Source organism: Benincasa hispida, chromosome 12 (genome assembly GCF_009727055.1).
Source record: "Benincasa hispida cultivar B227 chromosome 12, ASM972705v1, whole genome shotgun sequence".
Classification (NCBI taxonomy): Eukaryota; Viridiplantae; Streptophyta; class Magnoliopsida; order Cucurbitales; family Cucurbitaceae; genus Benincasa; species Benincasa hispida.
Genome location: NC_052360.1, coordinates 49,952,170 through 50,023,790, shown reverse-complemented (window position 1 = coordinate 50,023,790; position 71,621 = coordinate 49,952,170). Strand labels below are relative to the sequence as shown.

The following is a 71,621-nucleotide window of genomic DNA, read 5'->3' as shown; positions in this document are numbered from 1 at the left end:
ACAATTGTGTGTTATTTACGGTCGTGATGTTGGGGGGAACTCGCCAGACGTTTATGATAGGGTGGGCAGGGTAACAGTAAGATTTGCTTTCCAGGGTTGTTTAGGGTCTCAGCCTGTGGGTATTGTAAATACTCTAAACATATTAAGTTTCTAAGTTAATAAATTGTGGGCCTACAGCCGTCCCGTTGCATATAATTTGTATTTGGTATCAGAGTTATTTCGCAAGAGTTTTTAGGCAGTAAGTGTCAGCCTAAGGGTTGATAATTGCTGCAGTCACGTCTTTCTCTAGACTAAGAGGGTGATCTGGGGCGGGGTGTGACAATTGTGCAGTTCAGCTGGTCCAAGGAGGGGGTGGAGGCACTTGGTCGGCCAGTGAGTCGGGAGGAGATTCAGAAGGCTTTATTCTCGTTGAAGTCTGGGAAGGCTCTTGGGCCTGATAGGTTTTTGGTGAATTTTTACATAGCTGCTTGGAGTGTGGTTGGGGATGATTTCTGTGAGTGTACTCAATTTTTTTTTAGGCATGTTACCTGTCTGGTGGAGTTAATTCTATTGCTATTACTTTTATCTCAAAGAGGCAGTGAGCTGGACGTATGGAGGAGTTTCATTCTATTTCTTGTTGCAATGTTGTGTATAAGTGTATCTCAAGGATCTTAGCTGAGAGAGTGCGGTTGTGGTTGCCTGCCTTCATCAGTGGTAACCAGTCTGCGTTTGTTCCAAGAGGTCAATTTTCGACAATATTTTATCGTGTCAGGAGCTTGTAAAAGGCTATAAGGAGGGCAGAGGGAAGCCGCATTGTGTGTTGAAGGTAGACTTTCAGAAGGCGTACGATTCGGTAAATTGGAATTTCCTGTTTGGTGTGTTGCTGGCTATAGGTACGCCCCTTCAGTTTGTTAATTGGGTGAGGGCTTGTGTTACTTTGCCTAAGTTCTCTGTGATGATTAATGGTTCCCTTGAAGGGATTTTTCCTGGTAGAAAAGGGTTGAGGCAGGGGGATCCGTTGTCTTCTTTTTTGTTTATGATGGTGATAGAGGTCTTGTCTAGGTTGTTGAATAAACCTCTTGTGTGGTTTAGGTTCCATGATAGGTGTGAGCGTGTATGCCTGACTCATTTGGTGTTTGTAGACGATTTGATGATTTTCTGTGCAGCGGAGAGAGATTCTTTGGAGTTTGTTGGGAAGAGTTCCATGTTTGTTGGGGGTGTGGAGTTGGGGGAGGCGGAGGAACTAGCTGCGTTTATGGGTTTCTCTCTTGGTTCGTTGCCTGTTAGGTGCCTAGGTTTACCTTTATTGGCGGGTTGAGGGCTATGGATTGTGCACCTTTGATTTAGAGGATTATAACTTGTATTATAAGCTAAGCAGCGCGGTCCCTCTCCTTTGCTGAGAGATTGCAGCTTATTAGGTCTATTTTACAGTCTTTTTAGGTTTTTGGTGTAGCATTTTCGTGTTGCCTGCGTGTGTAACTCATGAGATTGATCGTCTGTTACGTAGTTATTTATGGAAGGGTAGCGCGGTGAGTTGGGGTGGTGCATGAGTGGCGTGGGATGAGGTGTGCTTGTCGTTCGGAGAAGGGGGGCTGAGTGTGAAGCATGTGGCCTCTTGGAACCAGGTTGCTATTATGAAGTTAATCTGACTTCTCTTAATTAAATCGAGATCATTATGGATGGCATGGGTGAAGGCGTATATTTTACGTGGGCGGTCTTTGTGGGCTGTTCAGAGTAAGGTTGGGAGGTCTTGGTGCTCGAGGGCTATCTTGCGTAGTAGAGATAGATTCAAGTATCTGGTTCGTTTGATGGTCGGCGATGGTCGGTCCTGTTTTTTTTGGTGGGATCCTTGGCTGCCGGGGGGTGCAATTTTGGATTCATACGGATCTACAGTGGTTTATGATGCATGAAGTAGTTTGGAGGCACGGTTGTCGGAGTTCGTGGATGGTGAGAGAGGTTAGAGATGGCCCAAAGTGTCTTGGGAGCTACTTGAGATCTAGGGTCTTTTTCAGGCAGTGAGGCCTAGTGTGGGGGGGACGATTATTGGGTTTAGGTGTCGGATGCTAGTGGTCGGTTTTCTATCGCTAGTGCTTGGGAGAGTATACGTCCTCATGGTCCTAGGGCTGTCTCTTATACACATCTAGATGTGTATAAGAGACAGATTATTGGGTTTAGGTGTCGGATGCTAGTGGTCGGTTTTCTATCGCTAGTGCTTGGGAGAGTATACGTCCTCGTGGTCCTAGGGCTGTCTCTTATACACATCTAGATGTGTATAAGAGACAGGTGTCAGAGAGGGGTGTCTACTGTGTGGGAGATGTATGGAGTCGCGGGATCATTTATTTTTTGAGTGTGAGTTTGGGAGAGAGGTGGTCTGGGGTGTTGCGTCAGTTGGGTTCGTCGCAACGGGTGGCGGGTTGGGATGTAGAGAGTTGGTTGTGCCAGTGGGTGCGAGTAAGGGGGTGCGTAGTAAGTTGTTACGTATTTTCTGGTGTGCTTCCATATACTACATTTGGCAGGAGCGTAATCAGCGGCTGCGTGGAGGTCGACCGAGGTCGTTATCAGCTTTGGTTCACCTTATGACCTCTATGGTTCGTGCTCGTGCTGCTTCCTAGCAGGTTGACCTTCTTGGTCTTATCTAGTATGTTTACAGTTGATTTTTCCTTTTGATCTTTACGTTGTTCTTTGTTTCGTTGTTGTCCCTAGTTTGTGGGGTTTTGGTTCTTTTCTCTGGCTTTCTCCTTAGTGGTTTGCGCTTTTATTTATATGTGTTGGTTTTGTTCTGGTCTTATTTTGTGGGCTTTGTTTTGGTTTGTTTGCCTTGTCTTTGCTTGTGCTTTGTTGCTTTGATGCCTTGATCCCGGGCTATGGAATCCCCCTTGTTGTTGTATAATAATATCACATATTCTAAAAAAAAATTTACAATGGGTATGAGCTTTCATTTTCAATTACGTGGCAACTAGCGATTAGTCGAAATTTCTCATTCAACACTCATTAAATCTAATTTGTATATCTTAATTTTTCAAATAAATTAACTTAATGTCACCAATTTTTCTTTAAACAATATCATACTTTTTTATAAGAAAATTGCACATATTTTTCCTTTATTTAACAAATAATCTTATCCTTACAAACATAATATAAATGTAGGTTGAAAGCATACGTATGTATGCATTTTTAAACAAATATTAAAGAACATATATTATTAAAAAAAAAAAAATTACACAAATGTTGATAACGAGGATATTCAGTAAACAATAATTTAACATCTGTCAAATACTATAACTTATTTTTTAAGATTTAAAGCTGAAATATACTAAACAATAATTTATTTCATTCTACAGCTGACTTTTTTTTTATAAGTACGATTTTCAATAATTATCTCGAAAGTTACAATAACTTCAAACTAAACATTAGTCAAGGATACACGAAGTTAGGGGTTATGAAATTGGCCATCTACAATTATTATAAGGTTAAATTTTAGATTTAATATCTGATCTTTGAGCTTTGTTTCTATTTGGTTCTCAAGCTTTCAATTCTCATATATTTTTAAATTCACATATTTACTAGAAATTTTAAAGTGATAAAAAAATATAACTCAAAATAATATTTAATAGATCAGTTATTTTTAAAAATTTTGAATTTGTAAAAAAAAAAAGTAAATACATCTTTAAAAGTTTAGAGATATATTACTGATTGAAATTTTATAGATAAAGAAAGACAAAAATCGCAAAATTGTGACTCAAATTTGAATGTAACTATTAATCTATTAAATTAATTTATTGATAAATTTATTATTTAACTAGTGGTTTCTATACCAACAAGGTCTGGGTGTTGTAGTTGGTTATCATGCTAGTCTCACACACTAGAGGTCCCCGGTTCGAACCCGGGGTCAGACATTTTTCCTTGAATTCCATTTGACATTTTTTTTTCTCTGACATTTATTAAATTATTAACATATTTTGAACACTTTTGACCTCTTCAAATGTTATTTGCACACATTTTTGTTACAGTATTACAAGGATTAAATCAAATTCAAAAGATGTGTGCATGGAAATTGCAATAACATCAAATAAGTTAATAACCTATATTATATGCTCAATATTGAGAATTGACTTATATTAAACATATTTTAAAGTTATAAAACTCAAACACAAACTTAAAAGTTCATACACCTATTAAATATTTTTTTTAAAAAAATTCGAGAGTGAAATAGATAAAACTAAAAATTTAAGACTAACTTATTATTTAACCCAAATTTTTCTGTCCAAAAAAAGATGAAGTTCATGTAACAATATTTTCTTGTGAAATTTGGAGTTTATATTTATATTAAATTTGGCTCTAACATTTGCTTGCAAATTAAGAGCGCACCTGCTTAAGTGAGTAAAGCTAAACTATTATAAAATGTATACTTCAACAAAAATAGTGTAGATTCTCCCACATTTTTTTTTTAATTTGTAAGTTAAGGGTGCATCTTTTATCAATTCGAAAAGTAATAAGAGTACACAAAGTAAATTTTTATCGCTCGTACTTGCTTTCTTGGGGAGAAATATACTCCTTTTCAGTTTAACATGTAAGTATGAACACACGTGGTGGAAGAATTAAACATCCAATTTCGAAATCAATAATATAAGCTAATGCCAATTGAGTTATCCTATTTTTCTTTTATATTTTATATTAAAATAGATAATTCCAAGTGATTCATGTGACATTGCCATTAGAATTGCATGGACCATGTATTGTTAAAAGAATTCACCCACAACACCTATGTATGTTTGTATTGTAGCTCGAGTGCAAGTGTTATTCAAATTCTTTGTCATTGTACACTTCTACATTTGGATTGGATTATAATTGATATTAAAGATGAGATTCTAATGGTACAATGAGCCCATCAAGCAATGTTACCTCAACAATACCACCAGCTCAACCACCTCAACAAACAAAAATAAATAAATAAGGCATGAAACCCTATGCAAGTCGCATTTGTCATTAGTAATCTTAACTATTAATTAAATAACAATCTCGATCGTCACCCATCAAATCACTCCTCAACTAATGAAGAGAGTAAGAAGGATATCACCAAAGTTTATTTAATACCTACTACTCTCCTTCATAATTTAACACGTATCAAATTATATATTCATTTAATATTTTTTGTGACAAACATGAATTGTAGTATAGAAAATTTTCTATGCAAACATAGTATTAGAAAATTTTCCAATTAATTATCATTCTCATAAATAGGGAAGAACAAAACTTCCCATGTTTCTTTTATACACTTAATAAGATAATATTTGCTGCAACTTACTTTTAATTTTTCAAAGGAACTAAGGAATTTCTGAGAATTCATAGTCTGCTAATGACCAGAATGGATCCAAGACATCATATTTCAGTACAAAAATTTTCTAATCCACTTCTAAGTTTTCGAAGGTAAAGGCAGCTCCTCATTATCTGGCTTTGATAAGGAGCTACGCTTTTTTTACTCCTTCACCACTTTAACCTTTTCAAAACCTTCCACATTCACTTTCACTCTCAAAAACCACTGCTAAGTGATACCATATCAATTAAGTAAAAAAGATGAAGATGAATTCATGTCTAATTCCAAGCCCAACCCTTTAGTGAGATACATGGGTAAAAGAAGATGTTTACTGAGTAAAGACGACAATTTTAACAGTAGTATTTGCAAAACATTTGAAGAAATTTTGACATGCTTCTTTTATTTTCATAAGGAGGAACCAGCAAATCAAGAAACCCATATGAGGATAAGTCGCAAGCATATAAACTCAAACTACATGTCAACCACAAATGAATCTGTTTCAAATAAAATCACCAGACTTCAGGTCGTAGCTCACCAGTTGCTGGAGGCATCCATTTTCCGGAGTTGTAGACATTTTCACCAACTTTCCAACCAGGCACATCCTTCATAACTTCAGCCTCATATTCGAGGTAACTCTTCCACTCTTTGACAAATCTAGAAAGTGAGAACAGATACGGTTAGAAAAATTATGTAGAGCTCTGTTAAAACCATCTAAGGATCCAATAGTTTCAACCAGTGTTACTGGTAGATAGCCTACACAAAAAATCATCCACTTTACCTTTCATCTTCCTCAGCTTGAAGCACAGGCAATATTGCTCGCCGGGCTGCATATTTTTCTTCTTTCAGCGCCCTACAAGGATATAGCAAAGGTAAGTAAAATATATGCTATATATATTCAGGCCAATTCCCTGTATATGCTTTATTTCCTCATTCTTCATAGTGTGCAATAGAATAGTAAAATCTAACTTATTAAAACAACCATAAATAGGAAGAAACAAAGGGTCGAATGAAAAAGCATGACATCATCTTTACCATCTCCCCAACCAAATGGGCAAAGGGATATAGAAGAAACCATGAGACACTCTTCTTTTAAATGTAATACTTGGATTCGGCTTAATGTGTCATGTGGTCAGTGGGAACAGAGGGAAGCAGAAAACACTATTCTTTTAAACTATCTATCAATCCCGTAAACAAACCTTGAAAGTACGAAGAAGCTACAGCACTTTTCCTTTACATGTAATCTAGATTGATGACCTTGGTTATGTTTTTTTTTCCCTTAGGAAACAGTGTCCTTGGTTACGGTTATTAATCCTAAAAAGGTGAAGTCTAAACATGAATATGATATTGAGATCACATGGAGCTCATTCTAAAGGTCCTTTTGCAGTAGTTCAATGAGAGAACAATATACCATGCAAAAATAAATCAATAAAGAAGCAACGGTAGTATCTAAAATTCAAATTCAAATGATCTGCTTGACTATATTTAACTTCCCTAGAAAACTAAAATGGATGCATGTATAACTTAATACCAAGAAATTCTCAGATGGTGAATAGAAGCATCTAAAACCACTGCTCGACATCTATGTCTACCAATCAAGTCCTCAAATAACCACTTTTGCAACAGTCAAATAGGAAAGGGTCTACTTTTATCACCTATTCTTAGCTAAATGAATTGAATGGAGTTTTTAACTTTTATCAAATTAAACCCTAAACATATATAAATGCTAAGATTTATACCTTCACTTAGTTAAGATTCCATTTTTGTAAAGATATGTAACTAATTTTGATAACTTTTGTTGGGAGTGTGACCAGAGTCCTCATATTGGCAAGACAAGAAGAAGATTGTGGGGTATATAAGTAAGAAAAGCTATCTCCAATGGCATAAGACTATTGGGTAAAACCAAAAGTAAAACTACGAAGGCTTATGACTGAACTCCAAAGTGGACAATATTATAAAGTTGTAGAATTATAGAAAAGTTGGTCGTTGTAGGAGCATTAGTCACTTTTCATTCTCTTAATGAACAGTTTAGTAACCTTTCAAAGATATATATATACAAAGATTCTTCATCCTTGACACGTGGTATTAAAGAGATGCACCAAACTTAACCAAGTTGATAGAATCATCTGAAACTTAACAAGTGAATAGTTAACGACATAGTCATGCAAAGATCCATGATTGAGCTATACTAGTCTGATAGTGTGCTTTAGAGAATGAGTTAGCTTCCTTTTCAGAGCTCTGTGCCAGGTTTGTAAGAGTTTGAAGAGGCTGATGCGCAATTTTCTCTGGGAAGGGGTTGAAGAAGGGAAAGGGAAGGGGGTCTCCTTTGAACCCAATTCCCTTTGGCATAGAATGATTGTTAGTAAACATGACCCTCATCCTTTCGAGTGGCTGGCAAAGGGGGTTAAAGTACTCTCCCTGGAACTTGTGGAAGAATATTTCAAAAGAGATCCCTTCTTTTGTTTATTGGGTTAGTTGTGTGGTGGGGGAGGGGACAAACACGTATATTTGGAAAGATCATTGGGTGGGGGAGAGACCTCTCTATCCTTTGTCCCCTCGTCTATATCATTTGTCTTCCCTAAAAATCATTTTATTGTTGACTCTTTTGTGTGGTCTGAGAGCTCTTGTTCTTTTTCTTTCAGGTTCTATTACGCTCTTTCCAATATGGAAGCGACAAATGTGGTCCCTTTTCTTTCGTTACTTGAGGGCCACCTCTTTGGGTGTGGGAGAACGGACGTTAGCGTTTGGAGGCTCAATCCTTTGGAGGGGTTTCGTGTAAGCTTTCTTTCGTAGTTTGGTCGATCCTTCTCCCCTTTATCTATCGGTTTTTTCGGTGCTTTGGACGATTAAGATCCTTACGAAATTAAGGTTTTTTTACTTGGCAAGTTTTACATGGTCATACTAACACAATGGATCAGCTTAAGAGGAAGTTGCCCTCGCTAATTGATCCATTATGTTGTATTCTTTGTCGGAAGGTGGAGGAAGACCTAGACCATCTTCTTTGGCTTTGTGAGTTTGAGAGTCCAGTATAGGATTCTTTCTACCAGATGTTTGGCATCATGGTTGCTCGTCCATAGACTATAATTGAGGAGTTCCTTCTCGATTCAATTTGGGGGGAGAAGGGTTGCTTTTTTTGGCTTGCAGGGGTGTGCGCTATTTTTTTAGTCTTGTGGGGCAAGTAGAATATTAGGATTATTAGAGGTATGGATAGAGACCTTAGTGAAATTCGATCCCCTGTTTGTTTTCATGGTTTTCTGTGGGCCTCGATTTCAAAGACTTTTTGTAACTATTCTATAGGTGTTATTTAGAATAGTTGGTCCCCCCAAAAAAATGAAAAGAAAAAGAAAAAGAAAAGACGGTAGATGACTACTTGAAGGGAGGCTTGATAGTCCTTCGTTCAAAGATAATGAGTATAAATGGGATAATTATCTCCAACGGTATGAAGTATTTATGGTGAAGCCAAAAATAAAGTAACGAGGATTTATACTCTAAGTGGAGAATATCGCAACACTGTAAAATTATGGACAATCTATTGTCCATAGTACTTCTTATGGATGAAAATTGTTACTTTGCAAGCATTGATTCTTCTAGTTGTATTGGAAAAAAGAAATCTTTTTCCTTGGGTTTTAACAAGTTATTGCCGAACGTGAGCTTTTTTTGTCCATCGTTTTGAGTATTAATTCTTAGTTTAATCATGCGTAATTTATTACTTGCTTCAAGGGAAATTTTCAAAAGTAAATGAAGTTTTGAAGGTATTTTACAAAACGTATCAAACTTAAGCTTCGTCAGATTTAAAGCGAGATGCAAAAGAGGAAGGGAGACGATGCATCAACCCACTGTCAATCAAAGTATCTAAGACACTGCTAATTTTCTAAAACATCAATTGACTTGATACTGAATCATATCCAGGAATCAAAACCCAAGTCTCAGTTGAAATTCGGTCCAAGCCATCGGTAAAATCCAGACAACCTAGCCCAAAGCATGAATCTCCAATCTCAATAAAAATCAACAAATCCCTGGCGGAAATTCTGGGTCCAGAAGTCTAGTACATCCCAATCAAATTCGCCCCTTAATTCGCAGAAAAGACGAAACCCAAATGGAAAAAGCAATTAATTCCATTACTAGTGAAATGATATAAAACAGATAAAGACCATAGACTAAACAAAGATAATGGGGGGAGAAAATAAAGACCTTCGGATCTTGTTGCCCTTGCCGACTTGATACATCCCCCAAGAGAATGCACCAAAAGCAGTAAGGAAAATGGCCATGGCGCTAGGGCCTTTGGTGGGAATCCGGCGAGCGTAGCGAACCGGAGCGAATCCACCAGGCGGTGGCCCGTCTTGGAGGATTGGCATGTCTTTGACGCTGGCCATGCCAGGCTTCTTCCGAATCGCAGCCTCCGTCATCTCCGAGAGCTTTTTCAGCGATCGAGTGGACGAATCAAGCAAGAGCTGGCAGTAATGGAGAAATGGGATTTGGGAATTGTGAGGTCTCGAAGACGAAAGAACCACAAAGAGACGAAGGAGAGGCTGAAGTAGAGCACAGAGGGATACGGTGGAACCCGAGCTATGATAACCCACTTTGCTGCCGAATAAGATCACGCCACGTTGTTGACTGTCACGGTTTATGTCACCTGCAGGTTAACGAGTCATTGCTCGTCTTCGAATGGGAGGAATGGAAAAGGTTGTTTTTCCAAAACTGTAGCATGTATAAGATTAAGAAATTATTTGTGAAACAAATTTGGGAAAACTATAGTTTGATTGGTTTTTTGGTTTTATGTTTTTTATTTTAACGGATCAGAAGTATAACTTGTTTGCAATTTGTAATGATGTGTTTTATTCGGAGAAATAATACCCTCAAGTTTTTAGTTTTTAAAATTAATACATTTTGAAAAGAAAAAAATCTCAATCTATCTCAAGTAAGATTGACCACCGAAATTTAGTTAAAAAATTAAAATTTTCTTACTTATTATTTTAGGCCTTCTAGGTACATAATAGGTTACACACATCCTATTTTTTTTTAAATATTATGTAATCTTGCTAAGGGGGTTGTTGTATGCAGAATTGTTATGTCTGAGTTCATATGTCTATGTTTAGGTGTGCAGAGTTGTTATGTTTAATTCATATGTCTGTGTTTGGGTTTGCAAAGTTGTTATGTCTGAGTTCATAAGTATGCATAGTTCATATATCAGTGTTATATGGTTTAGCTTTTTGTACTCTAAAATAATTTGTTTGTATAAACATTGTTTTTTAATCTTATAATTCAATTATTGTATACATTCTATTTGGAATAGGACATTGATTGCATTTTTTTTAATTCTTTCCAATCTCAAAATATGGTATACAGTTCGATTTTGTATTATTCATTCTAAACTTCTCATTAAAGAAAGTCAAATGAGTTTACAAAATAGTGTTAATTTAGACCGGATATGAAATTCATTAAATTCATTCCCCTCAAAATATTTTACATAATTTGATGGCCTTATACATTGTTATTTTACAACTTGCTTGAAAAAAAATTGCACCCATATCTAAGGGCCACATGCAACGGACCATTCGTACATGTCACAAAAAATCAATAAATATATGATACCTATGCAATAAGGGGCTAGGGGAAATTACAAAAAAAAATAACAAACCAACTTGCAAACAATAACTAGTTAGTCTTGCCCAACAAACGCATGCAATACCTTCTCCTTAATGATGGTGGAATGGCTAGAAAATCGTCTTTTCGTTGAATATTATTCACCAACAGATCTATGAAGATCAACTAATCGCCCTCCTCTTAACCCTCAATTTGGTAAATCTGTTCGATGACCTCCTTGTAGGATTGTATCAGCAACAGCGGAAGCACAAAGATCATCTAATCACTCAAATTCACTAGTTTTGGCAAAACATAAAGCATGCTCTTGCAGAAAACAAGTGAGTTTCAAGACATCTACCTCTTGTAGAATTTCTTCAAAACTCCTTCTGTAACATCCCGTATATTTTTTTTAGTAATAATGTAATTTCAGTAAATCTTTACTAATTGAGAACATTTTTGGAATTTTTGGACATTTAAGTGCAATTGTTGGAATTTAAATCATTTAAGTGAAAATTAATATTAGAAATTAATTCCAAAGTTTAGTGTTGGAAATCAAGGACAAGAATTGTTGTTTTAAAAATGGAAAAGAAGAGAATGAAAAAAAAATATATAATAATAACAATAAAGGGGAATAGGAAGGAAACAAAATTAAATATATTTTATTTCTTTCCTTTTCTTTTTTTCTTTTTTTCTTTCCCCCTCCCTCTTCTTCCTCACGCAACCTAGCAGCCGCTCTCTCTCGCCGCCGACCTCGACCAGAGGTCCGATCTTCTCGCCCTGATCGTTCGCGCCGCCTAAATCTGATTCCAGCCGTCGTCGCGAGCCACCCGATCACTGAAGTCAATCGCACCTGGATCGAACACTGAGAGCCTCCGTCCAGCCAAGCGCTCATCCAGACGGTCGCCGCCTGAGCCCAAACCGGTCTCCACTGCCGCTCGCCGTGGAAGCTTCTGTCTAGCTGACTCCTTCGCCGCACGTCCGCGCGCTCTGCCGCCCTCTATCGAGGGCTGCTGCTGTGGTTTCACCGAATCTTGAAAATAGGTGAGGTTTTGGGTAGATCTTGGAGCTACCGTTGAACTTTCTTGAAAGAGCTTTTAATGCCCATGGAGTTTTGATTTTGTTTTTTTGGTTTACTCAGATTAATTGGGCTTTGGATTTAAGTTTTGGAGAAGTTTTGAATTTAGAAGCGAACAACTTGAGTTTGATTGTAACGAGAATTTTGGTGTTAGTGCTTTGCGGTGATCTTGGCCAAACCACTATTGGGTAAGTTGTGCTGGTAATCTTGGAATGATTTAGTGTTTAAAAAAAAAAAATTGGGCTTAAAGGTTAAGATCGATTTTTATCCATGTTCTATGATCTTATTCAAAAGTTGTGAAAAACTAGAAAGGAGTTTGTTCGCTTGAATTAATTTTTGGACTTTATTGAGGTAAGCAATCTTACCAATGGAACTGCTCACGGGCCAGACATTAGATGAATGACAACATGACAACATTAGACTGATAGTATAACATGATCAAAGTATGTTCTGGTATGAGATCTGAATTATTTATTTATGCACATAGACACTTGAATGCTAATATGAAATGGTATGTGCTTCCATGATGTTGAGGTATATGTGTATGTTGTAGAGCCATGATATTGAGGTTTATATGTATGTCATAGATTCGTATAGTGATGATTATGATGTTGAGACTGTGCATAGGACTTAATCTCCTTCTTGTTTCATGTGTATGTGTGTCCCATGAGGATTAGAGCAGTTTATATGTTTCACCAGAGGTAAGTATCTGGAGAACATAAATGCCTAAGTGTTTTATACTCATTCTTTCTCATATTGTTTCAGGTAATGGTAGAGATGCACCGGCGATGGACAAGCAAAATTCGTGATCGAGCCACTGAGACTAGTTTTTACATTTCCTCTCATGAGATTTAGAGTTCTTTTCATGTTTCTCTTAACTTTTAGTTTTGACGTTTAAAACTTACTTTTAAGAATCATTTTCAGACTTAATTATTATCTTTTATGATTTATGGGTACCCTACTATTGTTTTAATATTTGAATTTAATGAAAGTCTTTAAAACTTACCTTATTTAATTAGCATTTATTTCGCCATAACCGAGTGTCGATTTGAGTTCCATGCATGCATGTATTTAGTAACGGTTTAACTTAAGTCCTAGGGGGTCAGGTCGTTACACCTTCTCCAGCTGTTATCTTCTCTAAATCTTGTTGCAGACCACCTCAAGATCTTCTCCACTATTCTCTTGGTGCTCTAAATTGAGTTGTGGGACTCAAAACAAGCTTGAATCAAGGGATGAAGAAAAAATGCTCACTGCAGTAATCTTTGTTTAAGAACTCTATCTTCAAACTGAATTTTCTCTCAAATTCTCTATAGATTGCATGCCCGATTTTCACTTCAATCTCTTCATTATATTGCAGATCAACATGCAAAGGAGAGAGTTGCATGAGTTGCAAGTCATGTTTGAAGAAGACAAGACAAAGTGAATGCCATTTGAGTGAGCAACTAAAGAGATGGATAATGGAAAATCTTCTTTTTCCATTTTGTGTGATTTGTTTTTTTCTTTTTCAATTTTATCATAAAATTAAAAAATGATTTTATAAAATCTATTTTTATTTTAAATTTGAAAAAATTAATTAATTTCATAAATTAATTATTAAATAAAACTTAATTAAATATTAAATTAATTTCAACACATATCCATCTTTATATATTTAAATCATGTTTAAATATATAATTTCTCCTATTTCATTTAATTCTCAAATTAAACCTATAATTATATCTCATATAATTACTAATTCCCTTAATTTTAATTTGAACGTTTCAAATTAACTTATCACGCTATTCTAGAGTTAGTCTGTTACGAGTTAGTAGGGGGACCTCGCGGACCTACAGATCATGGGTTCCAATGATCCGAGATTAATTGGCGAAACTCATTAGACCTGATTAATCCTCATTCATTAACTAATGGGTCACTCTAATAAAGCTCATAGTTGCACTCCCTTCATTGTAGATATATTATGTTCACATGATTTAACCATAATAAGCAAGTAGTAGACCCTTCACAGGTTATTCGTAATAACTGCTGGGTCAAATATCTGTTTTACTCTTGAGATTACGTCTTATTCCTTAAGTTCTTACTGATCCTCTAATGAACAACTGGTGTGTGATTCAATTACTAAACCAAACTCTCCCAGCCTCAATGAGAGGGTGGGGCCCTTTGTTGAAGTCCTAGATTCAGTACTCGAGAGAACAACCTTTCTCTTATCCCTAAATCGGGTAGGCGTGAACTCCGTCTTGCACCCTATGTCTCCAACTATCTATCTGGTCTTACCCCTGAAATGGGAGTCTTATTGAGCCGACGCTGTTGAGTCAACCCTCACCTATGCAAATCTAAGGGCAATTATGAATAAACAGGAGTTCATAGTTAGCTCAAGATTAAGATCGAGTTACCTAAGTTATCTAAGTGAAATAGTTAATCTTATACAGTAAACAACGTTATAAAGTAAAAATGACTTATTTCTTGGTCTTGATCTTATGCAAACTCATTGCATAAGACGCCCCCACTTCTCATGTCATAACATGTATGAATTAGGATCACATCGTATGTAACACTTTACAACTCTTTGTAACAACTACAGAGTAGGCCACATCCAATGTTATTACCATAATAAGGTACCCAATCTTATTCATGTACCATAGATCATTTTGAATATTTACTCGAACCTGATCCACTCTTATGTCTCCATATAAAGTTCAAGTACTCATATAATAGTCATGGGTCTTAGTTTATTGGATTTAGATTTTCATACAATTTATGAAATCAATAATAAGTATATTGATTATAGAAAATGTTTATCATTTTATAAACTGCAAGTTTTTAGGACATAAAACCCGACAATACTCCCACTTGGACTAAAACTCTAGTGGATCAATATATACATATATATACAATGTTGAGTTTACATAGAGAGAATAAAATGTACAATATAATAAATTAGGGCATTACAATACCCATAAATGATCCCACTTGGCCTATTGATACGAAACTCGTAGACCTAGTCCTATTAGGTGACCCTCGAACACTTTAGTCGAGAGGGCATTCATAAATGGATCAACTAAGTTGTCTTGGGAAGCAATCTGAGTGACGATAACACCTCCTCTGTGTACAATCTTCCTGCTAAGGTGATATTTCTATTCGATATGCTTTCCCCTTTTATGGTTTCGTGGTTTCTTTGAATTTGCAACTGCTCCACTGTTGTCACAATAAAGAGTGACAGGCATGTGCATATTAGGAACCACTTCCAGATCTGTCAGGAACTTTATGAGCCATACTGTTTCTTTTGCTACTTCACTTGCAGTTACATACTTAGCTTCTGATGTGGAGTCTGCAATACAACTCTGCTTGATGCTTCTCCACACAATTGCTCCTCCGTTGAGAGTGAATACTGACCCCGAAGTTGATTTCCTTGAATCAATATCGGTCTGAAAGTCAGAATCAGTGTATTCAATAAGGATCAGATCCTTAGGACCATACACGAGCATATAATCTCTCGTTCTCCGAAGATACTTGAGAATGTTTTTTAACAGCAATCCAATGATCATGACCAGGATTGGACTAAAATCTGCTGACAATTCCTACGACATAGCATATACTGGGACGAGTACATAGCATTGCATACATCAGACTCCCAACTGTAGATGCATATAGAATTTGATTCATCTTCTCAATCTCTTGAGGTGTCTTAGGACTCTTTCCTTAGACAGGTGAATTCCATGCCTGAAAGGTAAAGATTCTTTCTTGAAATTTTGCATTTTATACCTAGACAACATCTTATCTATATAAGATGCCTAAGATAATGCCAATTTTTTGTTCTTGCAATTCTGAATTATTTGGATTCCAATAACATATTGTGCTTTTCCCAAATCTTTCATTTGGAATTGTGACGGCAGCTAGATATTCTACCTCATTCTCAATTAGTAGAATATCATCAACATACAATATCAGAAAAGCGAAAATTTTGTTGACGATTTTCTTGTATACACAGGGTTCGTCAACATTTTGTTCAAAGCCATAAGATTTGATCGCAGTATCAAATCTCATATTCCAGGATCTAGAAGCTTGCTTTAATCCATAAATGAATCGATTAAGCTTGCAAATCTTTCGCTCTTGACCCTGCTGTATAAACCCTTCTGGTCGAGACATATAAATACTCTTTTTAAGATAGCCATTCAGAGAAGCTGTATTGACATCCATTTGTCGTATTTCATAATCGTAAAATGTGGTTATGGACAAGAGTATTCTAATAGACTTTATCATGGCAATTGGAGAGAAGGTTTCTTTAAAGTTTACCCCCTCTCTTTGGGTAAACCCTTTTGCCACGAGTCTAGCTTTGTAGGTTTGTACCTTACCAGTTTGGTCTCGTTTTCTCTTGTAGATCTATTTGCAACCGATGGGTTTTACCACTTTAGTTGATCTGCAAGATCCTAGATAAAATTGAAATACATAGATTCCATTTCAAGGTCCATGGCTTTAATCCATTGGTCTTTGTCCACATCGTTCATTGCTTGATTAAAAGACAATGGATCCTCTAAACCATCATCTGGTATGATGATTTGAGTTGAATTTCAGTTAAATCTATGTACTGGTTAGGCTGTTGCACAACCCTCCCACTACGACGAGGCATTCCCAACTCTTGGGAATGATGTGGAGTATCAGTTTCATTGAAAACTCTTGTTGATGGACCTGCACTATCATACATTTGTGATTTCCCTGGACATTTCTTCGATTACTAGCTTACTGTAAGATTGATGGTTCCTTATATAATCTTCCTCTAGGAAGGTTGCATTCGTTGATACAAATACTTTATCTTCCTGAGGATCATAAAATAGACCACCTCTTGTTTCCTTTGGGTAGCCTACAAATAGGCACACTTTTGAACGGTGTTCCAACTTTTTAGGATTTTGCACTAACACATGTGTTGGAAAACCCCAAATCCTGAAGTAATATAGATTTCCTTTACGTCCTCTCTAGAGCTCGTAAGGTGTTTCAAAAACACTTTTTGAAGGAACCATGTTCAAAATATACACCGCAGTCTCAATTGCGTGTCCCCCAAAAAAAATTGGTAACTGAGTGTAACTCATCATGGAATGAACCATATCCAACAAGGTCCTGTTTCTCCTCTTTGTCACACCGTTCTGCTGAGGTGTGTCAGGGGCTATGAGTTGAGATTTAATTCCATGTTCTATCAAATAGTTCTGGAATTCTATGTCCATATACTCACCACCTCGATCCGATCGAAGCGTTTTAATCTTTTTACCTAATTGGTTTTCAACCTCAGTCTTATACTCTTTGAACTTTTCAAAAGTTTCAGACTTTTGGTGCATTAGGTAAACATGCCCATACCTAGAATAATCATCTACAAAACTGATGAAATATAAATACCCTCCTCTTGCTCTAACATTTAGAGGCCCACAAAGGTCTGAGTGAATCAGCTCTAGGGGTTCTTTGGCTCTAAGACTTTTTCCAGAAAAAGATCTTTTTGTCATTTTACCTTCGAGATAGGACTCACAAGGTGGTAATGAAATGTCTTCCAACTTGTTTAAAGACGGTTCTTAACTAATCTCTCAATCCTGTTGAGATTTATATGACCTAGTCTCAAGTGCCAAAGATAGGCATTTGGAGAAATCTTCCCTTTCTTATAAGTCCCAGCACTTTTAAATATCTCTATGTTCAAAACAGCTTTGACCTCAGTTGGTTTTAACATGTACAAGTTATTTTCTAATTTTGCAGAGCAAATTTGTTTATTTCCCATTTTGATGAACACTTCACTATTTTCGAAATAAACTTTATAATTTTGTTATAGCAAACAAGAGACATAAATAAGATTCCTTTTCATATAAGGAATATAATATACATTTTTCAAATAAATGTACTCATCTCCTATAAATAACTTCATATCTCCCATTGCTTTGACTGAAACAATCTCCCCGGTCTCTACTTTAAAGATTGTTTCACCTTATATCAATTGTTTCTAGGAACTTGTTTCCTGTAAGATAGTACATACATAATTAGCAGCACCTGAATCAATTATCTAGATTTTATCGTTTTCCACTTAACATGTTTCGATAACAAGTAAATCATATTTATCTTGTTGTTCGAATTCAGCATTCTCATCTACATAATTCATAATTTCAGATGAGTTGGGAGATAGAGGACAATCCTCTGTTAAAACTCTTTTGGCGTAATCAACCGCTAGTAATTTGTTTTTCGATCTGATTTTACTGTTATGTACATCGAAAGCGAGTATTCTAGAGGAATTCGACATGCTCCTAAAATTCAAACAAATTTTAATTAGCAAATTGTAACTAAATTCAAAATCAAGTTTTAGCAAAAAGTAATAATGTACCTATAAACATTATTTATTTGCACCGATACTTTAGTGAGTCAGAATATGTGCTATCGAGGGGCAGTCAGATACTCTTTCACTAAAAAAAATAAAAAATTGACCAAACACTATCTCTGTAATAACTATTATTCCTAATGTCTCTGGAGTAACTCTTATTCCTATAGTCGTTTAGTTATCATTTTCTGTTAAGATCTTTACTAACAACTTAGTAATTCTTGTAAGTGTGACCTATCATTTTCAGATCTTATAGGACGGTATGAATTTGCCTCCGAAATAGAAGACAACATCCAAGATGGAACTATAAGACCCTATTCATTTTATTAAAGGCTGTGTTGTTTCGAATCCTATGTTACAACCCTCCGAGGGGATAGCCATCGCTCAACGACTAGCAAATGGCCACCTAAAGCAAACCAACAGGCGTAACATAGGAATCTCACGGTTTAGACTAATGGAGAGGACCGTAGGATATATTGACACATATCCTTCACCCGCTTACTATGAACTACTTCCTCCGTTTACCTTGATATTGACTCATACAAAACACTTTCCGAATAGAGGCCACTTCCAGGGTGACACAAAACGTCATATGAATCTCACGGTGTAAACTATATGGAGACATGCAGTTGAAATCTATATATCATATAATAGACTTATGTTTGAACAACTTCCTCTTATTCACCAAAATCTAGATTTAAGCTAAAAAAATACTTTCCAAATGGAGGTCACTCCCAGGGTGACACGAAGTACTGCTTTAAATCTAGATTGTGAACTCTTAGAGACGTGAGAGCTAAAAATAACGTATCGCATATGTTATTAATCTTCCATAGAAGTTTTCTAATAACTTTATCGTATAGAAGTTATTAAACTGCCACTAAAGTATTTTATTTAGTAGGTTCTTTTCGGCTAATAAAACAACTTTAAGTGTATGTGGTTTATCCAAGTATAACTCTTATAATTGGATTTTAACCTACGATGTCTAGGTGATAACATTTTATTACCTCACATCACTCATGTATGCTTATAAACCTAGTTTTCAACGCTCAATAATTCGGCCATAACCCCCAGGTTGAAGGTGTTCCGTAAACCGTCAACTTAAGTACCCCCAGCCTTAAACAGAATTATATACTGGTTGAGTTCGTAACCTAGGTTTTATAAGTTTTAACAATTAAAACATATGGTCAACCTACGTGAGCATGCAGCCGTTGTTTATGGATTTTAAATGTCTAACCCAAATTTATAACAACTTATAAGACTTTACATATGCTAAACATCCACAACATATATAAGGCATTCAATATTTAATATAACACTTATATTAAATACAAGAAACCCTAACATGCATACTATATATTATAACAATTATAACATATTTTCAATGCATGTAACATGCTTCATATGGTGAGGTTTTAAATGTAAATGACATACTATATGCACATACAAGATTTATTTAATTATAACACACATAAAATGCATAAATAATTAAATACAAATTGATATGGTTTTAGTTTTGACAACAACGAGCAAACGAAAGCCTAACTGTTACAATCAGCTTCAAAACCGTCTTTGAACCGCTCCAAACCAAACCCAAGCACATTGAACCGGACTGGATGAGTCTGAACCGGAACATCGAAGTCTGAATCGGATCAGCCAAAATACTTTGAGGCTGAACCGGATTGGACCTTGAGAAAATCGGTCGAACTGGCTGCTCTCGGTCCAACCTCAAAGTCTTGCAAAAGCCGACCGTGTAGCGCTGAAGACAATCGTCTAGCTCTATCGCATTGTGTTGTGAAGGACTACACGATCGCTTAGTGTTTGCCTCAACTAAACAATCATTTAACTTTATCGCATAAAACTAAATGATCGCTTAGCTCCATCGTACAGAACATCATCGCGTCGCTTAGCATTTATTCTACACGATCGCTTAGCTCCACATCTAAACGATCGCTTAGCGGTATCACGGAGCACTTCATCGCATAGCTTAGCGCGCATCATAGCTAAACGATTGTGTAGTACCATCATATAGTAAATTCAACGTATCATTTAGTTCCCACGTCAAAGCTAAACGATCGCTTAGTGCTATCATATAGCAAATTGAATCCATCGTTTAGCTCCCGCAGGTACACAATCGTTTAGCATTCAACATCCCAACGACCAACGCCCATTGCTATATGGTCATCTAGATTTTCTTCACATTGTGTAGCATCTGGTGCTAGATGATCGCTTAGCAACTGAACCTCAACAACGATTTTGAGAAGAAGCTGAAAAACTGGAACAATAATTCGGCCTCCTTCACTTGTTTCTTCAATTACATCTTAATTTCAACTCTAATGACTCCAAATAAATTCCAGACTCTTGCTAACATATAAAATCTCATCAAATAAGAGCTAATTACAAATTTAAATGAGAAATTAAAGAGAATTAAAATGCCAAAACTTATAAAACTATATTAGTGCATCAGTTTCATATTTCTCATATAAAACACCCACCAAACCAAAATTAAATCGAATTGAATACTTATATGATGCTCTGATACCAATTGTAGAATTGTATCAGGAACAACAGAAGCACAAGTCATCTAAGCACTTAAATTCACTAATCTTGACAAAATATAAAGCATGTTCTTGCAGAAAATAAGTGAGTTTCAAGACATACCTCTTGTAGAACTTCTTCAAAGCTCCTTCTCCAGCTGCTATCTTCTCTAAATCTTGTTGCAGACCACCTCAAGATCTTCCCCATTGTCTTGGTGCTCTAGATTGAGTTGTATGACTCAAAACAAGCTTGAATCAATGGATGAAGAAAAAATGTTCACTGCAGTAATCTTTGTTGAAGAACTATGTCTTCAAACCAAATTTTCTCCCAAATTCTCTATAGATTGCATGCTGATTTTCACTTCAATCTCTTCATTATATTGCATATCAACATGCAAAGGAGAGAGTTGCATGAGTTGCAGCTCATGCTTGGAGAAGACAAGGCAAAGTGAATGCCATTTGAGTGAGCAACTAAAAAGATGGATAATGGAAAATCTTCTTTTTCCATTTTGTGTGATTTGCTTTTTTCTTTTTCAATTTATCATAAAATTAAAAATGATTTTATAAAATCTATTTTGATTTTAAAACTGAAAAAATTAATTAATTTCATAAATTAATTATTAAACAAAAGTTAATTAATTTAATATTAAATTAATTTTAACACATATCCATCTTTATATATTTAAATCATATTTAAATATATAATTTCTCCTATTTCGTTTAATTCTCAAACTAAACATGTAATTATATCTCATATAATTACTAATTTCCTTAATTTTAATTTGAACGTTTCAAATTAACTTATCACGCTATTATAAAGCTAATCCGTTATGAGCTAGTAGGGGGTCCTTGTGGACCTACAGATCATGGGCTCTAATGATCCGAGATTAATTGGCTAAACTCATTAGACCTAATTAATCCCCATTCGTTAACTAATGGGTCACTCCACTAAAGGTCATAGTTGAACTCCCCTCACTGTAGATATATTATGTTCACATGATTTAACCATAATAAGCAAGTCGACCCTTCACAAGTTGTTCGTAATAACGGCTGTAAATATCTGTTTTACCCTTGAGATTACGTCTTATTCCTCAAGTCCTTACTGATCCTCTAATGAACAACTGATTTGTGATCCAACCAAACTCTCTCAGCCTCAGTGAGAGGGTGGAACCCCTTGTTCAAGACTTGGATTCAGTACTTGAGAGAACAACCTTTCTCCTATCCCTAAATCGGGTAGACGTGAACTCCGTCTTGCACCCTATGTCCCTAGCTCCAACCAACGTGTACAAAGCACCTCGCGATCATCTACAAGATAAAACAAACGCTTTGCTCTACCAGCGCTACCAAAGCTAAACGATCGTTTAACATTTACTACACGATCATCTAGAAAAATCTAAACGATCGTTTAGCTATTACTACACGATCGTGTATCTTTACTAAACGATGAAATCTGAAGTACACAATCGCTTAGCGCACTCCGCACAATGCTTGCCTTCCACGATCGTTTAAACGACTACGATGTCGTGAAGCATAATCGCCTAAACGATCGCTTAGCTAGCGCTATCGTATCGCATACGTGCAATCGTATAGGTAGTAACTAAGCAATGAAGTTTGCTAACTACACGATCGTCTACCGCGCGCCTTTTACTAAACGACGAGCATCACATGCTCCCACTACGATCGTCTACCTCCAGCGCCTATGCGATCGCGTAATCGACGCTACATGATAGAGTAAATGATTTACCCCATCGCTTAGCATTAGTTAAACGATCGTTTAGAAAATACTATACGATTGTCTACAAAAATCTAAACGATCGCTTAGTTAAATCCCAATGATCTTTACCTGAGGCTACACGATATGACCAATGCTTGGTCTTCTTTTTCGTTGAGAACCGCATCTCCATGCTTTGAAGCTGCATCAGAACGACTCGACTAACCCAAACTCTTTGAATTACAGACTCGATTGCAAATGTAATTATGCCCAAAAAACACTGGGCCCTTACAATTAACATTTTGTAATACCAGAAAGCTTAATAAAAGGCAATTAAAACTGAAACATTCATCAACGCAGCCATAGATGCAGAAAACGATTAACCATAAATGCAAAAACCAACCGTGACTCTAAAATGAGTTAAATACAAAGTTGTAATTTGAAATATCAAATAATCTGACTCTGATACCAATTGAAGGAAATCGAACTCAAGATTTCCATGAGCAACAAAAATAAGATCATTCCAAATTACAATCATGAATGAACATTACAAATTACAGTCGTATACAAACATACAGTTATGCAATTAATACAGAAATTATAGCATGAATAACTACAAATGAACAAGGAGAAAACTCTATGAACATTTGTAGACTCGTCTCCACGCTCCTTGCTCACTAACGCTTGAATAACAGCAACCTCGAATGCTCGAACAACACGACCGCAACACTGCACAAACACTTCGTGCTCGTCCTCAGCGATCACCTCGGCCACAAACTCCTCAGCAACACGAACGATCTCTAAGAACCTCGACGGTGTCAAGTTGAGTATGACTCTACCAAGAAGGCTACCTTGGTATTCTCGGTGTGAGAATCCAAAGGGTGGGCTCTGTTTGGACTTGGTTTGAGGCAGACGAAGAAGGAAACGCCGATCGTGTACACGATTGGGCAAGTGGGAGATGGCGGAGACCTATCGTATAGGTTGATGCTCAGTTGTTTAGCTAAAGCTATGTGATCATTTAGCTCATCGTTTAGCTCGGTGTCTGTCACTTATAGATACTGCACGATCTTTTACTAAAACACGCTGTCGCTTAGTAAGTCCATATTTACTTGACAAGCGCCGTGAGTTTCTTTTTGCCAAGAGAAAAACTCAAAACCAATTTTTAGCTTTTGTAAAACCTTACTAAAATTATGAAAACAATTTTCTTTTAACTCACGGTTACCATGAAAATCCAATAACCACCCACTCAATTGGTTATTAAAGAAAAATAATTAATTATCCAATAATTAATATTATATAAATATAAGTGATAACCAACTTATCATACTATATTTATAACATATAGTTTTAATATTTCATCTCATGAAACATATAAACCATAGTTCTTTTTCTATTCCATGGTATTTAATGTAAATCTCATTTACATCAATCCTCTACTAGATGTATATCATACATCATACCGATTATATCATATATAATTAAAATACCTCTTGTCAATTTGAACATTTCACATCAACACCAAGAATTGATCCTCAACTGTATCCATTGAGCTACCAAGGGGATCTCATGGGCCTATAGCTCGAAGCTCCAACAGTATGTGAATGACTGACTAAACTCTTTAGTCACGGGATCCACCATCCGTTAGCTGTCAGACACTCCACTAAAGACCGACAACTGAACTCGCCTTACCACAGATATATATGTGTCCATCTTAACTAATCAGAAGTGCGACAACCCTTCACAGATCGCTTGTAAGTACAGCTGGGCCAATAACTATTATGCCCCTGTAGTTACATCTAACTCCTTAAGTACCACTGATCCCTCTAATGAACATAAGTCATAATTTTACTATGATGTCTTCTATTCCAAAGAGAAGCTGTGACCACTATGTTTAAGCCCTAGAATCAACCCTTAAGGGAGCAATCTCTCTACTTGTCCTTGCTTCTGGAAAGGAGTGAATTCCATCTTGTGGATTGAGTTCCTAGCTTATAGATCAGATAAGTCTCCAAAAAGGTAGTTATGTTGAGTTGGCAATCTGACCACTCTCACCCATACTAATCAAAGGACCGGCCTCAAAGGCAGAAGTTTTCAAAACACTCAGGATTGAAGTCGTGTCACCTATGGTCGTTTAGGTGAGATGCAAGTCGCTGGTATCAACGACATTATATACAGAGTCTAGTCATCTCGTGGTCAGGTCTTATACAAACTCTTTGTATAGGACACCCCCACTCGTACATCTCCACATGAATGGTCAGGATCTACTATCTGTAGTAGTTTACAATACTTGCAAACCTCTACAAAGCTGGCCGTATCCGTAGTGTCACCAGGATCAGGTATCCCACCTTAATCCTTATACTACATACCTATTTAGGTTATCACTTAAGGCATGACCCACTTGTATATCACATATACATGCTTAAGTTCACATAAGATAACCAAGGAGCTTTATTTATTGAATACGAGTAAATGCCAGAATTAAATAACACTTATTTTATCCATTAAACAATGTATATCTTTACAAAACAACGAGACTCCGGGAGAATTAAGACGCCAATCCCATCAGAGCCATCCCTCACCTATGCAAATCTAAGGGCAAACCCGAATAAATAGGAGTTCATAGTTAGCTTAGGATTAAGATTGAGTTACCTAGATCATCTAGGTGAAATAATCAGTCTTATACAGTAAACAACGTTATAAAAAAAAAGTAACTTATTTCTTGGTTTTGATCTTTTGCAAACTCATTGTATATGATGCCCCCACTCCTCATGGCATAACATGTACGAATTAGGATCACATCGTATGTAGCCCTTTACAACTCTTTATAACAACTACAAAGTAGGCCGCATCCAATGGTGTTTCCAGAATAAGGTACTCAACCTTATTCATGTACCATAGATCATTTTGACTATTTACTCGAACCTAATCCACTCTTATGTCTCCACATAAAGTTCAAATACACAAATAGTCATGGGTCTTAGTTTATTGGATTTAGATTTCCATACAATTTGTGAAATCAATGATAAGTATATTGATTATAGAAAATGTTTATCATTTTACAAACTGCGAGTTTTTAGGACATAAAACCCAACACTTCTGACGCCTCTTAAGCTCAAATTTATTTCTCTTTATGCCATTGGACAAGTTTCTCCATTTTAACTTTCTGCACGTCCATTGTTGTGTGTACAATGTCGAGCATTTCAGATTGGAAGGGAGTCCTCTTGCGTTTCGTTCCTCTCGTATCGTTACTTGATCCAGTACGCCTACTGATGGGTTTATCTGAGAAAACCTCATCCATGTCATCAACTATCGGAATGTTCATGTCAGGTATACTTCCTTGTTGCTCATTAACCTATGATCCTAACTGAATTTCCTCCAAATGATCATCTGTTGCAGATGCTTGATCGTACGGGGTTTCACTACCTTCACTAGTGGCCATATCTTTCCCAAAGACGATTGAAAGCTTATCATATTGGGTGAATGGTTTGTATCTCAACCTCTTCGCATTGGGATGGGACTACAAAAACATATATTATGTTAGAACATAATATTATATTCGAAATAGTTTACCATTGTAAGATAATAATACTTTATTGGATTTTCTTACCCGAACCCATACACTGAAGACCTTTTTCTCTGCTTCCACACATTTGAACTCGTCATTCCAACCAAATCCACCACATGCATTACTTAGCATCTCGGTGATTGCACAATATTGTCGCTTTAAAAATCTAACCTTGCACTCTATTGTTAGCCAGGCTTGAAGGTTCCATTATCAGCTTGCCAACCTGTTTCCACCAAGTGCAATAGTGACTCCATTAATCGTGCATCTTCAACCTTCGTCCAAATGTGTTTTGTCATTTTCTCACATCATGCCATTTAGCTACATACATACATACGTATAACTTAATAAAATAAATTGGGCACAGTTAGATAAACAAACTTTTGAGTACGAATAACGTAGAACATGTTCCATCATTCACACGAACCAATTAACACAACATAAATTAAGATAATTTGATATAATAGATTGTTTGAATTGAAAACTAACATAATCTAAAAGCATAAGGAAGTTATTCATAGTACAACAAATTGAACAATAAACTTTGTGCTTATGATGCTTGTTCCCGTTCATCGAACATTCGCGTTGCCAACTCCTCCCTGAAATTGGTCCAGTCGTCGGACGTTTCAATAAATTGTATATTTTCATGGTTGAGCTCGTTAGATGCAGAATCTTCATCATCTGTTGTTCTGGACATTGTAGTTTGGCCCATCTCCCTTGTTATCAGGTGGTGCAACAGGCAACATGTTATTGTTATACATTGGATCTTAACTGGGTAGTAGGATTTCCCACGTAGTATCGCCCAATGACCTTTGAGTTTGCCAAATGCTCTTTCTATGCAATTTCTAGCAGATGAATGTTTCGTGTTGAAAAATTATCGTGGATTAGTTGGCACATTTCCAGCACCACGCAATTCAAAAAGATGGTACCGCTCTCCCCTATATGGTGCCAAGAATCCCTTGGCATTGGGATATCCAGCATCACATAGGTAATAATTACCTAGGCATGGTATATAGAAAATCAGTTGACAAACTATTTGCTCTTGAATCTAGACAGTGCAATCACAAAAGTCTATACCCTTGGGAACCTTCAACTCGTGTGGTCGAGAAATTGCATCCCTAAGCACTCTAGAATCGGCTACAAACCCTTCTCACCCTGACAACACAAATATGAACTCACCAATTGGAGAATAGATGACGAGCACATTCGTGGCTATCTCACCTTTCTGGGTACGATATCGGGGACAATCCGTTGCACTTACATTGATCTTGATATATGTGCCATCCAATGCACCCAGACAGTTTTGTATGGGATCATACATCGACAAAGGGATAAACATTTCATAGTTTCCTAAAAATCTAGAATCTAATATTTAACTAGGAGTGTAATTAAAATTGTTGTAATACCTCAAACTAAATTGAAGATTTTTTTAATGTCAATTATGCACTTGGAAGTGGCTAGTGAATAAAAACATCATAACTTCTTAAAAAAAAAAAATTCCTTTTACTTGTTATTATGAAAATGTTTTGTAATTTGAAGTAGTCAATTCCACACATATTATTATGAAAATTACCAAACTTGTTATGATTTAATTTTATTTGTAAAAACATAAATAATTATTTATCAATAAAAATAAAAACTTGTTATGGTTCTATTTTAATGGAAAAAAACAAAAATAACTATTTATCAATAAAAATAAAAACCTGTTATGATTCAATTTTAATGATAAAAACATAAATAACTATTTATCAATAAAGACAAAAACATGTTATGATTCAATTTTTTTTGTAAAAATATAAATATAATTTATCAATAAAAACAAAAACATGTTATGATTCAATTTTATTTGTAAAAAATATAAATAATTATTTATCAATAAAAATAAAAACCTATAATTAACTATTGCCCAAATCTACAATTATCTACAATTAGCTATTGCCCAAATTGCTAAATGCACAAAGACAAAAAAGTTTATGCTGGTCATTGTATAACATAAATAAAACTACTGAGATATATAAACATACAAAATTAAAATAATATGCATACAAAATACATACAAAATGCCAACAAATTATCAAATTACAAACAACAACATATATGGTACTTATCAACGGATAAATAAATGTACGAAATAAACATCAACAATTTCTTACTGTAAATAAACAACAACAATTTATTACAGTAAATAAACAACGACAATTTGTTACAGTAAAAATTGGTATATAATGTAACACATACCTCAAACTAATAGAATGTTGGATTAGTTTGGGTTGCACAATAAGAACAACGAAACAAGTCAGTAATAAAAAAGAGATGAATTACTTATTAAAGGAACTTGTTTAAGAAAGAAAGTTCATACCTTTGTTACTCGTATGTTATCTATGAGTGGAGAGTCCAGGGGCTGCAAGATCAAATTTGAAATTATAGCTAAAACAAAAGATGGACACATTAGTATAACAAACCATATAATAATTAAAAGGATAAAATTTTCCATATCTTAACACCTTCAACAGGTGAAAGAACACAACGACACCCTACCACTCATGAAACAAACAAATGTTAGAAAATGAAAAGGAAAAAAATAAAAAGAAAAGTATGGTTGATGGAAACAACTTACCAAATTGAAAAAAAAAAATCTTTGACGTGGAGGACTCTCGAATTATTGAAAGTGGATGAGGAAGAGGTTATATAGACGGGAAAAGAGGAGGTGGGTGTTTCAACATTAATTGAAGCCTTAAAAAAACATAATAAATTAAATATAGATTTGATAAGCCTTAGGTTTTATTTTACAAATCATAAATAAATGAATTCAGTCAATTTTATGAAGTGGTTGAGTCATTAATGTATATGCAAAAAAATGAATGAAGTGAAGTTTAACATAACTAAAATCATGGTGTAGTTCAACAACCATTAAACAAGTAAAATAAAATCATGGGGAGTTAAACACAACAAATAGAAGTTAAACATTACATTGGAATTGGAAGAAGACATAACTAAAATCATGGTGTAGTTAAACAACCATTCAATAGGCAAAATAAAATCATGAGGAGTTAAATAAGTTAAACATTACATTGGATGAATGAAGCACCTTAATTAAACATGATGAGTTGGAACATAACTAAAACAAGATGAATGAAAACAAAACTAACACATAATGAGATTTTATAAAGAAACACAACAAGATAAATATATCATAGAATAACAACATGAAATGGAACACATAATTAAACAAAACAAATGAAAGAAATTGAAAACATAAAAAAAAAAAAACCCTGCAAGTTTAGAACATAAAAGATGAAATATATTAGAGAATAACAACATGAAATTGAGATTTTATAAAGAAATAATCATATTTAATAAACTCATCATTAGCCTCTTAGGATGGTATTCTCTCCACCGAGCTTCACTGTCAACAACCCCTTACCATGCATTCAACGATCAACAACCCAAAACAGTCTTATCAACGATCGAAATCTAAATGTATAATAGGTTAAAGGTGAAAGGAGGACCATCGAAGCGGTAAGGGACTAGTTGAGTTTTTCAATGAAGTAGCGAGAAGAAAGAAGACCGATCCAAAAATCAACAGATCAGTTGAGAAACTATGAAAAAAATCGAGAGTTAGGGTTAGACGATAGGGTTTGAGATGAGAGATCTGAAGAGTTTTAGATTTTAGGGTTTGAGATGAGAGATATGAGGGATGAGAAACGTGTGAGGAAGGGGAGAGAAGAGATCTGAGGGATGAGATCTAAGAAATGAGAATTGCACGGGGAAAGGGGAGAGCGGAGATTATCCCTAAATGAGAATCGCTGAGGGAAAGGGGAGAAGGAGATCCGAGGGATGAGAAACGAAGGAGGGAAATGAGAGAGAAGAGATTTGAAGAATGAGATTTTGGAATGGGATTTGCATGCGGGAGAGGGGAGAGAAGAGATCTGAAGGATAAAATATGAGAAAGGGGAGAGGGAGAGACGTGTGAGGGAAAGAGGAGAGGTAGAGACGTGTGAGGGAAATAAGAGAAACCCCACTACAAATTGAATTACTGTTTGCAAGCCATTGGGATGGACATTTGAAATGGGTGATAAAAAAAAATGGCCCCCAAACATTGGGATGGTATAAGATCCTCAACTTATATTGGGCTCCCAAACACATCCTTACATTATTTCATCATCTCCAAAAGAATCGAGAAATAAAATAAACCGTTAGAAAACCTACAGTTCGAACCGGTTCATATGAGCCGATAAATTGGACGTAAAACCCTCGGCCACGTGAGCTGTAAAGATAATAAAATGAAAGAAAAAACTAAAAATTGAAAAGTTAAACCCTAAACCCTAGAAGGTGCTGTGGCTTGAGCTTGTTTCTAGACCCTTCTTCTCCGCACTATTAAACCCATTCACTCTCTACATTTCTTCGCCTTTCCCTTCTCTTCTCACTGCTCTTCTTCTTCCTCTAGCTGTTTCCATCTCCTTCTTTTTTGGGTTTTAGCGGACGTCGACAATGCACCGCTTCGCCGCCGGCCTCGCTTCCAAAGCGCGGTATGTTTGAGTTCGATCTCCTTTTAATTTCCAAGCTTCATAGTAATTTCTATTCCATTTATTACTTATTATGGTTTATATTAGATTGTGATTTGAAGGGGTAGTAGAAATGGGTTGTTGTTCTTTTGGGTTACTGTTACAATGGGTCTTTCAAAAGGGATAATTGATGAAGTTTGATGAACATAAATTTTTTGGGATGTTTTTGTGCTATGGACTTACAAACGTTATTGGTTGTTTTGTTTGTTTCTCGTTTTCAGTCTTGCTAAGAACAGTACCAATCAGGTGAGTTCATATTGTGATCTGATTACGTTTGGAGCTTGTTGATCATTTAACATCTGATTTTCCTTTAACTATGCTTGTGTTTTGTGTTTTATGTGTTTGGCCTTTTAGATTGCTAGTAGGTCTAGCTGGAGCAGAAACTATGCCGCGAAAGATGTTAAATTTGGGGTGGAGGCTCGAGGTCTTATGCTCAAGGGTGTCGAAGATCTTGCTGATGCCGTTAAAGTCACAATGGGTCCGAAGGTACTGTCGACATTCCTATGCTTCATGAATGGCGAATTTAGGTGGTGTAGTAGTTTGCTGATCTTCATTGTTCCTTCTATTATTTATTATTTATTTTTTATTTTTACCTCAATTGAAGAAGGCTGGTTTCCATTGGCATAATCCGCTTTCATCACTCGTTCACCTACTCTCATCGCTCGTTTAACCTCTGTTCCATATAGCCTTGCCCTCTATTTATAAATGTTGATTCTGCCTTGTTGCTGCTGTAGGGGCGCAATGTAGTGATTGAACAAAGTTATGGGGCTCCCAAAGTTACAAAAGATGGTGTAACTGTGGCAAAGAGTATTGAGTTTAAAGATAAAGTTAAGAATGTTGGTGCCAGTCTTGTGAAGCAGGTTGCTAACGCGACCAATGATGTGGCAGGCGATGGTAAGCTTTGGTTATAGCATAATCACTAAAAGAATGTGTATCCGTACTTAAATGGTTGGTTTTTTTTCTCAAGTATTCAATGTTGGAAAGAAAAGCAATTTGATGACTGATGGTGCACTACGCACAATTGTATTACACATCAAATTACACACTGAAAATGAGGACTTTTGGGGATTGCAGGGACCACTTGTGCTACTATTCTTACAAGAGCAATATTTACGGAGGGCTGCAAGTCCGTTGCTGCTGGAATGAATGCCATGGATTTAAGACGCGGTATCTCCATGGCAGTCGATTCTGTAGTAACAAACTTGAAGAGTAGAGCACGAATGATAAGCACATCTGAAGAGATAGCTCAGGTTTGTTCTTACTTTCGATCAGGGCCACCTGGCCTTGTTAGCTTGACCGATTTTTTGATGTCCTTGAAGTGACTTTATATTGAAGATATCATTAATTCAGTTTGATTGTTTTTTTTGTAGGTTGGGACAATATCTGCAAATGGAGAAAGGGAGATTGGTGAGTTGATTGCCAAGGCCATGGAGAAAGTTGGCAAGGAGGGTGTGATCACCATTGCGGTAAGTTGGTTACTGATATGTTTGTATATTTTCTGTAAGTTAATGGGTAGTGCCCCCCACCCTATTCTTTCTCTAGTTTTCTTTAATAAAAAAGGGGATTATTTTTATATATTTTGAATTCCCTAATTTTTAACCCCTTGCTTCGTTGCTTAGTTGTGTTCAATTTGCTGCAGGATGGGAAGACATTGTATAATGAGTTGGAAGTCGTTGAAGGGATGAAGTTAGACAGAGGATATATTTCCCCTTACTTCATTACAAACCAAAAGAACCAGAAATGTGTATGAATCCTTTTAATTAAAATATATTTCCCAATTTTCTAATCACGAGCCTGACTTTTATCTACCTTGTGGGATACCTTGGCAGGAATTGGAGGATCCTCTTATTCTAATCCATGAAAAGAAAATCTCAAGCATAAATGCTGTGGTGAAAGTTCTAGAGTTGGCTCTGAAGGTAGGCTGCCTTTTGATGGTTGACAGTTATTTGCTTAAATTTGCAAATGGACGATAAATATTGTGTATTTCTTGAATCTCTTTAGAGGCAAAGGCCCCTTCTTATTATTTCCGAAGATGTTGAAAGTGATGCACTAGCCACTCTTATCTTGAATAAGCTCCGTGCTGGAATTAAGGTTTGACCCTCATATTCTTCCAACAACTGAAATTTATGGTATCGGTTTACTTTTGGTTTGGTTTGGGACTTGCTTATGCTTTACTGTTCTCTGCAGGTCTGTGCCATTAAAGCACCAGGTTTTGGGGAAAATAGGAAGGCTGGACTGCAGGACCTTGCAGTTCTCACGGGTGGTGAAGTAAGTTTTTCATTTGTAATTGCAACTGCATCCTTCCTTTTATATATTACTTTTCTGTGATTTCTCAGAGTCGTCTGTGTTCTATTTGCAGGTCATCACTGAAGAGCTTGGAATGAATCTTGAGAAAGTTGATCTGGACATGCTTGGCTCTTGCAAGAAGGTATGATTGCATATGTTCATAATGTTGGACATGTTCGTGGAAACTTTGCATCATTTTCTGGTTTTAGACCTATGTTTCTTGATCATTTCAAGTTTTGGCCTCCTTGTTTCCCGTGTCAATATTCTCTACACCTCTTGAAGTTTTCTGCCGCTAGTTGGATTGCCTTCATTAATTTAGGTCGATATTACAGATCACAATTTCAAAGGATGATACAGTTATTCTTGATGGTGCCGGTGACAAGAAAGCTATTGAGGAAAGATGTGAACAGGTTTGTGACATTTAGAAACCCTAGGTGGTGCAAATGGTTAACTTTCATTACAATGTAGAAAGCTAATTGGTTTCATGTTTTTGGTCATATGTAAATTACAGATAAGGGCAGGTATTGAAGCAAGCACTTCGGATTATGACAAGGAAAAGTTACAGGAGAGATTAGCAAAACTTTCTGGCGGCGTTGCTGTATTGAAGGTCTGTACCTTTTAGATTTTGAATTTGTTTTGCACGTAGTGGATAGAGGTTTCAAACCTCATTTTATAAACCAATACTTTTTTGCAGATTGGAGGAGCAAGTGAGGCAGAAGTGGGCGAGAAGAAGGATAGAGTCACCGATGCCTTGAATGCCACAAAAGCAGCTGTTGAAGAAGGAATAGTACCAGGCAAGTTATTTCTCCATGTGCTAGTTACAATTTTGCATATTGCACCTGGATGACACTGACAGAATGGCTCCTTCCACAGGGGGTGGTGTTGCTCTTTTGTATGCATCTAAAGAATTAGAGAAACTTCCAACTGCCAACTTCGATCAGAAGATTGGTGTCCAGATTATTCAGAATGCTCTAAAGGTGATAATCTCAAACATGATTGTTCACTCGCTGACATTAAGGGAATGTATGGTGTAATTTTTAACATGACATTATTGCTAAAGCATTTTTAATCTTTCAAAATCATGTTTGATTTTAATAAATACACTTAATCTTGCATGATTTGAAGCATGTTTCGGAGTGATTTTAAATATGATAATGGTGATTTCCCAATTTGATTTAGTTTGGTATGTTTGTGAGAAGCCTCACTCATTCCTGTATGCACTATTTTATTCAGACACCCGTACACACAATTGCATCGAATGCGGGAGTTGAGGGTGCCGTTGTTGTTGGCAAGCTCTTGGAGCAGGACAACCCTGATCTTGGTTATGATGCTGCAAAAGGTCAGTTCGCATACGTTGCCTGTATGAGAAAACAAGAGAAACAGCCAATGTTTTTGCATTTCTTGCTAACTCATTATGACTTTCGCATGCACAAACAGGTGAATATGTAGACATGGTCAAAGCTGGCATCATTGATCCTCTGAAAGTAATTAGAACTGCACTCGTCGATGCTGCGAGGTAAGCTGAAGCAACTTTACTTTCATTAATGTTTTGTTTTGCAACTCCCTATGTTCTTTGGTACTAAGGTATTGTCTTTTCGAATATAGCGTTTCCTCTTTGATGACGACAACAGAAGCCATCGTAGTTGAACTCCCCAAGGACGAAAAGGAAGTTCCAGCAATGGGTGGCGGCATGGGCGGAATGGATTACTAAACAAAGCAAAGCAGCCATCAATAAATTGATGAAATAAAATCAAATCAATTTTAACTCTGCTTGCTTGCGAGACCCTGACGTTTTGCGGACCTTGAAGATGTCTTCTTATTTGTTTCATAATAGTTTTGATTTATTTTAGTCAAGGAAAGCTTCCATTCAGGTGGAAGGAGGATAGCATAAAGTCAGAAACTAGAGAGATTAATCATTTCATGTTGCGGAACTGTAGTCTTTTTCTTTTTAATCATAAAATGTATAAGCCTTTTTTATTCTTGATGAATGACCTTAGCCTTGAACCTTGCACATTTTATTTGCGTCTTGGTCAATGAAATATTTTTTACAATTGATGTTTAATGATTTCATAACTCGAATAATTTGGACCATCCAATTTAAATTATAAAAATTAGATTTAGTTAGTTTTGTTTTTAGGTTGAGTTGGATTGAATTTTTTAATATTTAATATACTTTTTTTTATTTTTCTTGATTTGTATACAGGGTTGATTAAAAAAATTGGGTTGATTCAATCCATTTTGAATTATATATATGTGTATATTAATAAAAAAAATATGTTTATTTTAGAATTAAAGAATTTGTGAGTTCTTTAGGTTTTTTTAAGGTTTGTTTTTGTATAATAAAGTTTTGTAATAGATATGATAGAAGTATATAAGAATTTAGTTTGATGACATCTTATTTATTAGATTTTAATAAATTTAAATATTTTAAATTAAGAAGAAAAAAGTAATAATAACTTGATAATCCAATCTAATCCAACTAAATTTGGAAGATTGGATAAAAAGCTCCTCAAGCCGAGGAAGAAGACTGACTACCATTCTTGCATTTCTTGCATTTTAGGCTTGAAACTTTGTGGTCGAGAAGTTGAAGATAGTGAATTGTCTTTTGAGACCTAACTACTACTCTTGTAATTGAGTCCCAAAGTATAGTATTAAATGTTCCCAAACTATTTAAATGACAATTAAACGATGACATGACATCCAATAATGTAAACTCCTTTACCTTTCAGAAACTCTAAAATATAACTATATATTATGTGAAATCTTAACGGTAGCTTATATTATGTGGAAAAGAAAGAAAGAGAGAAAAAAAAAGAAGCATGGGTAGAAGCTTTTCTGGAATGTAAAGTTTCATCGTTTTTGGGAGGAACCCTAGTTTTACAACTACACAAAATGAAAGGAGTCGAGGCAATAACATTAAGGCAGCACCAACAGAATGAATATAGTCTTGTTTTATAAACACAGTCAAGTGTCTTATTCTTCAATGTTAACCTGAACACTAACTACTAACTTCAAACGATTACACCAAAATGAAGAAGCTAAAAGCTGCAATTTTGTTTGGACAAACTCTTTTTGACAAAACAAGACATAAAGTAAAATCCCTTGAAAAAGTACGAGAATGACTCGTTTCCGTACCTAATCTTTCAAAGCTTGTATGCATAATATATGCTTTAAACGGATCATTTTATGTCAAAGTTTCTTTTTTCCCTGAACAACTGAATGACCATTTAACCCCATAGTATTCTTAAAAGAGATTTAGAAGTGAATGATCGGAGTTTACTTTAAAAATCAATTTTCTTATTATAGTCACCTCTAAACTGATTAAGAATCAATCTAAGTATTTTAAATGTGGTAGTAAAATGATTTTTTCAACTTCACGGTCACTTGCAAACTTAATCCAAACGCACCTTAAATGAGTCATATTGGCTCAGGTATGTAAATTACTAAAAAGGAGTCATTAAATCTATCATATATTATATATATCCTGTCTCCAAGCAGTATGTTGAGAGAGAAGTAACAGGGTATTTTGGGTCAAAAAGGAAAAAAGAATACTGTGAATATAACAATAAATTTATCAAGAAACTATCCTGGTTGGGTTCACTGACAAAATCTACCCTCAAACACATCCAACAACAATTACCCATCAAAATTCACTCATCTAACTTCTCAAAGATAAATGTGACTGTTGATTAACGCCGTTCATAATCGAGAATTTTGTTTCCACTTTCGCATGAAACTGGTTTCTTGTTAAGGAGTCCCTCTGAAGCCGACGAACTGCAGCAGCAGAGGAAGAAGGGAACTTGCATAACTGAAGTGTAAGATCATGAAGAAGACATTTTTATCTGAATTTGTCGGTGTACGTGAACAAGAAACTCGATGTATGAAGGGCCATTGGAACTTTTATCTTCTATCATATTCGAAAAGAATAGCATCCCTGTAGAAGTGAAGACCAAAAGAATAAAATCACCTCAAACATCGAATATACACAACACAATGAAGCAAAACTAGAATTAGCGGCATATATTTTCTAAATAAGAAAAAATTACAAAAAGCAGTTTAAAAAAAAAAAAAAAAGACTTAGGTGTACTATGGGTTGCACTATCTTTTTTAGTCCAAGTTGTCCAACTATAGTTCACCACACAGAAAACATGTGGTTAGAGTGGACTGGAAAAAGATGGATGCAACTCACATTGCACCCAAGTATAGCTAAAAAAAATGTTTGGATTATATTGACTTTGAAAATAGAAAACTGGGATAAAACAGTACCTGACTGGTCTCCTTTCTTGCACAACCTCAAGCTGCAAAAAGGAGGGGGAAAAGGTCAATCAATACTCAAAAAAGTAGATGATAAAGGAAATTTAAGCACCTTAATAAATTAATTCGCTCAACTTAATTGGGGGCAGTAGTTTCCGGAGCCCATGGAAGTTTTGACCAATTCTTCCATCATGCACCAGACTAAAAAACTAATGGCGAAAGACATATTTTGGGAGGAAAGGAGGGGGAGTTTCCCTTATGTTTTCATTTCAACCTGAGCAAGCGGCCTTGTATCGGTCAAGGTTCATTCCTACCTTATTTGCCAGAATATTCCGCTTGGACTTTTTTTCATTTTTGAATAAATTGAATTACACTTGGATCTGGCATCCTTGTATTGTGTCATTTAACATATCCCTGTTTTTGTGTACAAGGACAATAAAATTTTATGCAAGTAACTTTTCGAGCACAACTCTTTAAACAGATTTTTCCTGTTGGATTGGTGAATTTACAGATATCAAAGGCACCTGAAGAATCCCAACCCTTACCAAGTGTTTGGTGTGATTTTTATGCAAGTTGTTTTAAAGCTTTAGATGCCGATTTGACAACTGGGTTCGTGAATATCATCTAGGACTCAGGTGCCTAAAGGGTCCAACTCTTCACTTGAATGACATTCCAGAGAAATTTAACATAGACTGCCTTCAGCGCTCACAGCATATACCGATTCACATGTATATCCCTACTGTGAAAGCTCATTGGAGGAATTGCCTCACCTATTCTTGCATTGTATAGTGTCTCAAACATATAGCACATTCATGTAGGGAGCAAAGAAACTTTCACCTTGAGAGTTCTACTAGTATATTTTTTCTAGAGGTATTAGTAGAAGGAAAAAGGAAGGTCGGGCCAGCTTGCTTCAACATCGGCAATTTGCTGGGGGTGATTATGGAAAATTGGAAAGAAAGAAATAGCTGGGTCTTTGGGGATAGAACTATGTGCAGACAATCGCTAGAGGGTCATCAAAGATGGACAACAATAGCTAGAGGGTCAAAGATTTCTCTGCATCTTCTCTGTTGTCTTTTCTTGTCCAGAGCTTTGTAACATTCCTCTCCTTTTGATTTTGAAAGATAGACCCTCATTTGACCACCATTATCTATCACTATAGTCAGATATACCCTGTTTCCTTCCTTTTGCCTTCATTCAGTTTGGTTAAATTTATATCTCCCCCAACAAACACACACACACAAAAAAAAAAAAAAAAAAGATCCACAACTTTAGAAGATAAATAATAATTATAATAAAGAGTACTATATGAGTCTTACCGCAGGTAGGAACATCTTTGACGTCGTATCTCATTCATCAAATCATTGAGTTTCTTTGATAGAGGATTGTCATATTGCTGCAGCACAAACTGAGCACACAACAGTATTAGTGACACATTTAAAACACATTAGATTTCATCCCGCATATGAATCCAACTGAGACATATCATGCATACATATTTAAGTTCGCAGCAATTCCGATTATAGGACAAGAAAATACGAGCAGTTTATTTTCCTACTATCATCATCTCCTTTTCAGAGTCAATGGCCTGATATTAATTTCCTTATATATATATATTGATAGGAAACAATGACTTCATTGATGTGATGAAGGAGTTCCCATCCAACAGATTACAAAATAACTCACAAATTGGTCTGTAGTTACAAAGAGATGAGAAAGTTATAGAAGTGAGCGAAACATTATATATATATTTTTAATAAAATCAAGTGAATTTATGTTCTACGTGATTTAAAAATGAAAAACTCTGTGCAGTATTAATAACAATATGCACGTCATTCATTTATCCAATTGGAGAAGTCTCAAGTAATCTCCTACGGATGAGCTTGGCTTACGTCCCCATTTTATAGTTCCATTCTATCAATAAAATTGTTTCTCATCCCATAAATAAATAATATGCATATTTAACATGCTTGACAATTCTGCATAGTGGAGTAATACCTGGGCAGGAATTTCATCAACTGAGGAAATACCAAATAACTGCTGCAACATGTCTCTATCAACCAAGTTCCCAATATATACTAAACAATCTTCACCATTCTCGAGGAGATAAATTCCCTCTTCACTCACGTGCTCACTGGAAAGAGGAATTGGAGTACCTGGAGTCGAATCACCATCCTGCCAATAAGAGGAGTTAACACCAAGTGAGAACAGTGCACCACTGAGAAAGAGAACAAGCAAAATAAATTAAGTCATACCTCTGTGTCAAGGTTATGTATAGCCAACATTCTAGGATATACCAAGGGAACAGCCAGAGGAATTGGGAGAGAAGAAACGTGGTTGACCCAAAAAGATCGATCATCAATTCTCCCTTCAGTTCTCAAACCTGTACTTTTTATTAATGCTGAAAGAAGCCAATAGAACAATATCACTGACCCCCATCCATGTACCAAAATTTATCGGCACAAATATGCTTACAAAAATGTAAGCCATATTTTTCAATTTCCATAGATGATCCAAAGATTATAAACTACTAAATCTTTACAAAGATGCTTCTGTGTTCTCTAGATAATATTATTTTCATGTGAAAAAATAAATATTTACTTTTAGAAACCTAATAGTGAGAAACTGGGTTTTGAAGCAAAGAAAATTTCTGACCCACGGGTAGAAAATCGTAGGTCAATTAGATAGGTTATTGAATGGATAAAATACACACCAATGGTATAAAGTGGCAGTAGCTTTAGAGCCTCTGGCAGGATGAGCTGTCCAGAGGATGACACCGTTGCACAATACTTGCGGTATGAAAGCAAAACGTTGACACACAGATTTGTAACACGTTCTCGGATTTGCAGGAGTGGAGATGAAGGAACTTCATTTGCCGCTACAAAAATCAGACAAAAAACATAATAAAACTACAGCATTCATATTGAAATAAGAATAACTATTAAAGGTTGCATATAGTATTGAAAGGGGAAAGTATGAGATTGATTCTACATTAATAATTTGTTCGCAGCTGATCATATGTCATCTGAACAGTCAAATGAACTACGACGCAGTCCTAAATGTAAATGTGTGATCAAGGATAATAACAGAAACATAGTCTCTTATCCCCAAAAAGAAGAAATAGATAATTACAGTAACAAACTGCAACGCATTTTTTTTTTTTAAAAAAAGGAAAAACCCACAAAGTGAGATACCTTGCTTCAGAAAACATGCGAACTGAGTGTCCAAGTCAGCTGATCGGAAGAGGTTATTCAGCATACTGGTGCAAGGTAGAGACAGAGTGGAGACACGAATTCTCCTCTGACCAAATACTGTAGTGTAGAGTAGCGCACACTACAATAGTAAAATATCAATCATAAGAAATAATAATAATAATAGTGCAAAAATATGGTGACAACAAGACAGCCACCATCTCAACTACAATTGCGGTCTAGTTTGATACTATCCCTCCACACATTAGCCATGAGTACAAATTAGATATCTCTTCCAATTCTTCAATAGCATCATCATGAAATTCAATAGCACATGTTCTTCAACCAGATAGAAGTGGAATAAAAACGTACTGATAGATCATGAATTTTTAAGATGACACAGCATTAAATAAGTGAGAAGTTCTGCAGATAAAGAGAAAAATTTTAACAAAAAAAAAAAGATAGACCAAGAAGACCCATTTTTTGTTTATTGATTCAATCCAATTTTTTTCTCAAAGACCTTTTGAGGTCATAGACAGTTAGAACACTACTAAGTCATACCAAGTAAGCCACTGAGACTCTATAAATTATCCTTTTACGTATCAATACCTGTAACTTCAAAGGATAGGCCTTCTGGTGGCGGTTGGGGGGAGAAGGAAAAAAAAGGAAAAAAGAAAAGAATAGGAGACAGAGACAGAGACAGAAACACTACCTGGAAAGCACATTCTGAGCCGTCCTGTAACTTGTCATCATGTTTTAAAGCTACCATTATAGTCTTGTCACAGTCAATCTGTAACAAAGAGGATCATGGACCATGGTAAGACAACAACCACAAACCAAAAATCAGCGCATAATTTTACTAGCAACAAAGAAATAATTGCACCCTAATATTAAAGAACTATATAAGAGTTAGCTTTAGCAAAAATTAGAACATACAAAAACTAATACTAACAAAACCAGTTTAATCTACCCTGGTCCCTAGGTTGTACCTTGCCTTTTTTGGAATATACTCCTTTAATGTTTCTTATCAAAGAAACAAAACCAGTTTAATGAAAGCGAAAACAGAAAAGATACCGGTACTAAATAAATACGTAAATCAAACGTCGACCCTACCATTTAAGAAACAAAGAAATGAAACTTGCGAAATAGTGGAAGCATTGAAGTACATAATTGTAGCACATGCTAGGCTGCTGTAAACTTTACTTAACATGGGACAACATAAAGGACAAGTTGGCTCTATCCACAAAAAGATTGGTTGAGATCCCCGACTATCCTAAAGATTTGTTTATTATTTTATATAAGTAACATAAAATAACATACTCCAGGTAAGTCAACATCTGTAGGGATGCGTTTGCAAAAATTTCCATGGTACTCTTGTACTTGAATTCCCTGCAAAAGGATAAAATTACTACTGATTCACAAAAGAAAGAAAATGAAAGCCACATGATCTTTTTTGTTGACAAAAATGAAAATCAAACAAAAATAATACCTGGCTGCATCTAACACGCATCACAGCCTCAAAACCTTGAGGCCTTGTGATATTCCATCTAAGATCATTATAGAGCTTGGCTGGATCAGAAAGAACTGAGAAGGGGTAGTAATAATATACCTGTAACACAGCAGATAACCAATTGGTAAATAGTTAAAAATAAAGCTCCGCTTTGTTTAGGAAGTTTAAAGGAACTGTTGAAAAGAAAAGGTTCAAAAATCAATAATCAAATGCATCATTTGATCCTAATGGTTCTGCTGTTCAATATTGCTTCTCTTCCTAATGGTTTGATTTTCAAACATCAAGATGGTACTTCTTGCTCTTGGAATATTTTATTTCGAAGGCCTCTTAAAGGTGAAGAAATTATTGATTTTCCACAATTGCTTGGATGCTTAACAGGAAAAAAGTTACTGACAGGCCGGATCTTCAATGTTGGTTTCCTGATTGAAAACTTACTATGAAATCTTTAAGAAAACATTTGACTGCAGCTTCTCCACTTCGTAAAAAGGAGTACACAGCTTTATGGCAGTCCAAAGCTCCTAAAAAAAATTAATATCCTTATCCGTATAACGAGGAATAGTTTGTTGAAGTGTTTTGAGGTTCTCCAAAGAAAGCTTCCTTCACATTACTTATGAATGTGTCCTCTTTGTTTGAGGGATTGCGGAACTTTGCAGCACCTATTCTTCCATTGTTGGTATTCAAGGGAATGTTGGTGGAAACATTTTTCAATTTTCAACATTCAGTGGGTCATCTCCAATTTTCGACAAGGAGGTGAATATTGGCAGATTGCTGGTGTGCCTTGAATCAATCTTGGGATTTGGGCCTCAGAAGGAACATTTTTTATAGAGAGATGGATGATGATGCTGCACTCTTACAGGTCCTTCACTCTTGGAGTCTGCAGGGGGCCATGACAGACTTAAGTGGAAGATCGATGCTTCTGGGAAGTTTACCACTAAGGCTACCTTTTTAAAGATGACGAAACACCTCCCCCACACCACCTTTCCGTTGGTTAATCTTGTTTGTAAGCTGAAAATTCCCAAAAAAGTGAGATTCTTCCTTTCATCTCTTGCATATAGAAGTCTCAATACTCGTGAAAAATTGCAAAGGAAGCTTAAAATGAGCTCTCTCTCCCCCTCTATTTGTAGCCTCTGTTGTATGAGAGACGAGGAGTCTTTGGACCATCTTTTCTGATTATGCTTCCAAGGGGTGGCCCAATGTTTTTAGCATTTTTGGGTGGAATTGCTGTCTTCTGAAAAAGGTTGATGCTGGCTTCTGGAAGGTCTTGACAGCCGTACTTTTGGTGGTAAAAGGGAAGATTCCTCGGAGATTGCCACTTGGGATTTTCTTTGGTGTCTTTGGAATGAAAGAAATAGTAGAACTTTTTAAGTTTTCTTTGGATTCTTTTTGGGCTTATATTCAACATACGGCCTCTTGGTAGTGCACTAATTACACCAAATCATTTTGAAATTACAGCCTTTGATGATTTTTAACAATTGGAAGACCCTCTTGTATTAGTCTTCCGGGGAGGGGTTCCCTCAATCCCTTGCCCTTAGGCTGTCCTTTCTTTTTCGATGAATATACTTGTTTGTTTCTTATTAGGAACAAAAAAAGAAAAGAAAAGAAAAAATCTCCAATTCATATTCATTTAAGGAGAATGTCACATTTATTGGTGCCGAAGCATCAAAGTCAAAAGTTTTATGGGCTAATTCAGTGAAAGCTTTATATTAGAGTTATGGTTTAAGCACTATAAAGACTATAAAGCCATTGTATAATGAGCACTATAAAGACATTGTATAAAGTTTTATGGGCTATACCCCATTGTACAAATGTTTCAATTTGTTCCAGGAATCAGGATGAGAAGACATACCCCCCCACCCTATTCCTTCTCCAGTCTTTATTGTGGAATGATCGGTTTGGTTCTTCTTGTCTAAAGGTCTCTTCATGGTGCTCTCTCTCCAAAAGCTTTGTAGGATATACTATTCAAGATATTTGTCTTTAATTGGAATGCCTTTATGTTACCATCTTAAATTAATTTTGTATTACGTTTATTTTATTACTTGTTTTTCATTCTTGTTTTCCCCTTAGGGTCTTCTTGTACTTTTGAGTATTAATCTCTTTTCATTTCATCAATGAATTTTTTCGTAAGTTTTCTTAAAAAATGCATTGTTTAATCCTGTTTAAAACTGAAGTTACAAGAACTCAACCAGAAATATGATACTACTTTAATTAATGACTCAAAAAGTTAGTATAATAGAATGAAAAAAACGTGAAGTATGAATAATAGAGGGGGCTGAGACTATTCTGACTTAACACTTGTTGACTTGTTAACTAAAAGTAAGAAAGAGGCTAACAGCCAGATGTGTAAAGACCGACCACCAAGCCAAGATTACATGAGAATTCCCATCAACAGAAAAATGTTGGATTATATCTTAAGGAAAAATAGCTCAAATATCTCTCTCTCGAGAATTTCCAAAAACACACACTCATACCTGGCCCCCAGTAGTCCTTGCAATGACAGAAATAGAAGCAAGATCGACATAATTCTGGGTAGTGAGGAACACATCAACACAGACCTAGAACAATCGTGGAAGACAAGAATAGATCAGAAAACTCTGACCAGTGCCAGCAGATAAATCCTGCCATATATCATTGACAGCATGACATGAAAGATCATACTCACCTGATACTCGGCCAGTTCAATTGCCATTGTCTTGTAAGACATGTCAGCTGGTTGTAGTAATTTATGAGCCTCCTAAAGAAATAAAAATGTTTTATGAAAATGAAGGCTTTCCATTTCCAATTAGTCATAAAATGATGAACTTTATGCTTTTACACTGAACAATGGTATATTAACGCATGAAACAAAGAAAAGAACTATGAAGTAAAACAAAATTCTTTAAAAAAAAAAAAGGTTAAAACACAACAAACTGACCGAGAAATTGTGAAAAATAATGTAATGAGTAGACTTTTATGCGATTGGAAATGATAAAACAAAAATTGATTCCATTGCCAACCAGAAAGCTTCGTTTCATAATTAGAAAACCATAAAACTTTAATATGCTGCTGAATATCTTATATGCTGCTGACCAGGTGAGGAATCTTTACATGCTAAAGAAAACTAGTAACGTTGTTCGAACTTCTAAACTGTAAACTGTAAAGTCATTAACTTTCAGACAATAACTTTCTGCAAAAAATCCAACACTGAAAAAGGAAGACCAATTTTGTATGACTCGAATAGGATGAGAAGAAGCTTCCAAGGAATACATCTATTTCAACCAAACGGTAAACTGTGCAGGATCCACATACCCAGATCCCAGTAGAACATTTGTACAACCGGCGACTTTCCTTCAAACTGATAATATTATGCTCCTAGTTTTAAAGTTCAGAAGAATACCTTGTCCCCAGAAGAAATGTTTGTTCTTCCTTCAGCCTCCCTGGCAGAAAGAGCTCCAATACCAATCGATGGCAAGACTGTATTTCACCAAAAAGTAAATAAATTAGGTTAGGAAAACAATATTTTCAGCAAATCAACTAGGTGGTGCTAAACAAGAAAAGATGTAGTCATAACTTGCCAGCTACTTACGATTAATTGGATTTAAACAACAGCATCACAAATAGGTTATTTTATGTACCATACAGGCCCATTAGTATTATAGAAAAAGTGTCTCTAATAAGACCAAGGGCGCTGTTTCTTTTCTCCGCAAAAAAAAAATGCAAGAAGAAGAGTAGCATAAAGTCAAATGTTGATGGGATATTTACAATACACCCATAAAAACAATTAACTTATGAAGATAAAGATTTAGGAGAATGAGCAACGACAGGACTTAGACATTAACAAGCAAAGAAATGAGAAAGAAGGCACACTATATCCATATCGCCAATTTCTGTACCACATCCCATAAAAATATTGAACAAGAAGCACAAATCATGCCAAAATCCCAATCGAATAACTCCAGTCACAGATTACAAATTGAAATATTATGCAGCTCAGCTAAATGAAATTGGTAATTGGCATAACCATGTGGGGTCAAGAGGAAAGGAAGCTCTTTTTTCATATGTGAAAATTTTGGTGAAACATAAATGAATTTCATGCCCATATTATCACGCAATCCCTATGCACCTGTATTTCCCCCCCATCATATGATTCAATCAAAGGAAGCTCTTTGTAATTGTTTTCCTTTCTTCAGGACCTCTCCTCCACTTTACTTCCCCTGATTTTGATAACCAACACTCCGTCCTCACCATCTCACTCGCCTTATCCGCTTCTCTCCCTCCAGCCCTACACTATCCTTGTCCCTATTTTGCTATAAGCAACTCCTCAGTTTTATGAGTGGCTATTATCCAACCTATATTAAACAACGTGTTTCCTCTAACCATTGTAGCCTTTTCACCATGTTTTGATTTAATGTATACAAAAATAGTACCCTAAAAAAAATATAAAAAATCCAACACTAAATTTTGCCCACGCCATTAAAGTGTCCATGCCTAACTTGCTCAAGACACTCTTACCCAAGGTAGCATCTCCATGCCGCACGGTGCACAGATAATAGTAATAATTTTCATGTCATATTCCCGCTAAAGGAAACAACAGCAAAAGACAAAACAAGAGGCAAAAAGCAATATGTCCTCGATAAAAGAATATGCATTATGAACTTGCCTGACTGGAATACCAAAATTTTGCCTCCAGTATTTTTCATGGCCATGAAAGCTGCCTAAAAATAGGTCAAGAAAATTACTATCAGAAAGCAGAATTCTGAGCTGCATGGAAAAAAGTATTACGAGTAAAAAAAAAAAAAAATCTAGCTTTTAACTAGCGAATCAACTGCAGTAACAGTCTAGCCCATGTGATAAGTGAATCTCAGCCAATATTTTTTGATAAAGCTGATCAATATTGAGCAATCAACAGTCAGCACCACACATCTACTCGTCACCACTCTAAAGCCTTTTTGTTTATCTTTGTTGAATTTCAAAATCTTTCTTTTATTACTAACAAGTGGAGGGCCTACCAGTAAACCTTTTGTATACGTGATTGGGAGTGATTCTGAGAATTTGAAAGTTATTTTTGTCATGTTTAAAATCACTTTGAAACACGCTTTTGATCACTCAAAATTAATTGAATATTTAATTTTACACTTTTAAATGCAATTCTCATATCAAATTTAGTTTTGAACTATTGAAAACATGAGCATTGTGCACTAAAGCACCATGCAAAGAATAAGAAATGCTTCATTTGCAACCAGCCTATGCTCGGAATCTTTAACACAGCTCATGAGATATGCAAAAAGATGAAAACATATTATCCGAGACATTTTTGTTCGGAATATGAAAAAAATACCAATTGCTGGAGTAGTCAATGATCATAGAGCAATAGAAAACATACTTTGATCGCAGCACCAAAGGCTGACTCGGTGGTTCTGTTACTCTGAAACATTGTTGGAATACTGTCGAGCAACAACTCCAAATGTTGGCGGCACTATTCCCACAAACAAGAAGTGACATTACTAAATAAATATGAAAGGTAAAAAACTAAATCTTATGATCAACATCATCAAAATAAAATATTTTGGAGAATCTAACCTCCGAAAGTTGAACGATGACATCAGACTCCAGAGGAGTATAAACATCTTGTACATCAGGGACTATGAGCATCAAAGGCTGAAAAGAAGAAAAAAAAATGAACATCAACAAATAAATAATCACAGACTATTAGTCAGCCTTCCTAAAAAGAGCCATATACATTCAAGGAAGGAACCCCCTAACGATTCCATCGAGGTCAAGGGCAGGGATCATCAAATGGTACTAGGATCAAATATCTACTTTAACTGGATGATACTTAAATTAAATGCTGTACAACCATTGATGAGCAGTTATAGCTCTTCATAAAGTTACTGGAACTATGTTAGCTAATATGCACCTGGAAGTATAGTGTCAAATTAGTATTGACCAGATCAGGATTGCTGGGTCTCAGAAGTTAGTTTTAGCTGTGGTATTTAGGAAGGGGGGAATCCCCTGTACGGACTGAAGAACAGGTGAAAATTTGATCCTTTTTGGGATTTTCTCTTTTACAAGTATCAGACCAGATGAAAGCTTAACAACTCAAAAATGGGCATGTGCTATTGCTCATGGCTCACCTCACCTGACTGTCCTCCAGGAGGAGTTTCGCCTATCCAAGGCTAGGTTTGAAAGAACAATGTTGAGTTAAATGTTCCAAAAATAAATTAATTACAAGAAGCCAGAAGAGCAGCAAATATCACTAAATTGAAAATACTTTTATACTTTTCATCTAGCTTTTGATATAATTGGTTTCCTTTCCATCAATCTTCCGGATACCAGTTATTACATCCATCAACAAGATGCCTTAGCTTTCTTTTCATCCTCACAGCAAAAGAAATGCCTAAAATGGAGATGGATAACAATGATCGAAGTGTGACCTGTTGTAATGCACGTTTCAGGTTGTAAAAGTGAATTGTTGTGTCAAATGTAGCAATCCCGACAAATGTACGAGGACCTTCCTGGAACATCACAGTGTCATCAGTCACTAAGATAGTAAAAAGAAAGCTCATAAAAGGCTGAAGATGGATGAAACAGGGGAAAATCAAATTTTTGCCAAGATTATCAACGGAAATCCTATTTGTAAATTCCAGTATAAGCCAAATACAGCATCCACACACTAAAACAGAAAGGGAAAAGGAAGACACAAAAAACAATGATAAATAACACTCTAAAGGGGGAAAAGCAAATTATTCGAAAAATACAGACAAAAGCAAAACAAATCGAAAAATCTTTGACCTCATAGTGATAATCAGCTTAAATTTCATATGGGGTCCGATTTATGAAGGGGCAATTGATAGCGGAAACATTTGCCGTAAAAGATTGTTGAATTGCATAAAAAAAGAATTTTACCAAATTCCTAAAGCATTTACATTATCGTAATGAGTCCAATTAACAAAAATGGCAATCCACAACAGAAAAGACAATGTATTCACTTAAAGGAGACAAGACAAACCCTGAGAGAACAATATAATGATTAAGCATAGGTCGCACAAGGTAACTGGATCTGAAGATAGCAAAATTACAGAGACAGGCAAACTAATAGTCCTAAGTTCAATTGCATAAACCAAATGTTGAAAACCAAAAAGGAATGAAACAAAAGTCTAGTGATCATAAACTGATACAACAGTTCCCAACGCCTTAGGAATTAAAAATTTACACAGCGGAAAAATTGATAGTAAAAAAGAAATGTAAAGCCAAGTTCTTTTTATTTATTTATTTTTATTTTATAACGAGAAACGAATTTCGTTGATAAATGAAATAAAAGGAGCTTAAAGGGCTCCCATCACCTAAGAAAGAAAGACTTTCAAGAAGCTGCTCAATTTCACAATTTCTCATTAACAAAAAAAAAAGATTAGCTTATATAATTATGGTGGGGGGGGGGACCCCATGATTTAAGGTCTTGCATCGCATCACACATATACTGCAAGAAAGAAAAAGTTCATAAACCCTTATAAAAGAAAGTACAAATACCACAGAATACCATTGACAGCTACTGTTATAAACCCATACATGCACAAATAATGTACGGAATCAAATGTAGGACTTACTGGAAGATCAGAAATAACTTGACTAATTGCACTGCACGCTGCAGCAGTGGCACCAGTTTGTATAGCATTCATGGATACATCGATGAGGAAAAAATAAACAGCTGGCATTGGATCACGCACCTGGACTAAAAGATGCATCAGAAACAGTATATATAAATATGTATATGCATGTATAGATGAAAGATCTTGGCGTTAAGAAACCAAGAGAGCAAAAAAATGACTGAATCCTGCTTACCTCTAGAGCTCAGTTATTTTTATCTTTTTTTTTTTAAATTAATAAAATAGAAACACGATATTTCATAGATCGATAAATATGAAATATCATGTGAAAATCATTAATCTCTTTTCATTTTATCAATGAAAAGTTCCGTTTCCTTTAAAATAATAATAAAATATGCAAGAGGAGTGAAAAGCCAACCCCTAAAGGCAAGGGAGGTTAAAGAACGCCTTTCAAAAAGCCAACGATATCATTTAAAGAATAATTACAAAAATTATTGCGGACACAATGAGGGACAATAGAGGACATAGTTCGGCCCATAAAGGAGAAGGCGGAATGGGGAGGAAAAAAACACCCTCTATCTTTGCCTTAAAATAGGTGTGATTTCTCTCAAACCATCCACACAACATAACAAGGATAGGAAAAGGTTGGTCTCCAGACAGAGAAGTTCGTTCACAAAAGGTGGAAGACTCAATATTATCAGATCAGTGTTGAGTGGCATCCCAATCTACTTTTTCTCTCTCTTTAGAGTTACCTAATTCAGTCTCTAAGAGTATTGGGAAGCTCGTGAGGGGCTTTTTGTAGCAAGGGGTTGATGAAGGGAAAGGGACCCACCTTGTGAGCTGAGAGGTAATTAGAAAACCTGTGAACTTAGGAGGTCTAAAACTAGGGAATTAAAAGATTCCTAACAAATCCTTGTCGGCGAAATAGCTTTGACATTCCCCCTTGATACCCTCGAGTGGAGGATCATTGCGAGTAAGTATGAATCTTGCTGCTTTGAGTGCTTATCCAGTGGGATTAAGGCACAAACACAGAAATTTGCAGAAGGACATCTCCCTCGAGCACTCTTCCCTTTTCTCATTTAGTCCATTGTGTTGTGGGGGAGGGAAAGGAAACATATTTTTGGGAGAAGCGTTCCACTTAGGCAAGCACAAATCATGTCACTCATGTTACAAATTGGTCTACATCTAAGCCAGTTGATAATCTTTGGAGTACATACGGTATACTTCTTCTTGGTGGTGTACAAATCACAACAAATTCTTTTGTAGTTATAGCCTCCTAAAGCTTTTGAATGATTGGAAGGCTTAAATGGCTTAGTTTCTGTTGGCAAGGGCTCTTCCTTATCCACTGACCTTTAGGCTGGTTTTCTCATCTTTTATTTATTAGCCGTTTCTTTCTTATCGATAAAAAGAACAGAGTAAATTTACGTCATTACATACTCCACGCTAATGGAGCATCATAAACCAACTACATTACCATGTATTCCTTAGAAGCAACAAATTCTACTGTTCCCCTACAAAGTTCAGGCCTTTCATCAGCATCTCTTCTTCTACCATCAGGACCAAGATTACAGTGGTATTCACGAGGAGTCTCATCAGTAAAACCTGAAAAAGGAATGGCATAGAGCGTTTAAGTCACCACCTACAGAGGAAATGACAAAAAGAATTCCACACATGCAAGACAGGATTTGACCTTCGACAAATAGCAGTATTGTGAACAACTAAATAAGGAGGTGACTGGAAGAAAAGAAGCCAGAAAGGAAATGAGCTTCAACGGAATGGCCTTAACCAGAAAATTACCAAGAGTGACATGCCAAATTGAAAATATAAAAAGATGGTAACTAAACCTCCATTCAGACTTTCAGTTATTATGAATGATAGTCGTATGTCAATCGAGCAACAAATATCCAAGCTTTTCGAAAAACAACATGAAAATATCCCACTAGAAAAAATAGCAACATTTTTACTGACCACACAAGTTACAGATGAATCGCCGTCCCTGATCAATGAACTTCATAAAAGGATTTATATAGCCTTTGCAGCGAGAACATCGGACGGGTCCACTTTCCCCAAAATCCACAACCTATAATATGAAATCCACTGAATAAAAACCCAAAAGATTGCAACAATATTCTCCAAGTATATATAGTAAGTTAAAGAACCAGTAAGAGTGTATTTACAAATTTTATAACCATTGCATAACAAATAAATTCATCGGAAGGCTGATGATAGGATAAGGGTAATAATTTTCTGTTTCAAGTTCGTCATTTTGCTGGATTAGATAGTTCGTTGGCTTTGATAGTTGCTATGATGTTTAATTAGAGGTCCCAAGTTCAAAACTTCGAGTGAACTTAATACCAAAAACCCTTGATGTCTGCCTGGTCCAGGGCCTTAGAGTGGACGTGGTTGCCCCAAGTATAGGGGAGAAAAGTGTCAATGCCCCGGTATTTAAAAAAAACACACATCTAAATTTACACTACCGATATGTTTTTTTTACCAAAAACAATGGCTCATTGATATAATAAGAAAAAATGTTCAAACGATAGACTCTAATGGTTATTATTACATTTTTAGTTTATAAAGTCAAACGGATGCATTACGTACTTGGATGGGCTCCTCAGAAGGATGTAGAAGAGCAAATGGTTGGACTAGCAAAGCCAACTGCATGGCTGATGTATTCAAAAGATCGGCAGTGCACGGGATCTAAGAGATTGTGAGAAGTCAATGACCATATGATATCAAGATACAAAGATTACATAACGCAGCCATCAACTAGAATAATAAGCAAAAGATAAAAAATGGGAAAATGATGAAATGAATACTAGTCATTCACCTGACCAATGGTGCACCTCATAAAACGTGGACTACAATTCCCAGTGTCTCTCACAATGTACTCACTTGATGCAGGCTGCACAAAGTGTAAAGAATGAAAAATGTAACGGTTAAAGCTTGAAAGGAACAACACCAGCAGAAGTAAATAAATTTGAAATTAATGTTCATGCAACAACAATATCAGTAAAATCACTAGGACAACATATCAAAGAAGGGGAAAAATGAAATGAGAACATAATTAACACCATGTATATCCAGAAAGTACCGGGGGCAGATTGGCCTGGTTGCCTTGACGAGTGTCAAACAAGATGACTGATGGGTTTGGAACAGGCCTTGGTATTTGATTTGGATCAATTTTTGATTGTGTGGCTGCAGGAGATCCGGTTTGACCAATAGCAGGTGAGATGGTAGTCATTGATTGGTTAGGTGGAGGTGGCGGCATCCCGAACATTCTAGGCGGCTGCAGTTGACCAGAAATAGGTGGAGGAGCTGTCGCCTTGTGTTCAAATAAGAAAAATAATCAAGTTTTTTTCTTCCAAACAAGGAACCCAGCTGTCACAAGGACAAATGAAATAACAAAAATATGGGCAAGACAAAAAGGAAATGATACAGAATAGAAACATGCATCTGAAAAAAAAAAACTGAAAGAAGTACATGACACAATGGACAACTTCTACATCATTTTTTCCCAGCGTTTTCTGCTTTTAAATAAATCTGTAAAAAAATTATTGAGTTTCAGCAGTTCAAGATAAATCCAATAACTCTCTCCTCACGTCTAAAAATGAGTTATATAATCGAGTACGGGTACCATATGCCCAATAACTTGTAAATTCTTTCTCTAATCCAATCCCCAAAATAAATATGAACATTGGTTTGCGACTTCAACTAAATACCACACACTGCACAAACTCAACAAGCTCTTTTATCTTTCCAATTTCTTTTTTTCCTGGAAGAAGGGACAACACTTCTCAAATACTAAATTTCATTAGAAAAGAAGAGAATGATAAGAATTAAATGATCGGGGATAAGCCCTATTTCATCATGCACAGACTCAACAAGCTCTGCCTCGTGCTTTTCTTGGTGTAAATGTAAACATCATTTTAATGACCAGCTGAAAGTTCTCTTGTAATTTACGTTTAGTGACTGGGAGTCTCGTGGCTCCCTTTAATCCATTGAAATTTACTTTTCTTCTAAAAACGACAACAAGGAAACAAGGCTCTCAAGAATTTGAACTTTTTTCAGGAAAAAGAAACTGCCTTCCTACTTCATGATACAAAATACCTCAGTTATTTTACTTTTCAATAAATGAGCCCTTAAAAGTTAGATATCTATTTCATAAGTAAATTTTCAATCATTGTGCTAACTTACATCTACCCATCAGACTCAAATGAGTTCCAACTAGAATGTTTTACGCAAAGAATTGGATTATCTACCTATCAATTCCTAGAAAATGTAATGAGAACTTCCTATAGAGACAGCAACAGTCAATTGACAAAATGCACATTACACAAATAAAGTTGGTTGTCACACGATGCCTTTAACAGAGTAATACAAAATGGTTAATGCATGATAATAACAAGTTAAAAATGAATGGTACCTGACCAGGTTGCATTGGCCATGTTGGTGGTACAAATGGGGAACCTGAAGACTGGGATACCCCTTGAGATGCCGGCTGAAATGGTGATGCTGGTTGCCCGGGAAGACCTGGAGGAGCAGAAAATTCAGGGCCACCTGGAACAGAATGCATAAATGGAGCCCGGACAGATGCTGTCATTGGCGGTGGACCAACGAATGGCGGAGGACCTTGTGGTGTATTGACTGCTGGAGGAAAACGTGGCCCACTGGGGAAGTTGTTCTGCACAAATGCTGGAGGGCCATTACTCAACGTACCACTCTGAGCATTTGGTGGAGGCATGCTTGGGCTACTGACAGAAGGAGGAAATGCTGCATTTGGACGTGCACCAAGTGGAGGAGCACCAAGGGGAGGCGCAACTGAACTACTGGACAAACCTGGGGAAGGAACAGTGCTAGAAGGTGGCCTAAAAGCAGGTTGGCCAGGACCTCCAACACCTGGTGGAGGTGGCCTAGATACTAATGGAGACGGCTGTCCAACAGGCGGTCCACTGGGTCTCATTGGAGCCATGTTTGGAGGAAATGCAGATGGTGGAGGCCCTGATGAAGGTACATTAGGACGAGTAATTGAAGCTGGGGGTGGACCTGGCCGTGAAAATTGAGGTGGCGCACCAGAAATCCCAGTTGGTGGGGGTGCTGACGAAGGAAAAGGAGGCGATTGACCAAATGGAGGTCTGGGAAATGAATTGGGCATTGAAGGAGGTCGATTGAGATTCATATTATTAAAATTATCAGCTAAGGAACCGGGACTTGTCTGAGAATTGGGGTGGTAATTAGGCGGTGGTGATGGAGCTCGATTGCTGTTGCTTTCATTGGGCCGAGGTGCCCCTGGAGGCACAAGAGCTGCCATTGATCAACCAGATTCTCAGAAACCAAACTTTCCTACTCCAATTCAATAGAATCTCTCTATAAAAATTCGCTCTATGGATTCAACAACCCAGATCAACTCTGCAAGAACACACCAAATCAACAAATAAGATAAATAATTCTCAAATCCCGGAATTCCCAAAGAAATCTAACACAAACAAGATTCAATTCCCATATTCATTACACTCATTTCGCTTCCTTTAAAACCCAGAAGCCAATAATGAAATCGATGGGTATTCTCTGAATCGACTATCAAACAGATTAACAATAACGTTCAGTCCGAAATTTCAGATTTCGGACACGAAATCCAATGAAATTAAACAAACATAACATTTACAAGATGAAATGACAGAGCAGAATCAAAGATCCACGACATAAAATGGGATTCCAGGTAGAAGAAAACAAACCTGGTGGGTTGTTGATGCAGCGGCTAGTCGTAAGAACAGGAGACCCGGCACCGGTAGGCGAGGCCCGAAGTGAAAAGAGAAACGAAAACGTATGACGAGGCACATGCAACTATGAAAACCCCGTGTGTATATTGTATTGACAGCGTGTTTTCCTAACAATTTTTCTCAATTACTTATATTAATTACTATTGCATTAAATTGTCATTTACCATTTTAGTCTTGCGTGTATTGTTTTAAGTTGGGCTAAATTATAAGGTTGGTCTTTTGATTTTTTTTTTCCTAAATATTTTAAAAAATATCTAATACGTCTTTATATTTTTAATATTGTGTTTAATAGGTTCTCGATAAATTTAAAATTTTTAAAGAATATTTAATCTATTAGATATAGAATTAAAATTTATGTACAATGAACAACTCGCTTTAAATTCTATGTCTAGTAGATTCGTGAATCTTGAAAATATTAAATCCCATAAATTAAAGTTGTAATAAAATTTAGGTCATCTGTTTTGTAATTATTTAGGTCTCATTTGATAACCTACGTTTTTTGTTTTTGGTTTTTGAAATTAAGTTTATTTCCTTCTCATTTCTTACAATGAGTTGCATTTTTCTTAAGTATAATCACTACAAGAAAAACTACTTTTCTTGACGTTTGCAATTTTAAATAATTGACGTTTTTATGAAGGAAAAAAATGTCAGGAAATAGGTAATTTTAAGGAAAATGAACGTCAAGAATTGTTTTAGAAAAGCGGAGGTTGTTCATTTTTTTTTCTCCATAAAATACAATATTTGACGTTTTAAAAATACTGAGTTCAATTAAGGGTTTCTTGATGTTTTAAAAATGTCAAGAATACTAGAATATATAGGCCAGTGCTGCGACGCTATGAATTTTGACGGGAAAATGAAAAAACGTGCGTGCCTCACGCAAACAGCGTTGCAACGCTATGATTTTTAACAAAAAAATAGGGTAAAGCTCTTATGTTTTGCCGTCTTCATCCATTAACATCCATTTTTAATCTCTTAACCATTTCTCACTCTCAATTTCTAAAAGGTATATCATCTTTTGCTATTCTCTTCAATTTCCATTTCATTTTGCTTTAGCATTACTGCAAATCATGAAATCTGTTGTTCATCATTCTTCTTGTTATTCGCAAACCCTACCCTCCGTAGTTTCATCTCCTTCATCAACGACGTGGCGAAACCGTAACAATGGAGGCGGGTAACAGCTCCGTTAGTGTATTCCATGGGTAACAACTTCGCATTTCTGCTTCACCAATGTTGGTTCTCTGACTTGGAAAGGTGATTTTGGAATTCTCTTTCGATAATTTTGATGACTACTTGAACCCTATCTTGCTTGACATTATATGTTTTATTTGAAATTTTTGTTGTAAGTTGCCTAGAGATTTACAAATAATTTGAAACCATTATTTGGGGCAAAGGCAGCTTTTGCTCTATATATGGCCAAATTGATTTATGTTTCCATATCTGCTGATGGCACAACTTCTTTCAGGCTTGTTGATCAGAAAGGCTGAGGAAAACTTCTTCAATCAGATAAGAATTCTTTCTCTCTATTCACTGAAATTCTCTTTGTTTTTCTCTCTTACTCGATAGTTGTTCTTCTTTATTCGACGAGTATTCTTCTTTACTCGATGAGTGTTCTTCTTTACTCGATAAGTTTCCGTTCTTTCCTCGATGCAACTTGATGAGTTTCTGTTGTCTACTCGATGCAACTCAATGAGTATTAATCTTGACTCGATGCTACTCGATGAGTATTAATCTTGACTTGATGCTACTTGATGAGTATTAATATTTACTCAGCTTTAAAAACGTTGTGATTTGATTATAAAATGGTGTTTTCGTTGATTTTAGAGAAACAAATGAGGATTGAAGAAGAAGATAAGTAGAGATTCATTATTTTCTGTTCTTCATATTAAGCATTTCTCTGGAATCCAGATTCATTCATTCTCTCTGTCTAAGATAATTTTATTATTTTTGCCCTTTAAATATATGATAATGTATAAAATTAAAGTTAGATCCATATTTATCATTGTTTTTACTTCTTGGCTCTCATGTAGGTAGTAAGTAGAGATGAAGCATTTTGAGAATGGTGAATCTGATTTGGAAGAGGGTAAAATGGAAAAGGACAAAGACAAAACATTACGCAATAACGGGGTATTTAGATTACATAACCAAACCTTATTTAGATTACATAACAGGGTATTTAGATTACATAAAATGATGAATCTGAACGTTCCTTTATATCTTCGAAATTAACAACATGGAGACAAAAATTAGCATAAGCAGCAGCTGATTTGAGTAGCTTTAGCTTCCAAAGAAGGGTATCCTTTGGTATAATGCTAGCCAAATCCTGAAAATAGAATGGACGAGAAGAATTTTTAACTCAATTAAATTGATCATGTAAGAAAATTGCAATGCCTAGGGAAAAAGATACGATAAGTTAATTTAGAGTACTACAAGTAAACCTCATTGCCTTCATTTGTTGTTATCAATTGATTAGTTTATATCCCGACGTCTTCTCTTTGTTTATTGTTACAGAGGATGTGGTTATCTAGTACCAGATGATGTATACGAGGTGTGTACTTGGGTTTTAAGTGTTAACTTCTATATATCTATTATGATCAATTTGGAAAGAATAATATTCACATTGCATTTACATCTAAAATTATTTACCTGTTGAAGTATCCTTGGGTTTTGTGTAAATTTGTGACATTTGATACAGGAATGGATTATAGGACATAATAACTACATTTGTGTGTGTTTATCTTTCTAGATCTTGTGTGCATGTTCTTTATTCCGCTCTTGCTTGTTCTTTAAGTTTTAGGACTTTGTAGATTGTGGTGCTATGTTTAGTAATTTTAAGTTGTTTCAATCTATATGTTGTAGTTGGTAAATTATTTCATTGATATAGGTGCTCAAAACGACGAGTTCAAGGTGGACTACGTGATTCTCGTGGAGGCATGAGCATAGTGAGCGAGATTTGGCTAGGATTACTTCATACGGGATTGATAGGTGTAATTTTTTTTTAATTGTTCTTAGAGGGGATGAGGTTGTTGATTGTACAATAGGAAATGTGTTCATATGGGGGTTGATAGTTGTTATACTTTTGAAATTGTTCATATGGGGTTGACTATATCGTTGGAATTGTTCATACGAGGTTTTTCATATTCTTTTAACTTAGAAGTATTTTACGAGGTTGTAATATTGACAATGTTAAAGAAGTGAAGTTTTTATATAGAGATATTGGTAGAAATTTGGTTGATTTATAAGATTTAAATGTGTGTATTGTTTATTTGATTGATGAATGTATGTCATATATATATCAAACGTGGTTGTTGGATCAAAATACAAGAGCAATTATAGGTAAAAACGTCAACATTGCAGATTTTTCTAAAAAAGTCACAAGCAAATTTCTTGATTTTTTTTCCTTGTCAAGATTATAGATATTCTTGATATGTTTAACAGGTCAAGAACTGTCATATACTTAACATTTCTAACATATCAAGTATGATATATCTTGACATTTTTTCATTGTCAAGTTAAAAAATTTCTTGATGTTTTTCCTTGTCAAGAATGCTCATATTCTTGACATTTCAAATATGTCACATGTCGGTGTTTCTTGACTTTTTTAAATGTCAAATGTCACTTTTCTTGACTTTTTAAAACGTTAAGAAAATTGACATTCTTGACACTGGCTTCCTTGACGTTTTTTAAAACGTCAAGAAAAATGATTCTTGACATTTAAAAAACGTCAAGAAACACTGTTTTTGTAGTAGTGAATGGTTGAATTCTTAGCCAGATTCAAAAAATAAAAACAAATTTTTAAGGACTACTTTTTTAGTTTTCAAAATTTGGCTTGTTTAAACTATTAGTAAAAAGTAGATAATAAATGATAAAATTTGAAGGCAGAAGTAGTGTCTATACACTTAATTTTCAAAAAAAAAAGAAAAAACTAACTAAAATCCAAATAGTTATCAAACGGAGTCTTAGTTTTTTGTTTTCAAAAATTAAGCCTATAGCCATTTCCCGTTCCACCTACAAATTTCTTCATTTATTATCTACCTTTTGCGAATAGTTTAAAAAACTAAGCCAAATTCTGAAAACTAAAAAAAGCATCTTTTAAAAACTTGTTTTTGTTTTTGAGATTTAGCTAAGAATTCAACTATTGTACTTAAAAAATACAAATCATGGTAAGAAATGAAGAAGAAATGAGCTTAATTCCCAAAACCCAAAACAAAAAACGAAATGGTTACCAAACGAGACATTAGTTTTTTATTATTAGTTGTTAAAAATTAAATACATAAACACCCTTTACATCTAAATTAAGTCCACAAAATAATGTTATTTGCTTTTGCGTGGTTTTCAAATAAAAGAAAATGAACCAAGTTATTTACAGATATAACAAAATGTATTTACTAGTGATAGACATCTGTCTGATAGATATTTGGGCAGTCTATCGCCAACTGATAGATGTCTATTCTCGCAGTATATCACTGTTAAATAGTGATATTTTGCTACATTTAAAAATATTTTTAGTAGTTTTATCATTTAAAATATTACCTGGGTTTTAGTGTTGAAGATTCATGATGTGCTACGCTAACTATAAAAGAATGAGTCCTTTCTAATGTTAGCAAGAGTTTATAAATCAATAGAGCGTTTGGCATTGCTTTTAGGAGTGATTATAAAAAAGTCTTAACCGTTTTTTGTGTTTGATAAACATATTAAGATCAAATCCATTAACATCACTTTCTAATCACGCTCATTTCACACGTTTTAAAATCAACATCCTACCAGCTTTTAGATTATTTTAAAATCAAATAAAATTTTTAATTAATATTTAATATTTAATTTTATCCTTTAAAATTAAGATTTATTTCATATATCTATCTCACCTAATCAAATTTATCTTTTATTTTTCATAAATTTAATGCATTAATTTTATTTTAAAAAAATATACCTAAAAAAATAAAAGTTATTTCCTTTAATATTTAAAAATTAATCTAGAGCAACAAAACATATCATTCTAAACAATTATTTAAAATTATAAATTATAAAAAAGTTAATAATAAGTATATTTTAGTTTATTATTTCTAAAAATAATTTAGTACTTATTTACCAAACACTATAACTTACATTTTCATATTCCAAGTTGAAATCAACCAAATACCAATTTACTTCATTTCACAGTTAATTTTTCTAAAAGCATGGTTAACAGGAATTATTTTAAAGGTTTTTTGTAATAGATAGTAGAATACGAGAAAAAATCTAAAAGTATATTACATCTTTAAAATATTTGTAAATATGAATGAGTTGATTAGTCAATTTTTTATTTTTTTAGTTTCCAATTTCACCCTTGTTATGTTTATAAAGAAAATACCACTCACTGGGCTTATTAGCTCATGTTTTCCAAATGTTTTCTTCCCCCCAGGTAGCCGAGTGGTACGTTCAGGGAGAAGTCATACACCCACAACCAGGAACTTGGTAATCTTACAGGACATGATTTGGATCCAATAGAAGAACACAGTAGTGGAATTTTTAAGATTTGTGTAAAACTTGATATATCAACTGTAGTCTTTAATCAATTTTGTATAAAAGCTGTCTTAGAATTAGGTTCGGATTTCTTCATACTCTTTCTTAAATCTTGGGTTAAGGCTTGGGAGGGGGTGTGACAACTTGATATCAGAGCCAGGTTTACGAAAATCTGGGAAAGTTGAGTCTAGTATGGTACGAACCAAATTTAGAAAAATTAAAATTTGGGAGGAATAGGAACAATATATGGTGTCAGGTCAGTATTGGGAAGAGATTTACTTAGGAAGTGAAGGTCGGGTAATGTTAAAAACTGAGTAGATGATAATAGTTGGGCAAAGGAAGTAGAATAAAAGATTAGATAATAACCGAAATAATGTCCACTGTAGGAAATGGATCCAAGTGGAAGGACCTGATGGTGGTACTCCCGGACGCAGGAAACAACTTGTGACGCTGACTCTGAGGAAAATCTTGGAGTACTTGGATATAGTTTAAATGATAGCATTGAACATTCCACTTTTATGACTAATACGGTAGTAGTAAAACTCCAAGATACTAGGAGATACCCAAGATGTGGCAAAAACCATGGTGGCCCATGTTTGATGGGAATCAGACTATGTTACGGTTGTGGTAAAAATGGCCACATACGAAAGAATTGTCATTTTTTTTCAAAAGAAAACTCGAGAACTATAGGATTTATTCCATTGGAAAATGGCTGAAAACTCAATCGGTGGGAGAAATGATGAGATGCTAATACCGGAGCAACAAATTGATCAGAAATTTAACGGAACCTATAAGGTGGGGAGTTCATCTCAAACTTGGACACGAGGAGTTCAGACAAATGTACCACGACGAATAGTAGTAGAGTTTAATGAACAACCTACTATTGGGTCTAGTAAAATAACAACATATAAATTTTGTATATTCTGTAAAGAAGTTGGCCATGTACAGGAAAAATGTCCGTGGCAGTACGATCGGTTACAAATTAACTTTGGAAAACTAGATCTGCAGGATGGACATGAAAAAAGAAAACTCTAAAAAGCCTAGAAAGTAGTAAGAACTATAAATAGGTATCAGATGAAAATAACTTATATTTATAAATAAAAGAAACATGTTGTGTACAACGGTTGAACATTTAATTTATATGTGATTGCTTGTAGTTAAAGAAAGCCCCTCAATTTTTTCAAAATCTCTCAAATTCTCCTTTTTTTTTTCCTCTTCCTCTCGATTTTCCTATTAACTCACCAATTTCCAGTCAAAATTAGCTGTAACGTCCTTTACGAAAATGTTAATAAACCTCCTAACTTACCACCTCAAAATTTCAGTTTCAAATTCGATTTCTACAGCTCGAAAACTTCAAAAAACTCGACCCTGCTTAAACTGTTCGAAATTCAGTCTTTAACTCGACTTTTCCCTGAAATTTCCTTTGATTTTTAGCTAGCTTTTCCCTTAAACCATCACGTTATTTTGTACTTAATTCATTTTTCTTTGGTTTTCCCACGTCTAAATTCCTCTTAATTTAATTATATTTCTTGTTTTTAATATCCTATTTCCTCATGCCTTTCAAATTAGGGTTAGGGTATTACATTTATTAAATGGTCGATGTGCACATTGGCGGGAAAATGAGGTATAGGGAAAGTTTCTATAAAATTATTGTTGTGTTGTTGGGTTGACAGTAGTTGACTATCAATAGGAAACGATTCAGCAGTTTGGGCTGAGGAAAGGAATATGAAATGGTATTAATGTATCGTTGATTGCATGTTGTTTTCCCCAAAAGTTTATTTTTGATAGTCAATGTTATGTTTATAAAGAAAATGCCACTCACTTAGCTCATATTTTCCAAATGTTTTCTTCCCCTCCCCCCAGGTAGCCGAGCGGTGCATTCATGGAGAAGTCAGACACCCACAACCAGGAACTTGGTAATCTTACAGGACATGATTTGGATCCAATAAAAGAACAACAGTAGTGGAATTTTTAAGATTTTTGTAAAACTTGATATATCAACTGTAGTCTTTAATCAATTTTGTATAAACACTGTCTTAGAATTAGGTTGGGATTTCTTCATACTCTTTCTTAAGTCTGGGTTAAGGCTTGGGAGGGGGTGTGACAACTTGTTTTCCAAATGTTTTCTTTTCCAACGGCTATAAATAGAAGGCCTGGGCATGAAGGTTAGACTCATTCCAAACAATTTCAGTAGTAAAAATCCTAAGTAGAGAGTGAGCATTTAGTGGGAAAGCTGCCGTTAGTAGTGGAGGCAAGGAATTCGAAGGAGGTGCTGCACAGATTCATATTCTGTTTGAGTAGGGTAAGCTAGTAGTATTTTTTTTAAGGGGTTTTAAATATATTTATGAAATAATATTAATTGGGAATTTTCTTGGAAACAATGAAAATGGCAGAAAGATATTTACAAGTAAATTGCATTAGGAGAATTTGCTGATGGTGAGTGGTTACTATGTGTTGTTTTGATTTATGTATGTATATGTATATATGAGCCTTGTACGTAGAGGGTAATGTCAAATGTGCATGAGTAGGGATGCATGATTTTTGTTGTGATTGCCGTGATATTGCATGTTATATTGTGATGGAAACTAGAATTACACCCGGGATATGGTTAGTATGCTTGAAAAGGGTACTTGACGGGGAAATATGGTCGGCTTCGGTCGACGGGAAATGACAGTTGGTGACGACCGGTGGGAAAAAAATGACCAAGTTACCTAAGCATAACTAGCGAGAAAGAAATGGTCAATGTGCACATTGGCGGGAAAATGGGGTATAAGGAAAGTTTCCATAAAATTGTTGTTGTGTTGTTGGATTGACAGAAGTTGACTATCAACAGGAAACGATTCAGCGGTTTGGGCTGAGGAAAGGAATATGAGATGGTATTAATGTATTATTGATTGTATGTTGTTTTCCCCAAAAGTGTATTTTCGATAGCCAATATTATGTTTATAAAGAAAATACCACTCACTGGGCTTATTAACTCATGTTTTCTAAAGTTGTCACACCCCCTCCCAAGCCTTAACCCAAGACTTAAGAAAGAGTATGAAGAAATCCCAACCTAATTCTAAGACAGCGTTTATACAAAATTGATTAAAGACTACCGTTGATATATCGAGTTTTACACAAATCTTAAAAATTCCACTACTGTTGTTCTTCTATTGGATCCAAGTCATGTCCTGTAAGATTACCAAGTTCCTGGTTGTGGGTGTCTGACTTCTCCCTGAACGCACCGCTCGGCTACGTAGCTGTCTCTTATACACATCTAGATGTGTATAAGAGACAGCAACAATTTTATGGAAACTTTCCCTATACCCCATTTTCCCGCCAATGTGCACATCGACCATTTCATTCCCGCTAGTTATGCTTAGGTAACTTGGCCTTTTTTTCTCACCGGTCGTCACCGACTGTCATTTTCCGCCGACCGAAGCCGACCATATTTCCCCGCCAAGTACCCTTTTCAAGCATACTAACCATATCCCGGGTATAATTCTAGTTTCCATCACAATATAACATGCAATTCACGGAAATCACAACAGAAATCATGCATCCCTACTCATGCACATTTGGCATTAAACAACACATAGTAACCACTCCCGAGAAAAAATATGGGATAGAACGGTTGAGGTCGCTAGAGGCCAAAAACTTTGAGGGAACAACAGACTCTACGGATGCGGAAGTTTGGTGAACCAGTTGGAAAAATCTTTTGAGGTGATGAGATGCCCCGACAATAGGAAAGTAAGTCTTGGAACTTTTTTATTGCAAAAACAAGTCGAAGATTGGTGGAGGATATTGAAGAATAGAAGGGGTAACCAAGAAGAGATCGGTTGGGGTGAATTTCGAGACACGTTCTTCGAAATATTTTATCCTCGATCGTTTCAGGATACAAAACGAGAGGAATTTCTACGACTTATACAAGAAGATATGACCGTAGCTGAATATGAGTTAAAGTATACTGAACTTTCAAAGTATGCTTTAAACATAATCGAGGATGAAAATGAATGTTGTAGGAGATTTGAGTTGGGACTAAGACAAGAAATCCGAACCTCGGTCACCGCAACGGCGGAATGGGGAGGATTTTCAAGACTGGTGGAAGCAGCAATGAGAGTAGAGAAGAGCCTAGTGGCCGAAGAACTAAGACCATAAATGAACACATCAACGAACCGATGGCAAAAAGAGGAGCGGAATAATTTTACCCCCAAAATTGAAAATAGAAGTATATGGAAAAAGAAAGGACTTGCAGGTACGAGAGCGGACTCTGAACAATAAAATTTGATAAAGGAGTCGATGGAAAATGTAAACTAGAAACCTAGATGCACGATCTGTAACCAGTATCACTGGGGAAGATGTTGGGAGCAAACCCAAGGACGAACACGTACATGTTATAATTGTAACAAACCAGGGCACTTTAAACGAGAATGTCCCCAGTTGATGAATTTGGAAGCCAAAAATACACAACAAAGAAATAACCAGGGAATGAAGCCAACAACTACAAGGGAAAGAGGTAGTGTTGAAGGAAGAAGAGATGAAATGGGTAAAAAGACGATTGGACAAATATACAGAATAACACAGACCAGGGAATAAAATATACCCGACGCTGAGAAAGGGAAAAAGAAAATCTTAGAGGATTAGAGTAGAAGCTAGGTATGTAATTGTACTCGTTCAATCAATAAAATGTGGGTATAAAATATTGCCGGTTCAAATTTCGAGGACGAAATTTTATTTAAGAAGATGGTAAATGTAATACCCTAACCCTAATTTGGAAGACATGAGGAAATAGGATATTAAAAACAAGAAATATAATTAAATTAAGAGGAATTTAGACGTGGAAAAACCAAAGAAAAATGAATTAAGTACGAAATAACGTGATGGTTTAAGGGAAAAGCTAGCTAAAAATCAAAGGAAATTTCAAGGAAAAGTCGAGTTAAAGATTGAATTTCGGACAGTTTAAGTAGGGTCGAGTGTTTTAAAGTTTCCAAGCTGTAGAAATCGAATTTGAAACTGAAATTTTGAGGTGGTAAGTTAAGAGGTTTATTAACATTTTCATAAAGGACGTTACAGCTAATTTTGACTGGAAATTGGTGAGTTAATAGGAAAACCAAGAGGAAGAGGAAAAAAAGGAGAATTTGAGAGATTTTGGAAAAATTGAGGAGCTTTATTTTGAAATTTCTCATTGGATGGCCTTGAGGTTAAGGGTTAATCATCTGTGCACATGTTAAATTGGAAATTGAAGCTGTAAGTATTGCTCACGTTTTGCATGCGGTGAAGGAGGCATTGGACCAAACCACTGTCCTACGCATGATGCCAAGCGAGAGTGGAGAGAGCGAGAGTTTGAGCGAGAAAGTGGGAGAGAGCGAGAGCCATGAGAGCAAAACCAGCGAGAAAGTGGGAGAGAGCGAGAGCCACGAGAGCAAAACCAGCGAGAAAGTTGGAGAGAGCGAGAGCCACGAGAGCAAAACCAGCGAGAAAGNCACGAGAGCAAAACCAGCGAGAAAGTTGGAGAGAGCGAGAGCCACGAGAGCAAAACCAGCGAGAAAGTTGGAGAGAGCGAGAGCCACGAGAGCGAAACCAACGAGATTGAGACAGATGGACGCATTTGAAGAGAATTGGATGCGTTCATTAGTAATCTGGATAAATAAATCAGAAATTAAGCAGATGAAGTGGCAAAAGAAGATTACATGTAGGAAGATTTTTATCAACTTAAATAGGTGGTGTACGGTTGAGATTACATGCGAATTAAGATAATTTTGGTTGGCAAACCTAGAATTAGACAACTCAAAGCTCGGCTAGCCAGAGTTAGCATGGGCAGCCTAAGGAAGAGCTATTTGTATGGTGAGTTGTCGTGAGGAAAGAGGCTGGGAACGACTATAAATAGGAGGCCTCGGCATGAAGGTTAAACTCATTCCAAACAATTCTAGTAGTAAAAATCCTAAGTAGAGAGTGAGCATTTAGTAGGAAAGCTGCTGTTGGTGGTGGAGGCAAGGAATTCGAAGGAGGTGCTGCACAGATTCATATTCTGTTTGAGTAGGGTAAGCTAGTAGTATTTTTTTAATGGGTTTTTAAATATATTTATGAAATAATATTAATTGGGAATTTTCTTGGAAACAATGAAAATGGCAGGAAGATATTTACAAGTAAATTGCATTAGGAGGATTTGCTGACGGTGAGTGGTTACTATGTGTTGTTTTGATTTATGTATGTATATGTATATATGAGCCTTGTACATAGAGGGTAATGTCAAATGTGCATAAGTAGGGATGCATGATTTCTGTTGTGATTGCCGTGATATTGCATGTTATATTGTGATAGAAACTAGAATTATACCCAGGATATGGTTAGTATGCTTGAAAAGGGTACTTGGCGGGGAAATATGATCGGCTTCGGTCCATGGGAAATAACAGTCGGTGATGACCGGTGGGAAAAAAAAATGGCCAAGTTACCTAAGCATAACTAGCGGGAAAGAAATGGTCGATGTGCACATTGGTGGGAAAATGGGGTATAGGGAAAGTTTCCATAAAATTGTTGTTGTGTTGTTGGGTTGACAGTAGTTGACTATCAACAGGAAACGATTCAGCAGTTTAGGCTGAGGAAAGGAATATGAAATGGTATTAATGTATCGTTGATTGCATGTTGTTTTCCCCAAAAGTTTATTTTCGATAGACAATGTTATGTTTATAAAGAAAATACCACTCACTGGGCTTATTAGCTCATGTTTTCCAAATGTTTTCTTCCCCCCCAGATAGCCGAGCGGTACGTGGAGAAGTCAGACACCCACAACCAGGAACTTGGTAATCTTACAGGACATGACTTGGATCCAATAGAAGAACAACAGTAGTGAAATTTTTAAGATTTGTGTAAAACTCGATATATCAACTATAGTCTTTAATCAATTTTATATAAACGCTGTCTTAGAATTAGGTTGGGATTTCTTCATACTCTTTCTTAAGTCTTGGATTAAGGCTTGGGAGGGGGTGTGACAACCCTCCCTTCTTATCTTATTGCACACATTCTTTTTTTTTTTTTCCGTCTTTTTTTTCTTTATTTTATTCGATTTTTGCTTCTTCTCTTTCTCTTTCTCTTTCTTTTTTAATTTTTCTTTCATTTCTCTGGTTTTTGCTTCCCTTTTTTCTATTTAATTTTCTTTCCTTTATTTGAATTTTTTCTTCTTCCTTTTTTTTCACAAGAATTATGAGATTGAGTTTCGTACCCAAGATTTGAAAGTACTCAATTCATAAGTGACTTAACACCAACAAACCAATCATCAAGTTTGATTATTATAATAAATAATAAATATAAATAGCAAAATGAAAGTCTATCAATGATAACCATTAATATTTTGCAAAGTCTATCAATGATATCCACTAATATTTTGCAAATGAAAGTCTATCAATGATAGCCACTAATATTTTCTATCATTGATAGTTTAATCTTTGATTATATTTTCATAGTTAATAACTACTTATAGAAATCTATCATTGATAGCCAACTTAGTGAATTTAATTAATAAAGTTGAATCTTGAACTAAAATGTAAGTGGAATGCCTAGAAGTTATCACTAATAGCATGTTTATCAGTGATAGAAGCTATCATCGAAAAGAAAAGGGATTATAAATATTTAGGAAGGACAAGAAAGGGGCAAAAAGGTGTTTAGTGGCTATGATTCATAGAAACTACTACTGATAGCATGTTACCTGTGATAGAAGCTAATACTAATAGCATGTTATCGATGATAGAAGCTACCCGATAGCACATTATCAGTGATAGAAGCTACCCGATAGCTCGTTATCGGTGATAGAAGCTACCATTGATAGCTCGGTATCAGTGATAACCACAATATGAGTGATGTTAGTGATACCGGTGATAGAACTTAGGTGATATCTATATATCGAGTTTCTTTCAAGGATGATAACCAGTTATAGAAGTCTATCATTGATTGCCTTAAGTGTTAATATTCAAGGTCTGATTCTAATTGATGAAAGTCTATTAGTGATAGCAACTGATAGCTACTATCAATAATAACCATGATAAAAGATTATTAGTGATAGCTAATATGGTAATCAAAGTTGTTGGTCTTCTTTCAAAGTTGATCACTATTATCTATTATTGATAGCCACTGATCGTCTTAAGTATTGATATTTCAAGGTTGATTCCAATTGATGAAAGTGAATCAATGATAGCTACTGATAATTGATAGCAAATGAAAAGCTAATATTTCAAGATTGTATTAATTTTTCTCAAATTGAAAGCTATCGCTGATAGCAACTATCATTGATAGCAATTGATAGAAGCTATCAGTGATAGTAGCTGATAACATCTATCATTGAGTTGATAGCTGCTATCAGTGATAGCTTTTAATTTGAGAAAATCGGGTAGAAGCAAGCAATATGGTGGTTAGACATGAGTTTTTTAGTCATTTACCATTTTTTGATTTATATATGCAATTATTTTATTATTGTACTACATATTCTATTATTTTAGATTTGAATTCTATTTATGCAACTAGCCTTATTTTAAAAGCTACAGCAACCTAAACGAAGCCTAAGGAGTTAACCTTGGAGAATGATAGTGGAGAATTAGGGAAACCAAATTGCCATATAAGAATGTGTTTTGAAAAGCACTTGAAAAATATTTTTTTTGCCCTTTATTTATAGTTGTTTTATTTGATATTATTAGATTTGACGTCCTTTGAATATCATGATGTGAGCAATAAATTTGGAGTTAAAAGAGAATGAAAATGGAAAGTTTGCCCAGTAAAATAATAAAATAGGCTAAATCTCCAAGGTAACCGAAAAAAAAAAAGGTAAAAATAGCCCAGAAAAGGACATCGCAGCGCCCCAATCCAATAGCAACATTTGGGTTGGTGTCGCGACGCTGCAACGAACGAACACATACTATCAAAGGACATCGCCACGGCGTCGTGGCACTAGTCATTATTTTAGGGGGGGAAAAGTGTATATTTGGCAATTCTTTTCTCTATTAGTTCTAAGGTCTTGTATTCGGACTCAAACATCAAATTTTAGGTCCCAACGAGTGTTTAGACTGCAGAAAAAGTGTGAGGGAGTGAGGGAATTTATTGGAAGTCGTTTGTTGATTCCGAGTTGCAAAACAAGGAGTTCCTGACGTTCTTCATCGATGGGATTTACGATGATAACAGTGTTTTCCTATTCTCCTTACATTTTACTCATTGTATGGTTGTTAGAATGTATGAAGATATATTTACAACAATGGAATAGCTAGAACCTGTAGTTTTAGGGTATTGATGAATTTTATTTATAAATTTAAGTTAATTATTAATATTTTTATGGATATCGTGGAATTGATTGTTTTTCAATGTCATTGTGCTTATTTCTATGTTGATGGATCCTCAATGTATATTAGGCTAATTGTTTAATTAGAAAATTATATGTTTAATTGGACCTATAACATTAGATCATTGTTAATCTATCATATGCGAATAGTTAAGTTAATACTGAAAATTGATCATGATTTTGCTTAATATCATGCTTCTTAATTTGTTTTTAAGAAATTAGCAATTGATTAAGTTTGTAAGAGAAAATATTGTTTTTAGATAAAATAATATGGAAAATAGGTTTTTGACTTAAACAAATTATTGACACAAGATTCCATAAAACCTATGCATAATTTAGTGAAGTAAATAATGAAATCAACACCCTTGAATGGTTTTGTCTCTTGAGATTCAATATTATTTTTTTTACTTATGTTTTCTCTTAGTTTGAAAATCATACCATTTAGCTTCCAATCATTAGATAAAATTTACAATTCTATAATAATTAAACTAAATCTGAGCATTTGATCTCATAAGGACGATACTTCGGGTCCCTCAAGATCATTTTACTATATTATAATCTGACATGTGAACTTGTGCTACATCATGTTTTCCTAATTTTGTACGAAGACATTGTCCATTAAAGTTACATGTGATAGGTAGGGGTAGCCATTCAAACCGCGAAAATCGAATCATTTCTAAAAATCGAACCGAAAACTCAGTGAAACTGAAAATGTGGTTCGAATTGGTTTGAAGAAATTTTGAAACCGAATTAATTCAGTTCGATTCGGTTTCAATTTCGAAAATCGAATTTGAAACCGAACCTAACCGTTTTTAACTAATATATATATATATATTTATTTATTTATTTAAAATCCTTTATAATTAAAAATTTATAATTATATAATAGGAAAAAAAAGTAAAACCGAATTCAAAACCGAACCGTTTTTAATTTAAAGAACAAAACTGAATTGAAAACCGAACCAAACTGAATCGCTTTTTAATTTTAAAAAATATTAGATTTTTCAAAAATACCAAAACAGGATTTGAAACCGAACCGAACCGCATATATGCAGTTCGGTTTCAACCAATAAATCGGTTCGGTTCGGTTTCACATATTAGAAAATTTGGTTTGGTTCGATTTGACTATCAAACTGATTCGAAACGAACCATTTCCACCCCTAGTGATAAGAATTGGGACTTCATAGAAGGATTTTGAGGGGTGGTTTAGGTTGGAAGAGCATGAAAATGCATTGGAGCAGTGTGCATTGTCTCAAAAGGCTTAGAAGAACTATGAACTTAAGTGACTTGTTGTTTATAAGTGTTGTGTAATCTAATAGGAAACATATGCAGATGAAAAGAGATGTTCTGGGATTGCTTATAAAAATTTATAAGTAATAATAGTTTGAAATTTCATTTTAATTCATTCAATTAGTCTATTAGAATTGTTAATTGTTTCAATTAACCTCCTTTGTTACAATATACTCGTTTTTCTTTGTAAAAGTGAAAATGATCAGTGAGGTAATTGTTGTTTTTGAATAAAAATTTTAGTGTCTTTCTTATAATGTTTACTCGTAGTGGGAATTGA

The 71,621-nt window shown here is 35.4% G+C and overlaps 3 protein-coding genes, 1 long non-coding RNA gene and 1 other non-coding gene across 5 annotated transcripts; 3 read left to right on the top strand and 2 right to left on the bottom strand.

Moving 5' to 3' along the window:
- The first annotated feature begins 3,801 nt into the window (after nt 1-3,801).
- Nucleotides 3,802-3,875, top strand: TRNAV-CAC. Its single transcript has one exon. It is a non-coding gene; the product is annotated as a tRNA-Val (tRNA).
- A 1,679-nt stretch (nt 3,876-5,554) lies between these two features.
- LOC120068587 (NADH dehydrogenase [ubiquinone] 1 alpha subcomplex subunit 13-B) lies at nt 5,555-9,804 on the bottom strand. Its single transcript, XM_039020401.1, has 3 exons — nt 9,482-9,804; nt 6,072-6,143; nt 5,555-5,947 (listed from the first exon to the last, which is right to left on the bottom strand). Exons 1-3 carry the CDS (start codon nt 9,694-9,696, stop codon nt 5,803-5,805), a joined length of 432 nt encoding a protein of 143 aa, XP_038876329.1. The 5' UTR covers nt 9,697-9,804; the 3' UTR covers nt 5,555-5,802.
- Nucleotides 9,805-10,894: 1,090 nt separating this feature from the next.
- On the top strand, nt 10,895-13,437 carry LOC120067851. Its single transcript, XR_005479032.1, has 4 exons — nt 10,895-11,914; nt 12,012-12,136; nt 12,714-13,203; nt 13,306-13,437. It is a non-coding gene; the product is annotated as an uncharacterized LOC120067851 (long non-coding RNA).
- Nucleotides 13,438-30,413: 16,976 nt separating this feature from the next.
- On the top strand, nt 30,414-34,956 carry LOC120068589 (chaperonin CPN60-2, mitochondrial). The gene is made up of 18 exons (XM_039020407.1): nt 30,414-30,621; nt 30,879-30,903; nt 31,012-31,143; nt 31,392-31,551; nt 31,732-31,907; nt 32,028-32,123; nt 32,297-32,401; nt 32,487-32,573; nt 32,659-32,748; nt 32,845-32,925; nt 33,017-33,085; nt 33,276-33,353; nt 33,455-33,550; nt 33,638-33,737; nt 33,817-33,920; nt 34,177-34,282; nt 34,381-34,459; nt 34,549-34,956. Exons 1-18 carry the CDS (start codon nt 30,584-30,586, stop codon nt 34,652-34,654), a joined length of 1,728 nt encoding a protein of 575 aa, XP_038876335.1. The 5' UTR covers nt 30,414-30,583; the 3' UTR covers nt 34,655-34,956.
- Nucleotides 34,957-36,394: 1,438 nt separating this feature from the next.
- On the bottom strand, nt 36,395-55,349 carry LOC120092955 (protein transport protein Sec24-like At4g32640). Its single transcript, XM_039051221.1, has 25 exons — nt 55,211-55,349; nt 53,902-54,884; nt 52,570-52,800; nt 52,306-52,380; nt 52,077-52,175; nt 51,444-51,555; nt 50,950-51,077; nt 49,476-49,595; nt 48,306-48,386; nt 47,452-47,529; nt 47,255-47,347; nt 46,532-46,586; nt 45,269-45,345; nt 44,555-44,626; nt 44,364-44,447; nt 41,875-41,994; nt 41,706-41,774; nt 41,098-41,175; nt 40,389-40,527; nt 39,908-40,072; nt 39,450-39,595; nt 39,193-39,369; nt 38,514-38,602; nt 37,210-37,241; nt 36,395-36,877 (listed from the first exon to the last, which is right to left on the bottom strand). The coding sequence occupies exons 2-25, from the start codon at nt 54,784-54,786 to the stop codon at nt 36,765-36,767; spliced, it is 3,318 nt and encodes a 1,105-aa protein (XP_038907149.1). The 5' UTR covers nt 54,787-54,884; nt 55,211-55,349; the 3' UTR covers nt 36,395-36,764.
- Nucleotides 55,350-71,621: the final 16,272 nt, after the last annotated feature.

Bases quoted from the DNA above. Each gene is read 5' to 3' on its own strand.
- LOC120068587 (XM_039020401.1), bottom strand. From the start codon at position 9,696: ATGACGGAGGCTGCGATTCGGAAGAAGCCTGGCATGGCCAGCGTCAAA. The intron at 6,144-9,481 runs GTCTTTATTTTC...ATATCCTTGTAG, and splicing joins AAGGGCAACAAGATCCGAAG to GGCGCTGAAAGAAGAAAAAT. The intron at 5,948-6,071 runs GTAAAGTGGATG...CTCACTTTCTAG, and splicing joins CAAGCTGAGGAAGATGAAAG to ATTTGTCAAAGAGTGGAAGA.
- LOC120068589 (XM_039020407.1), top strand. From the start codon at position 30,584: ATGCACCGCTTCGCCGCCGGCCTCGCTTCCAAAGCGCG. The intron at 32,124-32,296 runs GTAAGTTGGTTA...AATTTGCTGCAG, and splicing joins AGGGTGTGATCACCATTGCG to GATGGGAAGACATTGTATAA. The intron at 34,283-34,380 runs GTCAGTTCGCAT...ATGCACAAACAG, and splicing joins TGGTTATGATGCTGCAAAAG to GTGAATATGTAGACATGGTC.
- LOC120092955 (XM_039051221.1), bottom strand. From the start codon at position 54,786: ATGGCAGCTCTTGTGCCTCCAGGGGCACCTCGGCCCAATGAAAGCAAC. The intron at 39,596-39,907 runs GTGTGTATTTTA...GGCTTCTTTCAG, and splicing joins ACTGCCACTTTATACCATTG to CATTAATAAAAAGTACAGGT. The intron at 37,242-38,513 runs GTAAGACTCATA...TCCTTTTTGCAG, and splicing joins CAAAGATGTTCCTACCTGCG to CTTGAGGTTGTGCAAGAAAG.